Here is a 52,429-nt window from a genome sequence, read left to right as displayed (position 1 = left end):
TGGAAGGAAGTATAAGATGGATATTTGATAATCATAAGCATTACAGTGGAAAAGACTGGTTAGTTATTTTCCCAAACTATTTCCTTTTTACTCCTGGAAAAATGCATAGGCTTTATTCCTCTGCCTTCCTACAATTAGTAGTGACCATGTGCTTGTGTTCTTAACTATAGAATGTAAGTACAGGTCATATATGCTAATTCCAAGTTTGGACTATGAAACTTCCCAGGTGATGTCCTGTTCATTCTTTTTCTTTGTTACCAGTTGGATGGAGAGGATTCAGACCACAAGAATGACAAAACCACTAATGGAAAGAATCTAGGTCAATTGGATCTCTGTATAAGTTCCCCCAGAACAACTAATGGAACAATATGCAAGCACGAAAGACATCTATGGTCATGTCACTGCTGTTTGCAGTTTGCTTGCTCGGCAGCTAGTATTATTGACCCTAACAGATTCAGAGAGCTTCCCATAAGATCTGGAGGATGTTGTGGGGGTGGGGAGGATTAATGCTGGGAAAACTATCAAATTTCTCCAGCATATCCTGATGCTACAATGATTTCTTTTGAATCCTCACCAGCCTCCAAACCATAACCAAAATGGCTAGTGCCGACTTAGCATACGTTTTGGAGAGAGAACAAATCCAATGTGAATTCCATTCCAAACCAAACTTTGTGATGTAGGGCAAGTTATGTAAGTGTTCTGAGTTTCTAATGGGGAAACTACTGCCTCTCTCACAGACTTCTATTAAATGGGTACTGAACGAGCCAGACTGTAGCACAGTGCCTGGAACAGAGTAGCTGCTCAAAATATGTCAGCATCCTTTCCCTTCTGCTCCTTTTCTTATCTCTCTTTCAATCATCTAATATGCCAACCTTCTCCATAGAACTACTAAAACAGTTACGAATTATATTGCTTTGTTTTTATAGGTTTAGTTGTAGCACTGAATTGCAAGACTTTTGAGCCCACAGATGTTATCTCATTTAGATATGTATTCTCAGAGTCTAATGTTTATTCCATAGAGCCCAAAAGTAGCTAATGAAATGTGATTCTGTATAGGAACAAATGTACATAGGGAAAAAAGGTCACAAATATTTATCTCTATCATCTTCTTCATAACAGTGGTCAAAATATTGTTTATTCATTTTTTGTGTGTTTACTCATTTTATTTGTTTTCTCTATTAGAATAAAAGTTCTATGCAGCCGGGAACAATTTCTGATTTGCTCACTAACAAAGACTCTTGAGAGCTCAGAGCTGAGGCTCAGTAAAAGATTTTAAGGAATGAATAACTGCATGAGAAGAGGAACTGACACCGGACAGAAAAACTCATCATCTGTTTGTAAAAACAGAACACACACAACAAAGCATGCTAGCTCATGCTGCAGGAACACGTTAAATTGAAAACCCAGTGGTTGAACACAGCAAAGATAATAAAGATTTTATGTTAGTTTCCTATGGTTGCTGTAACAAATGACCACACTCTGGGACCTTAAAACCACACACATTTGTTTTCTCACAGTTCTGGAGGCCAGTTGTTGGAAATCAGTTTCACTGGGATGAAACAAAGATCTCAGTCTTGGGAGTCTCTAGGGGAGACTCCGTCCCTGGTGTATTTCATCTGCAGGTGACCGCCAGCATTCCTCAGTGGTATTTCCATCAGTTTCTGCCTTTGTGATCACATTATTTTCTCCTCCTATTGTCTGTTTAATTTCCCTCTGCCTGGCCTTTTTTAATGTATGTGAGATTAGCATAACAAAATCTAGTGTTTTAAGTTGTGCAACTCGGTAGTATTTAGCACATTAACAATATTCTGCAACCATCACCTCAATTTAATTCCAAAAGAATTTTTTTTATTTGCAAAGAAGATCCTGTACCCTTGAAGGATCCCTGTCCCTGGGAACCAATAACCTATGAATTTACCTATTATGGATATCTCATGTAAATAGAATCATATGGTAAGTGATCTTTTATGTCTGACTTCTTTTTTAAATTTTTCTTATGTTTTTACTTATTTTTGAGAGAGAGAGAGAGAGAGAGAGAGAGAGAGAGAGAGAGAGAGAATGAGTGGGAGAGGGGCAGAGAGAGAGGGAAACACAGAATCTGAAGCAGGCTCCAGGCTCTGAGCTGTCAAGACAAAGGCTGTCAATACAGAACCCGACGTGGAGCTTGAAACCAGGAACTGTGAGTTCATGACCTGAGCCAAAGTAAGCCGCTTAACCGACTGAGCCACCCAGGCACCCTAAAGAACATCAAACTGTTTTTCATAAATGTTCCATTTTTCATTCCCACCAGTAATGTGCAAGGGTTCCCGTTTATCCACATTCTAGCCACAATTTGTTAGTTTTCACCATCCTAATGGGTGTGAAATGGTATCTCATGGTTTTGATTTATTTTTCCCTAATGCCTAATGATTTTGAGCATACTTCCATGTGCTTATTGGTTTTGAGTAAATCGTCTTTGGAGAAATGTCTGTTCAAGTACTTTACCCATTTTTCAATGAGTCTATGGGTTTCTCTGTTGTTGAGTTGTAAGAGTCCTTTATATAGCCTGCATATTACGCCCTTATCAGAAATGTGATTTGCAAATATTTTTCTCCCATTCTTAAGCTTTTCTTTTCATTTTCTTGAAAGTGTACTTTGATATACAAAAATGTGTAATTTGGAAGAAGTTCAACTCATCTCTTTTTTCTTTTGTTGCTTGTGTTTTTGATGTAATACATAAGAAACCATTGCCCAATCCAAGGTCTGGAATTTTTCTCACATTTTCTAATGGTTTTATGTTGTTAATGCTCATATTTCAGTCATCAACCATTTTGTGTTGAGTTTCGTATATGCTGTGAGAAGAAGCTCAACTTCAGTCTTGCATGTGGATAACCAGCTGTCCCAGCCCATTTGTTGAAGATTTCTTTTCCCATTGAATGAACTTGACACCTTTGTTAAAAATCAATTAGCAATAGATATATGAGTTTATATCTTGTCTTTCAATTCTATTCAGTTGATCTATGTCTCCATCCTTGAGGCAGTATCAAATTGTTTTGATTAATTTAGATTTGTATTTGTTTTGAAATCCAGAAGGGTGAGTCCTCCCACTTTGTTCATTCTTCTCAATATTGTTTTGGCTGTTGATGGTCCTTTAAAATTCCATTTGAATTTTCGTAATAGCCTTTCTCTTTGTGTTCATTAGAATTATGACAGGGATTGCATCAAAGCTATAGATCACTTTGGAAAGCATTGCCAGTAAACAGTATCATATCACCCAATTCATGAACACAGAATGTCTTTCCATTTATTTAGGGCTCCTTGAATTTTAGCAATTCATTTCATAGTTTCAGTGTACAACACTTTCACCCTTGGTTAAATTTCTTTTTATTTTAACATAAGGATGCTATTGTAAGTGGAATTTTGTCCTTAATTTTCTTCTGGTATTATTTATTGCTAGTGTATGTAAGCACAACTTATTCTTGTTTAGTGAATAAGTTTATTGACTAATAATTTCTTGTACATTTTTTAGGATTTTCTCTATGTAAGATCATGACATCTGAAAATTACATGGTTTTACTTCTTCCTTTCCAATTCATTTATCATGTAATTCTTTTATTCTTATGTAATTGCTTTAGATAGAACTTTCAGCACAACTTTTAATACAAGTGGTGAAAGCAGGCATACTTGTCTAGTATGTGATCTTACAGGGAAAGATTTCACTGTTTCACATTTGCATATGATGTTAGCAGTGGGTTTTTCATTAACTCTCTTTATAATTTTGAGGACATTCACTTCTATTATTAGATTTCTGGTTGTTTTTATGGTGATGGCATTGGAGATTTTTGTCAAATACTTTTTCTGAATTAATAAATCAGATAATTATGTGGTTTTTTTCCCTCTGTTCTATTTAAGTGATTAACTACCTTGACTGATTTCAGTTTTTTCCAGTTTATTTAGATACAATTGACATATTATATAAGTTTATATTTTACAACATAATTATTGGGCATGATTGCCACAATAATTTTGGTTAACAACCACCACCTTAAATAGTTACAAATTTCTTTTCATGTGATGAGAACTTTTAAGTTCTAATGTCTTAGAAACCTTCAAATATTCAATACAGTATTGTTAATTGTAGTTATCATAGTGAAAATGACATCCCTAGTACTTATTTATCTTATAACTGGATATTTGTACCTTTGACAACCTTCATGGATTCATCTGACTTCCCCAACCTCCACCTCTGGAACCACCAATCTATTATGTTCTATGAGTTCCGTTTTCTTGGATTCCACATATAAATCAGATATACAGTATTTGTTTTTCTCTATGTGACATATTTCACTTAACATTATGCCTTCCAGTTTCATGCATGTTGTTGCAAATGGCAGGATTTCTTTTCTTTTTTATGGCTGAATACTATTCCACTGAGTAAATATATACTACATTTTCTTTATCCATTCATCCATCATAGGACACTTAGTTGTTTCCATGACCCTATTTTTTTGCTGTTGTAAATAATACTGAGTGAGCATGGCGATGCAGACATCTCTATGAGACAGTGAATCCATTTCCTCTCAATATATACCCAGAGTGGGAATTATTGGATCATGTGGTAGTTTTATTTTTAATTTTTTGAGAAACTTCCACAGTGTTTTCCACTGTGGCTGTACCAATACATTACCAGCAATAGTGCACAAGTGTTCCCTTTTTGTTTAGGTCCTCATCAATATTTGTCATCTCTTTTCTTTATCGTAATAGCCATCCTGACAGGTGTGAAGTGATATCTCATGAGTTTTTTATTTGCATTTTCTTTATATTAGTTGTGTCGACCACACTTTCGTGTACCTACTGACCATTCTAATATTTTCTTTAGAAAAATGTTGTCTAGCTCCTTCACCATATTTTAATTGGAAAATTATATATTTTTTCCTATTGAGTTGTTATGAGTTCTTTATATATTTTGGATACCAACTCATTATCAGGTATGTAGTTTGCAAATGGTTTGTCCCATTCTATAGGCTCCTTTTTCATTTTGTCGATTCTTTTATTATGCAGAAAAACAAGGACAAGAAAAACATTTCAGATGCCAGAGAGATAAGCATACAAAGTAATAATAATATTGATACCAATTTTCTCATCAGAAAGAAACAAAAGTTAGCAAACAGTGGACTAATAGCTTCAAAACGCCAAGGGAAAAATATGAGTCCAGATTTTTATACCTCGATGAACTATCATTTGAGTTTAATGGCAAAATCAGACATTAGTATATATACAAAAATATATGTGCAGTTGTATAGTGAAAGCATTTCAGCAGTATTTATCTTGATTAAGGAATTTGGAAAATGGAATAGAACATGTTTTGTTCTTTTTGCTTTCTCTTTTGAACTGGCTTATCCACATGACAGACACCTTCTGTCCTCTCCTGCTCTGTTGACGTGGTAAAGACAATGCAATAGCATTCGTAAGAAATACCTATAATCTTGAGATGCATATGAGATTAACTTCCCCAGAAGAAGATCCACAATCAGTGATTTAAGTTCAAATAGTTTATTTGGGAGTTAATAGCAGAAAGCACTGATAAAGTAGTAGGAAAGTGAGTCAGGGATGGATGAAAGAAGAGACCTTCATTAGTCAATAGGTGATACCTGTGGAAGAGGCTTGATCTACTAGAAACCACTGGAAGACTGTAAACAGCTTACGTCAGAGTTATACTACATGAAAGATGAGGAATCGAGTATTTATCACTCTGTTTCTGTGTCAGTTATTGATCATTGACACTAGAAAAATTAAATGTTCCCCACACAGGTTGAACATGCTTTTGCAGTAAAATAAGCCTTTAGTCTAAGAGATGCTGATTTTTTTCATAATAAGGATTGGCCTGAACATAGATGATGAGTGCCAAGGGGATGTGGATACAGCACCAAAAATAGTTGCCAGAAAAGAGTAATATAGGTTAGAAAAGAGGTCTCTCTGCCTACAGATCAGAATCAAATTTTTGAATTGAGTTGTTAGTAATAAGTCCGTTTTACTCTCCATATTTCTGACCTATGTGTCATACTGTCAGCTTGTTGTAAGAACAAGAAGGAAAAACAAGGATTTTATTTATCAATCTCTAAAAATACAGTAGCCTTAAATTAACTATCAGAAATAAAAGAACAGAAAAGAGAAAAGTGAAATGAGCATAATCATAGCAGACAGAAAAGAAAATGTTTTTAGAATATATGACAAGTGTAAATAATACGAAAACATAAATGCATTGAACCCACTACTCATGTACTGAATAACAACTTAATAAAGTTGAGGGAAGAAAAAAATCACCACAAATGCACTATTTGTTACTCAACAGAAGAAACTATATGTTGTGTTTAATTGCTTCTTCCCTAGATAGAAGTGATTGCCCTCATACAGGCCTGTCCCCTAGGAATTTCACACCTACAAATTTTCTCCTGGTTCCCATTAATTAGGGTCTGAAATCATATCATGACTCCACATGACAATATTGTAAAAGGAACCAGACCCTGATTTGGTCACTATTTAGCAAAATGAATGCTAATGTTTTTTAGTACACACACCAGTCTTTCCCCAAACTGAGTGTTGGCAGTGACCCTGCAACCACAGTCAGGGGAAGCACCCTAAGATAATAATTATGTTATTTTATGTTGAAAGGATAATGCTTACTAAGGTCTTTGTAGACCCATCTCCATTTACTATTTACAGACAAAATTCCCTGAAGTTGTGGGAGAAATAATTTTATTATTATCTATACACAAATAAGGAATCTGAGTTCAGGGTAAGGTAAATGACTCTTATAAACACACAGAAAAATCCATGGTAGATGTAGGACTTGAACTTAGGCTTCCTAGCTCCATGTTCATGATCCTTCTTCATCTCTCCATGTACCTTGGAATGTTTGACCGATACTTGAGATATGCTTCAAAATTGTTTACACATTCTTCTAGGTCTGAATTTCTGATTTCAGATTCACAGTTCAGGATCGTTGTATCTTTCCTTTCAAGAACAAGATAGGCTTCTCTATTTAATATATACTTTTACTGAAAAATGTAATTGATGCCGAAGCAGCATGGCAGCTACCTCTTCCATGAGTATCTAGTTATTTGGACAATTTTTCTGAAACATTGGCTTAAGTATAGGATTCAAATGCAAAAAGATTTTAATCAGCAGAGAGTATAGTATGTATAAAATGTCATGCTGCTTTCCCTAAAAGGACAGCAAAAATCCATTGTTTTGTGATGGTCGCAGGCTATTGATAACCAATGTTGTGGCTGGATGGACCCTTGTGGTTCTTCAAATGATTGCAAGATGTGCTCAGCAGTAACCTTCAGGAAACTATAAAAAACAAGGTTTATTACTCACAAGTCCTGGAAATCACATGGCACACCTGGGGCCACACAGCAGGGTCACAGACAATGAGAGAGAGCAGACCTGGGTTCTGCTTTTATTGTGGTTGAGGGTAGAAACCTGGGTTTCCTGGATTCACTCACTCTTCTATAATTTTTTTAAAGTTTATTTATTTATTTTGAGAGACAGACAGAGCATGTGAGCAGGGGAAGAGCAGGGAGAGAGGGCGGGAGAGAATCCCTCGCAGACTCTGCACTGCCAGCACAAAGCCCAATGTGGGGCTCAAACCCATGAACCTGAGATCATAACCTGAGCCAAAGTCAACAGCTGGACGTTTAACCGACTGAGGCACCTAGGCACCTCTCCACGTTCACTCTTTTAAACTATGAGAGAGGGAATTTAGATCATGGGAAGAGAAAAATACAATTATTTTTCCAATTCCAACTGGTAGCTTATCTAAATCAACCAAGATGTTTAAAACAAGGAGCCAGGGAGGTGGTGAAGGCTGGCTCTTTATCTAGTGGCTGGCAATGTGCTTATTGAGATAGCTGTCTTTGAAGTGGATGCCTCAAAGCCTAAATCAGGCCCTTGCGTTACAAAAAAAGAAAGACCAACTGTCAGAGCTTACAGTACCCTGATGATAGATGATACTCTCATTGAGGAGGTGGTAAATTCCTCCTGTTTACTATGTGTTTACTTGTCCTTTAAGGGATAGCTAACCAAACAGGGTGAAATGATACTTCTTTAGATTCTAGAAGGATCTTCAAGAAGCTACCAAGATTCCTAGTCCATTTTCACTATCACTTTCCCACAACCTACCCTCTCATGACTTGCTCATCTGGAAAATCTGACAAGTGCAGTGACTAAAGCTATAGATATTGGAATAAGTTAGACATGGGTTTGAATCTGAATCGATCCCATGCTAGGTGTACAATAAGAGGAAAGCATACAACCTCTTGAATTCTCTATTTTCTTAACTGTAACTGGTATTTGTGTGTGTGTGTGTGTGTGTGTGTGCTCGTGTGTATACATACTCTCTCTTCCTCTATCCTCTGATATATATCTGTCTGCCTTACTATCTATCTATCCATCTACCCATTCATTCCTCCTTCCATTCGTTATCCATCTACCTTCTATCTTTCTGTCTGTGATGTCTGTCTGCCTGCCTTTTTGTCTGTTGTCTTTTCTGATTGCTCTCAATGTATGAGATAAACTAGCACCTTAGCACTGTGTTATGGCTGTCGCTATACCCTGGAAATCTGATTTGGAAATGGATTTATTCCAGATATGTAACCTTGGACAAGGTAATGACTCTTTCTGCTCTTCTGCTGATCATTATACTTAATCAGAAAATTGGCCACGAGATATGTGAAGGTCCCTCAGATTCAACGATCTTTAACTTTCTAGACAATTTACCTATTATATATTATTTTAATCCCCATTGTGGCAGTCAAAATAATGCTCCCCAGTACGTCCACATCCTAATCCTGGAATCTGGGATTATGTTCTTTTACATAGTAAAAAGTATTGTGTATGTACTAAGTTAAGGATTTTGAGATAAAAATTTTATACTGGATTATCTACATGGGCCCAGTAAGAACATTCCAGTCATCACAAATCATAACAAATGCTAAACAAGAAACTATGGCTTATACTATTATCGAGTTGTGGGTTTGCAAGCAAAAATATTATAAACTCCAGACATGGCAATGTGTGGAGGGCCCAAGAGGAAGATGGTGGATATTCCTCCAAAGACTTCAAATATAAACAAAAAGATTTAAAACATTGAGCTTCCTCAAATACAATCTACAGACTAGGGTCAACCCCGCAAGACATGGGTTTTCAATCTTCAGTATTTACGACCCAGCTACAGCTGACAATAATGACAATAAGAATGAGTCTAAGATAAAATAGGAATCTTTTGACCCAAGCTAAAATGTGGATTGAAAGGAAGAAATTAAGCAAAAGAGATCTGTGTAAGTGTTCTCACACAGAATGGGTGAGAAAGCCACCTATATGAGAGACGTAGGACAGAGTGAGAAGTACTAGAAGAAACAAAAGATCTGAGTAGACATAGCACGTGAGAAAATACAAATCAGAGTAAATCTGCCAGCTGTCAAAACCCACTTGCACTTTGAAGCCCCACACGTTGCCACCAAACTTCCTAAACCGACAGATACCCATTGTTCCATCTTAATTATAATATTATGGATAGAACTCACCGGGATGGTGCTGATATCGTGTGAACCCATATCGTGAGAACTGTTTGTCCTGATTATTTCATCTAACACTCACAGGAGCACAGAGGTAGGTTCCAATACCACCTTCACTTTACTGGTGGCTAAAATGAGGCTCGGGAAATTTGGTTTAGGGCCAACGTCTCCCAGGTGGTAAGTGGGAGTTCTTCTGTGTGAATGCATATACACATGAGCCCAGAACCCAATATTTTACACCCAATCCTGTATCTTCTCTTGCCTTTGTTTATTGTGTGTGTCTCTATTATTGCATTAACCTCCCTGCATATATACACGTGTATTTGTGGATTGCTCTACTGTGCAGTCCCAAGCATTAAGCTTGGAAGAATGGACACCATAATTAACTGTATATTGAATGAGATTAAAATAAATTCAAATTCATTGATGACATTTAGCTGAGGAGCCATTCCGCATGTGTCTAAACATGACTCTGTCAATAACCATGTAAACTTGAATACTCAATCTCTTTGTTGCCAAAATACCTGTGATATATATGGACAAAACAACCAATCAATGAGGATTGAATACACATAAACACTATTGAAGTGGAAGTTATTAGTGGACCCAAAAGGTCTGATTTGGGAGTTCAGTCCATTCCTGGCATGTGACCTTGGACAGCTCTTTACCACTTCCTGTGACTCAATGTACTCATATACAAAAATAAGAAGTTGGGAAGATGATCTGTGGTAAACCTTCCTGTACAAAAGTTTATTCTTGTACGGATAAGTTATCACTAAATTGCATTGTCATTCCCATGCTAAGAAATGGACAATATTCAAAAATAAGTTACAGTTCTAATAAAATGATGTTTATGCATTTCAATTTCTGTGCAACTTATCTTTGTTGATCGTTCTGTTCGTCAGTCTCTTGTTGCCGCAGAGCAGCTCATGATTCTCAAATCACATCCATGAAGAATAATACAGAGGTGACTCATTTCATCCACCTGGGACGAACCAATAACCCAGTACTGCAGGTTCCTCTCTTTCTCTTAACCCTCGTTTACCTCATCACTCTGACTGGGATCTGGGGATGATCATATTGATCCTGTTGGACTCTTGTCTCCACATTCCCATGTACTTTTTCCTCAGTAATCTGCCTCTGGTGGACTTTTGTTATCCCTCCACAGTCACTCCCAAGGTCATGGCTAGGCTTCTATGGAAGACAAGGTCCTCTATGATGCGTGTGCTGCCCAGATGTTCTTTTTTGCAGTCTTTCTTACTGTGTAAAATGACCTCTTGGCCTCAATGGCCTATGACCCCTATACAGCAGTGTACAATCCCTCCATTACATCACTACCTTGATAACAGGTGTGTGTGCTTTTCTGGCCACAACTACTACATCTGTAGTTTTATGAATGCTTCTTTTGACGTTGGAGGCATGTTCTATTTTCTGTCTGTAAGTGCGCCCTCTGATCCATCACTTTTTTATGCTATTCCTGTAGCCATGACTCTCTCTTGCTCTGATAGACACGTCAATGAGTTGACTCTTATCTTTGTAGTAAGCGTCAACATCCTTTTTGCTCTCCTGGTTTTCTTGATTTCTTACCTGTTCATATTTATCACTATCCTGAAGATCCCCTCAACGGAGGGACACCTGAAGGCTGTATCCACCTGTGCTTCTCACCTCACTACAGTCTCGGTCTTCTTTTTTTAAAGTTTATTTATTTTGAGAGAGAATGAGAGGGAGTGAGAGTGCGCGCGCATGAGCGGGGGAGGGGCAGAGAGAGAGGGAGAGAGAGAATCTCAAACAGGCTCCAAGCTGTCAGCGCAGAGCCTGATACAGGGCACGATCCCACAAACCACAAGATCATGACCTGAGCCAAAATCAAGAGCTGGTCGCTTAACCAACTGAGCCACCCAGGCGCCCCTACCATCTCCATCTTCTGTGGGATGGTCGCCTTTCAGGTACTCCCAGCCCAACGTCCAATCATTCTATGGACACAGACAAAATCCCATCTGCACTCTATACTATGGTCATCCGCTCCTGTCAGACCTTCTCCCAGCATTAACTCACAGTTTGCAGCCCACACTGTAGTTACTGCTGTGATACTTTCCTCTTCAAAACTGTCACTAAAAAAGACGATAGTATGCCCAGTTGCTTCAGTTGTATAATATCTGGATGAGAATAGCCCCGAGGACATTAAATATGTAATGATCATGCATGCCGTGAACCCTATTAATTATATGTGATTTTTTCATAGGTTTGCATTTTTTCCACCATACACCAATGCAAGGGTGTCCGTAAAACGTGGCTCAAACCCGTGAAGTGCATGTAAGGGTCCCCTGTGTGTACATATACATAAGAGCAGGAAATCTGTTGAAGGAGGTACCTAGAGCATGGCTAGTTTTTAACTTAAAAGGTAAAATAATTGTGGATCAGAATATAAATTGTTGTCCAACATGTTTTTATTTCTCTAGTTTAAAAAACATTCTAAAGGTCCAAAATGAAGAAAAACATTAAAGGAAAGAAAAAGAAAAGCTTTTGAATAAAGATATTTGGTTTTTCTTGGCGTACTTTTTTCAGAGCCATATAACATCCTAAAGGTGCTAATATTTATGTCTTGAATAAGTCGTTTGGTACAAAAAACTATGATTATGTGGTAACTTAAAAAAAATTTTTTTATGTTTTTATTTATTTTTGAGACAGAGAGAGACAGAGCATGAATGGGGGAGGGTCAGAGAGAGAGGGAGACACAGAATCGGAAACAGGCTCCAGGCTCTGAGCTGTCAGCACAGAGCCCGACGCGGGGCTCGAACTCCCGGACCGCGAGATCGTGACCTGAGCTGAAGTCAGACACTTAACCGACTGAGCCACCCACAGGCCCCTATCACGTGGTAACTTTTTTTTTTTTTTTTTTAAATTGTTTTTTTCAACGTTTATTTATTTTTGGGACAGAGAGAGACAGAGCATGAACGGGCGAGGGGCAGAGAGAGAGGGAGACACAGAATCGGAAACAGGCTCCAAGCTCTGAGCCATCAGCCCAGAGCCTGACGCGGGGCTCGAACTCACGGACCGCGAGATCGTGACCTGGCTGAAGTCGGACGCTTAACCGACTGCGCCACCCAGGCGCCCCACGTGGGAACTTTTAAAGTGAGAAGACCAGATATAAGAAAAGGGGACCAATTGACAATAAAGCAATTTCTCAATGTTTCTGCGTAGGACTACCAGCTTTTCAACTGCCTAAGATAAACGCACTGAGTAATGATGATGTGAGCTATTTTTCTCTCTGGAAATACTATGAAATGACTAGTGTCCCTCGCGCCAGGATACTTTCAGATGAGCGATGTCATGTCCTGCGGCACTCTTACTTGCTCCCTCCCCTTCCCTCACACTGAGTTCCCTGATGTCTCTGGACAAACCAAGCTCATTCCTACCTCAGGGCCTTTGTACTAGCTGTTGCCAATGGTCCAAAAGCTTCCTACTTCCCTCAGGTCTTTGCTTAAATGTTACCATATCATTGTCACCCCACCCCTCACGGACATGGTTTCCGACTCACTTTATTCTTCATGGTTCTCATCAGTACTCAACGATTTCTATTTATTTATTTGTTTGTGTATTTGTTTATTCATTTACCTATCTACTAGAAGGTTATGTTGCACAAAAAGAGCAGCTTTGTCTTCTGTACTAACAACTTCATCCCCAATACATAAATTATGGCCTGGTTCGTTCTTTCTCAAAAAAACATTTGTTAAATTAATAAGCAATAAAAAACAAACAATTGTTTGAATTTGACAGTAAATATACTTGAACCATTGATAATTATAGTTTATTGCCCATTAGATAATTCTTTAGAAGGCAATTTTAGAGCATTTCATGAGATGTGGCTTTTTCCCCCTATATTCTTTCACTCAATATCTGCATTTCACACTTCAGGAAAAATTAATTTTTAAAAATTACACTATCAGGTGGATCACATCAAACCATCTTAATTCTTTTCTGTTAGGAATTTCTCATCAAATGGAAAATAACACATGAAATAAACCTAGTTAGTACATCATAAAAAGACAAAAGATGAGACTATGGAAGTGTCCTTTTTTTTTTAATCTTTATTTTTGAGAGAGAGAGAGCATATGAGCAGGGGAGAGGCAGAGGTAGAGGTAGACACAGAATCTGAAGCAGGCTCCAGCCTCCAAACTGTCAGCACAGAGCCCGACATGGGGTTCGAACCCATGAACCATGGGATCATGACCTGAGCCAAAGTCAGACACTTAACCAACTGAGCCACCCAGGCACCCTTTTAAGAAGTTTCCTGGTTCAATTTGAAAAATTCTTTAATAAATAATGATTATTCATCTAACTCCAGTGATTCGAAACATCAACTGAAAATGTAAGAAAGATGTTTTACAACAATAAATGTAAACTACCTCAATATGCTAATAATTATGTATTTTATTTGGCTTTCTGTTGAGCTCGATTTTATTATAAAGGTACCCAAAGGAATTTTTATCCTTGTAAGCCTACCCTATCATTATATAATTAGAAGTGTTTAACTTCTCAAGACTTGCAAAACCATGTCTGAGTGTTCTACGAGGATCATGCTGGTGTTAGTGGGACAGAGTAGTGTCTCACAAATATCTGGCCCTAAAGTCTATGAAAATGGTGATTTCTCTTCTGGAGACATTTCTCAATTGTTACTTGAAATGTATTTTTTTTTTCTTTTGCTGTATGTTATTTGAGCATAGTTGATACACATTGTTACATTTGTTTCAGGTGTACAACACAGTGATTCAACCACTACATATGTTATGCTGTGCTCACAAGTGTACCTACATTCTGTCACCATGCAATGCTCTTATGATACTATTGACTGTATGTCCCATGCTGTACCTTTTATTCCCATGACTTATTCATCCTGTAAGTGGAAGTCTGCATCTCCCACTCCCCTCCACCCGTTTGCCCATCCCTCCCGTCCTCCTTTCCTATGGCGACCATCGGATTGTTCTTTGTATTTGTTAAGTTTGATTCTGCTTTTTGTTTGTTTATTGATTTGTTTTGCTTTTCATATTCCACATATAAGTGAAATCTTATAACATTTATCTTTCTCTATTTAACTTATTTCACTTAACATACTACCCTCTGGGTCCATCCATGTTGTCACAAGTGGTAAGATCTCTGGGAATGCAAGCTGGTGCAGCGACTCTGGAAAACAGTATGGAGGTGCCTCAAAAAACTAAAAATAGAACTACCCTATGATCCAGCAATTGCACTACTAGGTATTTATCCACGGGATACAAGTGTGCTGTTTCGAAGGGGCACATGCACCCCCATGTTTATAGCAGCACTATCAACAATAGCCGAAGTATGGAAAGAGCCCAAATGTCCATTGGTGGATGAATAGATAAAGAAGATGTGGTATATATATACGATGGAGTATTATTCAGCAATCAAAAAAAAAAAATGAAATCTTGCCATTTGCAACTATGTGGATGGAACTGGAGGGTATTATGCTAAGCGAAATTTGTCAGTCAGAGAAAGACAAATATCAGATGACTTCACTCATATGAATACTTTAAGAGACAAAACAGATGAGCCTTTGAAGAAGAAGGGAAGGGAAGCAAAAATAATATAAAAACAGGGAGGGGGACAAAACATAAAAGACTCATAAACATGGAGAGCAAACAGAGGGTTACCAGAGGGGGTGTGAAGGGGGATGAGCTAAATGGGTAAGGGGCATTAAGCAATCTACTCCCGAAATCATTGCTATACTATATGCTAATTTGGATGTAAACTTAAAAAAAGATAAAATTAAAAAAGGTGGTAAGATCTCATTCTTTTTTATGGGGGAATAATACTCCATTGTATGGACATACAACACCTTCTTTATCCATTTCTCTATCATAGATGCTTGGGTTGCTTTCATTTCTTGGTTATTGTAAATAATGCCGCATTTAACATAGGGGTGCATAGATCTTTTCTAATTAGTGTTTCCATTTATTGGGGGTAAATCCTTAGTAGTGGGATTATTGGATCACATGGTAAAGAAGAGAACCCCCAACCCCAATTCTTTGAACTGCTGTGGGGGTTTGGAGTGATGGCACTGAGGGACCAGGAGAATATTTATTAGCCCTGGAGCTTAAAAAAAAAGCTGTGCTTTAAAAGGGCAACTAGAATATGGACGTTCTAGCTGTAGTGCCCTGCCAAATAGCAAGGGAGCTGCTGGAACTCTTGGTCAGACAGGCTGGTGAGCACGAGTTCAGACCGCAGACAAGAGCGGGGTCCTGATACCATAGCAGGACTGCCCCTCAGCGGGACCTGAGCCCACACCAGCCCGGATGCCTGGGCACAGAAAAAAAAGCAGCTTTCATTTTTTTTTTTTAATATACAATTTATTGTCAAGGTAGCTAATATACAGTGTATATAGTGTGCTCTTGGCTTCGGGAGTGGATTCTCATGATTCATCACTTACATACAACACCCAGTGCTCATCCCAACAAGTGGCCTCCTCAATGCCCATCACCCATTTTCCCCCTCCCCTCCCCCGTCAACCCTCAGTTTGTTCTCTGTATTTAAGACTCTCTTATGGTTTGCCTCCTTCTCTGCTTGAAACTATTTCTTCCCCTTCCCTTCCCCCATGGTCTTCTGTTAAGTTTCTCAAATTCCACATAAGAGTGAAATCATATGATATCTGTCTTTCTCTGACCGACTTATTTCACTTAGCATAATACCCTCCAGTTCCATCCACGTTGTTGCAAATGGCAAGATTTCATTCTTTCTCGTTGCCAAGTAATATTCCATTGCATATATAAACTACATCTTCTTTATCCATTCATTGGCTGATGGACATTAGGGCTCTTTCCATAACTTGGCTATTGTTGAGAGTGCTGCTATAAACATTGGGGTACATGTGCCCCTATGAAGCAGCACTCCTGTATCATTTGGATAAATTCCTAGTAGTGCTATTGCTGGGTCATAGGATAGCTCTATTTTTAACTTTTTGAGAAACCTCCACACTGTTTTCCAGAGTGGCTACACCAGTTTGCATTCCCACCATTAAAAAGCTTCTTTTAAAGGAGCAATTAGCATATAAAAGAGCCAAACCTAGGCTTCCCACAAAGGCCTGGGGAGCTGCCCAAATCCCTTGAGGTTGGAGGGATTGGCAAGTGCCACGTAAATATCTTCAACTTCAAAAATGATTTTAGATTTCAAAATATTTGCTGAGATATTATAGACAAGTCCCATATACCTCTCACCCAGTTTCTCCCATTGGTAACATCTTATTTTATCTTAATACGTTTGTCAAAACTAAGAAACCAGCATTTATATATTATATTATCTAAAATTCAAGGATTTATTTAGATTATTGCTTTTCAACTAGTGTCACTTTGCTCTTACAGGGTCTGATCCAGGCTATAACATTGCATATATTGTCCTGTCCCCTTAGTCTCCTCTGATCTGTGACAGTGTCTCAGTCTTTCCTGGATTTTCACAACCTTAATAGGTTTGAGTATTGCTCAGGGATTTTGTAGATCTTTCAATTTATGTTTGTCTGATTTTTGGGTCATGGTTACACAGAGGGTCAGCGTTTGAGAAAGTAAGAAGTGCCGTTCTTATCACATCCTATCAAGGGACACATATTACCAACATGACTTGTCACTGAGTTCTTAACTTTAGTCACTGAGACAAGATATGTTGGCCAGGTTTTTCAGTATAATGCTACCTTTCTCCTCCTGCATTCTGTATATTTTAGAAACAAGTCACTAAGTTCAGGCCACACTCATGACAGAAGGGACTACACTCCACCTCTTAGGGGAAGGCTGACCATATTATTCGGGATTATTTTTATGAGAAAGATTTGGTTGTTTGTATACATCAGCATGGACTTTACATATACCTGCTTTGTGCTTTGGTGTACAATTTGTACTGTATTATTTATTTCATTATTCAGATCGCTGCATCTTTGGCCATTGGGGGCACTTCCAGTTTTACTCTTGTTTCCTTGTGAGATGCTCAATCTTCTATTTTCTGAGCTCCTTCTTAGCTTCGGGAACTACAAGGCACTCCAGGATCCTCTTGTGCTAGTCCAGTCCTAACCCAGTCATCAGCTCTTTCTTCAAAGAGTCCAGCTCACTCTCCATCGAAGCTCAAGTGACCCTAAATCCTCCAGCCTTCTTTCTTTTAACTGGAAAATGAAATAACAACTAGCTGCAGGGGGCTGAGGACCTTCCTAGACATTTTTGAGGCATATTTGAGTAGGGATTATGTGCGCATAAGTTTTCTTTGTTTCTCTCAGTTCTTGTTCCAAGTCCTTGCCTTTGTCTCACTTGTTTACAACACTTCAAGCACTACACCTCCTTCTATGCCTCCTCTCCTCCTGTGTCTACACTGCTTTTCCCCAAGGTGACATACACCACTCATTCTCCTTCATTCTTCCAGAGAACCAAATACACAGTAACCTTGTACTCAGACAACATGGAGGGGAAGTGAAGCCCAGAATGATGAACTGCTGCAAAGTAAGGATTTGATATAACTGACCCTCCAGTTCATAAAGCATCATCTACTGTCAAACATCTCCCAGTCAACTCTCTCCTAAAACCTTGGCTTCCCGCCATCTTGTTAAGCTCTGTCCGTCTTCTGTCTTCTCAAATTTGAGAGGTCAAAGGCTTATCTGTCTAGCTGCTCTGGGAAAAGACAATATGCATTTACTCCATCATACAGGTTGGGACAATACTTAGAAACTATGTAAAGCAAAGAAAAATCATGGACTAGATTGTAGAGTATACCGTTATGAGATTTGTCACCCCACCATCCAACCAAAACCACTCAAAGTCATCCACCAACTTCATATCACTATGACGTATTGCCAGTTCTAAGTCTTGACATTGTTTAATCTACCAGCAGATTTGACACGTCTGTGCCCTACTGATGCATTTCTCATCACTTGGTTTCCAGGACACCACTCACCTTTGTTGGCTCCTCATCTCTTTGGCCTTTCATTGAGAAAGTTCCAGGTGTTGGTCCTTGAAACACTTTGCTTCTCTCTACCTACATTCTCTTACCTATGTTCTCATTCTTACGGCCTAAATGCCATCCACATGATAAAAACTCAAATTTATATCTCCGTTCCAGTGCTAAGCCTTTCTGGTGATATCTGAGAGGCATCTCAAGCTTTCTATGCCCCAAGTGAAATTCATGCTCTCTTCTCATCCAAACCTCCTGCTATCATGCTTTCCATACCTTACATGGTAGTCATCCTATCTTTCTAGTTGCTTAGGCAGCTAGGCTACCATTTTTCTCACCCTCCACATCCAACACATCATCATATCATGTCATCTCATTATTTCAAACATAATACAAACAATCTGGGCAACTTGGAAGAATATAATACAATGTATTATTAGGAGGAAAAAAACAGGCAATTAAACAAATAGAATATAATTTCAGAGATTTATTTAAATCTATGGAGAAGACGAGAGCAGATAATAGATAAACTATTTTAGATGGTGTGGTCAAGAAAGGGACTCTTAAGGGAGCACCTGGGTGGCTCAGTCAGTTGAGCATCCGACTTTGGCTCAGGTCATGATCTCACAGTCCGTGTGTTCGAGTCCCACGTCGGGCTCTGTGTTAACAGCTCAGAGCCTGGAGCCAGTTTCAGATTCTGTGTCTCCCTCTCTCTCTGACCCTCCCCCATTCATGCTCTGTCTCTCTGTGTCTCAAGAATAAATAAAATGTTAAAAAAAATTTTTTTAAAAGAAAAGGACTCTTAAGGAAGATAAAACTAGCCATTCAGATTCAAGTACATGTGCATGATGGAATGTTGGTTTTCCTCAAAAAACATTTTTTCTTCTTCCAGAGTATTGGGATTTCAGCTAAGCTCATTAAGTTTCAGCTATAGATTAAATTTTGAAGTTGGCTTCGCTGGTCGTTTTTGTGGCCTCATGACTGAATCTTTGCGAATGGAATGTACTCAGAAATAATGCAGGCACCTACTATATCACTTTCTTGAAAATAAATTATTTTTCCTTCAACTTATATCTTCCCCCTTTCCTGCAGATAAAATAGTTGTGATGAGGGCAGACTTTGAACACTCTAGAAGACAGTAGGGTTATGTGGACTGAACTTGGTCCCAGATGAGCCAGACGCAACATGTCCAGATGATTCATTTTCAACCTGCTACATTAGCTTCCAAATAAATTACTATTTGAGAATAAATTCCTATTGTATTTAAGCCACTAAATTTTGATGTAGCAGTTTAACCTAATTTCTAGTTGTGGTAGATTAACTCTGGGCACAAATTCTTTGCAGCTGTTTTCTTCAAGAGGTGGAGTCTTTCTTCATGCTTGCATTGGGGCCAACCTTGACATCATTGATTAGGATAATGTAGAGAAAATGAGTGAGTTAGGAGTCTGATCTTCAAGAAGTCATTCAGCTTTATTTTTACACTGAAAATATTATTTAAGAAAGCTGGTCCATCCTGCTTTCACATCCTGAAAGAGCATGAGGAGAAGAAAGTAACTAGAAGCAACAGTTAGAAACATTTGAGTAAGGTCATCTTTGAACATTTCAGCTCAGCTGACCATCCAGAAGACCTGTAACTTCACGAATGAGCCTGTGTGAAAGCAGCAAAGAACTGTCTCACCAACTACAGCATTATGAGACATAATAATAAACTGTTGTTTTAAGCCACTAGGCATTATAATATTTTTGCTACACAACAATAGATAACTGATTAACTATTCAGTTTTTATAATCTTTCTAATTAGTCTATGGGTTGAACAGAATCTTCATTTTCTTAGTGACTTTCCTGAAAGCATTATTTACCTCTTTATTCCTTAGACTGTAGACAATAGGGTTCAACATGGGGACTATTATTGTATAGAACACAGATGCCATTTGGTCATTGTCCATAGAATGACTAGAACTGGGTTGTAAGTACATGAACATGACAGCTCCATAGAAGAGGGTGACTGCAGTGAGGTGTGAGGCACAGGTGGAGAAGGCTTTCTTCCGTCCCTCGGCTGAGCACATCCTCAGGATGGCAATGAATATTAACAGATAAGAGGTCAAGATTACTATCAGGGCAAAACAGACATTGAAAGCTGCTAAGATAAAGAGCACAATCTCATTTGTGTAGGTATCAGAGCAGGAAAGCGCCAGGATTGGAGGGATATCACAGAAAAAGTGATGGACCACATTGGAATGGCAGAAGGAGAGGCTGAAGGTGAATCCAGTGTGGATGGCAGATTCAATAAAACCCCAGACATAGCAGCCTACTGCCATTTGAGCACACAAGCTGGTGGTCACAGTGGTGGTATAATGTAAGGGCTTACATACCGCTGCATGCCGATCATAAGCCATGACAGCTAGCAGGAAACAGTCTACGCTGGCAAAACCCACAAAGAAGAACATCTGAGCAGCACATCCACCATAGGAGATGATTTTATCCCCTGTTAGAAACACAGCCATCACCTTGGGAGTAACAGCTGAGGAGTAAACACAGTCTACCAGAGAGAGGTTACTGAGAAAAATATACATGGGAGTGTGGAGACAGGAGTCCAACAGAATCAACATGATCATCCCAAGATTTCCAATGAGAGTGGTGAGATAAATGAGAGTAAATGTTATGAAGAGAAAGATTTGCAGTTCTGGGTTGTCAGTCAGTCCCAAGAGTCTAAACTCATTCACCTTGGTGCTGTTCTCCATGGATACTATTTTGACATTGTGGTTCACCTATGAAAACAAGAAGGCAAGATGGATAAAATACTTATGCATGGAAAATGGCTCACAGCTCTCCCATGTCACCCAAATGACATGAGCAGACCATGATACCATTACCAGTGCAGACTTCCCAGCAACCACAAGACTGGCATATTCCGACCTCCACCTTTCAATATGTAAGGGTACACACATATTCATCAGCTCTTGACCCCCACTGAGATATTCCAAATAACCAGTCAGTTATCTTCAAAATGGCCATTGCTTATTTTCACGTGGGTTGAAGGCTTTTGTGACCCTCATTCTACCCATTGGAAAGGCAACATCAATGTTTCTGAGCTTCATTTTCTTCATCTGAAAAAGTTAAGTGGGCATGGTGTTTCCAACTTGTACTATATTACAAGATTCTTTTAAAATGGTAGTTTGAAAACAACACAAGTAGGGGCGCCTGGGTGGCGCAGTCGGTTGAGCGTCCGACTTTGGCCAGGTCACGATCTCACGGTCCGTGAGTTCGAGCCCCGCGTCAGGCTCTGGGCTGATGGCTCGGAGCCTGGAGCCTGTTTCCGATTCTGTGTCTCCCTCTCTCTCTGCCCCTCCCCCGTTCATGCTCTGTCTCTCTCTGTCCCAAAAATAAATAAACGTTGAAAAAAAAAATTAAAAAAAAAAAAAAAAAAGAAAACAACACAAGTATTTCAAGAGGCAGCATATTGGGCTGGTGAAGAACGTGGTCTCTGGGTTACCTGTCTTGTATTCAAATCCTGGCATTTCCACTTGCCAGCCGGGTAACCCGGGGCAAGTCATGGCCTTTCCGTACGTCAGTTTCAAACAAAAGTGACAATAACAGTACTTCACAAGGTTGTTTGGACAATTGAACAAGTTGACATGTTTGAATTACCCAAAATACCGCCTAATAGTGTGCAATACATCATAAGTTTTACCATTATTAAATAAATAATATTATTAGCAATATGTATATAAGACTGTTGAAAAAATAACAGAAATATTGGAATCACACTACTAAAGAAACATGTGGGTAAGTGACCTCATATCTTAAATTCAAATCTATTTAAACAAACATACCATTTTTTTAAATATTAAAAACAGGGGTACCTGGGTGGCTCAGTCTGTTAAGCGTCTGACTTCAGCTCAGGTCATGATCTCGTGGTTCGTGAGTTCGAGCCCCGCATCAGGCTCTGTGCTGACAGCTTGGAGCCTGGAGCCTGCTTCAGATTCTGTGTCTCCCTCTCTCTCTGGCCCTTCCCATCTCAAGCTCTGTCTCTCTTTCTCAAAATAAATAAACATTAAAAAATTTAAATATTAAAAACAAAAAACTGGGGACTGACCATGAGGATTGATAAGAGGTACAAATGTTGAGATGCCATCTTTCATGGCGTGACTTCTGCAAGAGGCATCTACTGAAGGTTGTACCAATTATTTCAGCCAACTGGATAATTTCATCATAAAACCGGCTCCACAATGCTCAGAATCCAAGCTATCTATCTGGTCAACCCTGATAAAGTCTTTGACAAAGAATCCCTTAATGCCAGAATTATTCAGCCCTGGCTCTCTTTCCCTCACACTCCACATGTAGACCATGAGCACAACTGGTTATCTCTACCTTCAAAATATATCCCTAATTCATGTGCTTGTCACCATCTCCCATGCACCTGCTCTAGGCCACTCCATCATTTAGGTCATGTGTGCTAAGAACTCAGGCCCACAGTGGGTCACTGGGAAAGGTAAGAAGAAGAAATCTTTTTTTTTTAATTTTTTTTTTCAACCTTTATTTATTTTTGGGACAGAGAGAGACAGAGCATGAACGGGGGAGGGTCAGAGAGAGAGGGAGACACAGAATCGGAAACAGGCTCCAGGCTCTGAGCCATCAGCCCAGAGCCCGATGCGGGGCTCGAACTCACGGACCGCGAGATCGTGACCTGGCTGAAGTTGGACACTTAACCGACTGCGCCACCCAGGCGCCCCAAGAAGAAGAAATCTGAGGTGAGATGCAGATGTAGGAGATGAAAGGAAATGAGAGCCAAGGAGTAGATACTAAAGGATGCTGAAATTTTGTCTTTTCAATTAGATAGCAAATGTGTCCTATAGGCCATGTCTTTTTAATGCTAACAACAATAATGTCAGCAATAATGAGTAGCCAGGCACTACCACTACTTGCCCACAAAAGTCTAAAACTTTTGATCAAGGGTCTCTAAATAACCTGTGCAAAGTTGCACGTGAGACTGTGTTTTAAGAGCACAGGACTAGGTACCACATACGTGCATAGTTAACTGCCTCAGTAAACAGTTCATTCTGAGATTCACTCATTTATCCTTGTATTCATTTATTAATCTTTTCACCTATCCCCTCAACAAACACGTACTGAGTGTCCACCAGTGTCTAAGTGCTCTCCTAAGAGCAGGGATGTTAAATGATGAGAAAAATACCATCTGCTACTATTTGGCAAAAATCGCCATTTTCCTAATCACTGAAGGTTGTTGTAACATCTAGCCTCCAGATGAGCAGCCTGGAAGTGTGAGAATATTAAAACCTGGGATGTTAAACTCTGAAAAATCCATGGGAAGGTGTTGTCCTTGTAACTTTATGTAGCAAGTCTTCTAATACCACAATCTAAGCAGACCAGAGAATGGAGCTAAATACTTACCTTGCCCTTCAAGGAAGGTGACACAACTTCACTTATGATCTTCACATTGCTAGTGCCACTCAAAAAGAAAGAAAGCATCTTGTTGATCTCCTTTCTTAATGTCTGGTTACAAAGATTGAATTTCTCTAGAGGCAGGGAGATATATAAAGAACAGGTAATTACAAGGTGAGGATTACAAAATATTCTCCAACCTGTCACATAGGGAGGCTGCCATGAGGAAAAATAGGAGAAAGTCTCTGAACGGACTCTACCAAGTACTGAGCAACTCCAAGAAAGAATCATCATACCCACTGTAGACAACATTTTAGCTTGGGGGTTATCCCTGCTCATTGTTGCAGGCTCAGAGTGATGTGCCCGAGAAATAAGGCCACTTAGTTTACTTGGACAAACTTTGACATTCAGATTCATAAAAAGAGCATCAAAGAGCCTTTGGCACATAGACGGTTCCCTCTAAAATGGTGTTGGGATGCCTGGGTAGCTCAGTGGGTTGAGCAGCCAACTCTTGATTTTGGCTCAGGTCATGATCTCACTGTTGTAGGATCGAGCCCCATGTTGGGCTCAGCAGCGAGTGTGGAGCCAGCTTGGGATTCTCTCTCCCCTCTCTCTCTGTCCCTCCCCTGAACGTACTCTCTCTCTCTCTCTCTCTCTCTCTCTTTCTCTCTCTCTCTCTCAAAATAAATAAAAAAGCTTTTAAAATAAAATAAAATGATGCCAATAGAGCAATGTTGGGATGTTAGAAGCCAATGATGGAGAACGAGAAGGATTTATACATACATGAAATTCTCAGGAGAGTAGGTACCCAAGGGAGAAAACACAGCCTCTGACTCAATTCATGTGGAGAAGAAGCAATTAGAGACCCAGCCTACTTTGTTAAGGCATATGTATTTACATTACTTGGGATTGTTTCTTTTTGATAGTGCAAACATCTTCAGAAGAGAATTCAGAAGTAACTTTCCTGATGGCAATCAGACAGATTCACGAGAGAGGTCATGGAAACCAGGCTGGGGCCTTACAGGGCTTTTGTTGTCCCAGAGCCACACAACTTCCTAAAATTCATGTGAGGAGGATTACAGGTTATATAATCCTCTGCACTTCAGTTCCATCATTTATAAAATGGAGACAAAGGGGGCGCCTGGGTGACTCCGTCGGTTGAGCGTCCAACTTAGGCTCAGGTAATGATCTCACAGTTGGTGAGTTGGAGCCACGAATCAGCTCACTGCTGTCAGCGCAGAACCCACTTTGGATCCTCTGTCCCCCTCTCTCTCTGCCCCTCCCCCACTCACACACACACACTCTCTCTCTCAAAAGTAAATAAATATTTAAAAAACAAAAATAAAAATATAAAAAATAATGGAGATAATAGTGCCTACTTCATACACTTGTTATGAGAAGCATATAAATTAATATTTACATGTTTTAAAAACAAAGCCTGGTACATAGTAAACCGTCACCAAACACTATAAAAAATAATTGCGAAGTCTTACTTTTTTGTGAGGGAACCTCCATTCATTTCTGAAAGTATCCGTTGTCTCTAAAAGACATAATTTATCCCTTACAGGCCTTAGGAGTCACTGTGAGTTCATTCCAAAGACACTACCACAGTGGGATTGAAGTGTGTGTAAATAATTAGCAAACTGAGAAGTCAGACATAGAGGAATTCAAATAGCTGCTTAAACTGACAAAGCAGGGTAACAAAGAATTCATCTGTAGCATATTCAGTTTGGCTACTGACTTCAGACAAAGTTGAATAACCTGGGACTCAACAAAAAAATACCAGATCTCTTTCTACATAGAAACTATAACATGGCCACTGGAAGCTGAGATATGATATTTTCCTGGATGCCCTTTACCCAAAACCTTCCTATTTTTTGGTAATTGCCCACAACGTGAAACGTGGTGGGAAACTATACAGCACTATGTTCACGAGACTTTCTAGAGAAGACTCCGAAGGTGGTATGCGTGCAAATCCTGGTTCTGCCCGAACTTTCCTGGAACTTGGGCAAGTTAAGTAATGTCCCTAAGCATCAGTGTCCTCATAAGTAATATGAGAATAACACTAGTACCTACTTATCAAGTTGTCATGAGGTTTAAATTTGTTAAGATAAGCCAAGCACTAAGAGCACTGTCAATGGGCTTGTAAGCTGTATATTTGAGAGCTGTTATTGTCATTTCACTTACCATGCTCACAGCTCAGCCAGTAGCAAAAGAACTTATTTCAGCCAAAGGGATGCAATGAATAATGTACAGAAAGAAGTTAGCATAGTTAGAATTTATTTACAGTAGGTGTTGTAGCATGTGACATTAGCAAGGGCTCAACAGTTGTGATAATGGCAGCCATCGAGAGTAGTGTCTAGGGCAGAAAGGGTGGATGCACGAGAGGAACTATGTTCACGAAACTGTTCCAGGGGTCTTTTCTTGCCTGTGTTTCCTGCCTTCTGGATTTCTATGTTTAACACTGATTTTCTTGACTTAAATTATCCAATACTCCCCCTTGGTTTTGTGAGCACACCTTTATTCTTCTAATAAATCTTTTTAATACTTAAGTGAACCAGAGTTGATTTCTATTGTGTACATCCAAGATCACCTCTCTCCCCCACATATGACCCATATTTATGTGATAGTCAGGGATGGTCACCGTGGAGGGAGTCTAACCAGGAAAAGCAGATAGCCACTACCACTTTTGTTCAAGCTCCTGAGTTGTATTGTCTTACCTTTTAACTCCCAACTGGACCATGATGAGACCCCTTGACACAACATGGCAAACATCAAGAATCTTAAATTACAGATGTTATATGTTAACTAATGGGAATAGCTGACATGCTTCTTTGTCTCTCCTTACTCTTATTATCTTGGCCTACTTACTCAACAGTGTTGTATCAACTTCGTTCTAGCAGAGGAATATTCCAACTCATTTGGCTGGGAGTGAAAATAAAAATAAATGCCATGAAGGAGGAGCATATTTGGATCAGTTCTCAGGTTTCCCAACTCAGCAAAATGTAAACACAACTTATAATAGGTTATTTTACCAGCAAATGACAAAAAATATAAGCAGAGGTAGGGAGAGTACCCTAATCCTAACACCAGATAAATTCATTACCACCAAGGAACGCTACAAACAAACATTTCTCATGAACATAGATACAAAATTCCTCAACAAAATATTGCCAAGCTGAATCCAGCAGTGTATAAAAAGAATTATACACAATGACTAACTGGTGATTACTTCAGGTATGCAAGGCTGAGCCAACATTTGAAAATCAATTGATGTAATCAACCGTATCAATATGCCAATGAATAAAATTAAACATGATCATATCAATTGCTGCAGAAAAAGCAGCTGACAAAATCCAACATCCATTCATGATGAAAATTGTCAGTGAACTAGGAATAAAGAAAAACAAATCACGCATAGCAAGTGGGAAAGACTGGAAAGAACCAAATTAGAGTCAGACATATTTATCTCCTTACAGGTATAAATGGATATAGATATGTAAATAAACCTAAATTCATATATGTGTATATATCCTGGTTTTGTCTTCTAAGATCACCTAGAAGAGCTATCTCAGTAGCAATGAGCCTACCCAGCTCCTGGATCTTATTTTCTAAATATTATTCTCTAATAAATGGAAGCAGGGCTCTTTGGAGAAATAACTGATTCTATGACTGGATCAGGGTCAATGCAAGAGGAATCTGAGCATCTTGCAATGCTCCAACACAAAGAGGTATTCAAAACTAAAAGGATGGGGGCATGTCGAAAGGAAACAAGACAAATGACCAAACAGGGAACAATTTGAGCAAAAAAAAAAAAAATAACATAACATTGAATTATAACCCAAAGTATACAAGAAAGATGTGATCCCATACTGACATACACAAATGATTGAAATAAATGATAAAAGAGAGACAGATTTTCCCTTCAAAGAGTTTGAAAGAATTTATTTATATATTCCCCTCTACTCCTGGAGGTGAACTTTAGCCCCCCACTGGCTGGGGTCTAAAGTAGTCTTCATGACTTACAAGAAATAGAATATGAAAAAGGGAGAAAGTGGCTTCACGCTGGCAACGTGACAAAACTCTCTTGGCCAGGTGATTGAAGGTAATAAATCGCAGTGTGCCAAGTCATGGTGTGAACACGTAGCCCTGACGTAACGTGATGAAAGGGAAAGTCCTATTTTGACGTAAAATCCATATTCCTTACCTAACCATGACCCAAAACACCCAAAACCAAACAACTGCACATTGAAAGCCACTCTACAAATTATCTGACTAGTACCCCTCAAAACAGTCCAAGTCATGAGAGGTGAGGGAAGACTGAGACGCTGTCACAGGCCAGAGGAAGCTAAGGAGCCATGACAACTCAATTCAATGTGGATCCTGAATAACAGCCTGGAAGAGAAAAGGACGTTACTGGAAAAAACAAAAATGGTAAAACCCAAGTAAAATCTGAAGTTTAGATAACAGTGATGCCCAGGTTGGCTGCTTAGTTTTGATAAAAAGTACCAGGCTAAAGCAAGACATTAATAGACAAAACTAGAGCAGGGGTATATGGGGTATACAGGAACTGACAGGAATATGTCTAAGTTTTTGAAAATTTAGAATATTCTAGAATTCAAAAAAAATTTCAAAATAAAAAAAAATAATAAAATGGTTTCAGCAGGAGACACATTACTGTTTTCATAGCCCTCAGACCCAGAAGGGAATGTATATTAGTATACCACTATTATCTGCATGATTACCTTAAGGCATTCAAGCACAGTTTTATAAATCTTGAGATGTTGAATGCTTCCGATTACATAGAGATGGAAAGAGAAGACACAGATGCAAATACCCTTGGGTAACTTTGTTATAGCTAACTGGAGAACCAAAATCAAATAATTACATTTCACACTGGGATATGGAATGCAGGTTATGTTTACATTCAAAATAGATGTTTACAATCATTGGAGTTAATTGTACATTCAGCATATGTGAAGTAATCTTCCAAATCAGATCAGATATTAAAATTTTAATAGTTTCTTATTTTAGGTCTTTTTACAGTTTACTAAATAGAATTTGTTTTATTGTGTTACCTGCCACTTAATAAGACAATTCCTAAGGGAAAAATATGAGATGGTTTCGGATGGCAATGGGTTCCAAAACATCCTTACATCCAAAATTGGGAGTCCAAGCACTGAGTGAGATTATAGGTAAAAATATTCCACACAGCAGGAAAGCAGCCATGTCTCTTGAAGCGTTCTAAATGATACTTAGAATGATTATTTATTTGTGATGTGATATAATTATCAGTGGCTCAAAGATCCAACATATTGACATAATGTACTCACAACAGAATTAGTTCATCCATTTCGCAAAAACATCTTGAGCCAGACACATTAATAGGTACCAGGGATAGAGCTGTGAACATAGTAGATGAAACCAGAACTCTTGGGGAGTTTACAGTTTAGTTAGCAGATATATATAGATGAACAGGCAAACAGATAAAAATTAGTGTTAATAAGAACTATGAAGAAGAGACGAGGCTGAGGTGAGGTCCATAAGGAGCCAAGTGGCCGTTTTATAAAGGGAGTCATGCCCATAGGATAGGTAACGTTTAAGGAGAGGCCTGAAGGAAGCAAGGGAACCTTCCAAGCAAAGGAAACAGCAAGCACAAAGGTCCTGAAGTAGGAGCATGCGTGGAGTTGTTAAGGAGTAACAAGAAAATCAGTGTTAATGATGTGGAGTCCATGAGTGGGAGAGTGATACCAGATGGTACAGATCAACTAAAGTCTAAATGAATGAAGGACCATAACCATTTCAAAGCATTTACAGAGAAGGTGTGATTTGTTATTCTTAGTGCATTATTTTTATTACATGTGAGGAGTTGGTAGTCATATACACATAAGTGGAACAAGACCTGTATTATCTCTTCAGTGTTCTTCTCCTCTGATCAATTTATCTTTTTGAAAATTATCATATGAACATGCTGTTTCTACATAATGACTCGGTCAAGGTGAAAATATCAATTCATTTACATGCTATACTTATGGAGCTTTCCATAAAATGTAATGCCTTAAAAAATACATACCTTCATTTGAAAAACTACTAGAGTACTTTTTTCTGCATTTGGGACTCTTAGAACAATTTTTCAAGCCAATAAATAATATGATTTGATATAAATTTATATGCTGATACCTCAATTGATTTTTTAGATTATTTTTTTCATCAAACATTAGCCACACTATATATACTTCTTTGACAAATTTCCTCCTCCCACATGCAGGTGTGTAAATGGAACTCTTGTGTTACTTTTATTCACAGGCTTGTGTACACCCCCATTCTCATGTAGGTTTATGTTGCATGTAGGTTTATATAATGCACATGGAACATATGAATGAATCAAATGTGATTAACCATAAGATGCCGAGGAATAAACCTAACCAAAGAGGTAAAAGATCTGTACACTGAAAACTACAGAAAGCTTATGAAAGAAATTGAAGAAGACACAAAGAAATGGAAAAGCATTCCATGCTTATGGATTGGAAGAAGAAATATTGTTAAAATGTCTATATTACTCAAAGAAATCTGCACATTTAATGCAATCCCCATCAAATAACACCAGCATATTTCACAGATCTAGAACAAACAATTCTAAAAATTGTATGGAACCACGAAAGACCCTGAATAGCCAAAGCAATCCAGAAAAAGAAAAGCAAAGCTGAAGGCATCACAATTCCAGACTTCAAGTTATATTGCAAAGCTGTAGTCATCAAGACATGATGGTACTAGCACATAAACAGACACATTGATCAATGGAACAGATAGAAAATCCAGAAATGGACCCACAACTACATGGTCAACTCATCTTTAACAAAGCAAGAAAGAATATCCAGTGGAAAAAAAGTCTCTTCAACAAATGGTGTTGGGAAAACTGGACAGTGACATGCAGAAGAATGAAAGTAGACCACTTTCTTACACCATTCACAAAAATAAATTCAAAATGGGTGAAAGACCTAAATGTGAGACAGGAAACCATCAAAATCCTGGAAGAGAATACAGGCAGCAACCTCTTTGACATTGGCTGTAGCATCTCCTTATTAGACACATCGCCGGAGGCAAGGACACAAAAACAAATGTGAACTCTTGGGACCTCATCAAGATAAAAAGCTTCTGCACAGTGAAGGAAACAATCAACAAAACTAAAAGGCAGCCTACAGAATGGGAAAGGATATTTGCAGATGACATATCTGATTAATACTTATTTTATTTTATTTATTTATTTATTTATTTATTTATTTATTTATTTATTACTTTCGGTTTCATTAATTTTCTTCATTTTTTTCTGTTTTGTAACTTTTATTTATTTGTGTATTTTATTTATTTATTTATTTATTTATTTATTTATTTATTTTAATATAATTTATTGTCAAATTGGCTAACATACAGTGTGTAAAACGTGCTCTTGGTTTTTGGGATAGATTCCCGTGGTTCATCACTGACATACAACATCCAGTGCCCATCCCAACAAGTGCCCTCTTCAGTGCCCGTCATTCATTTTCCCTTCTCCTCCACCACCCCCCTATCAACCCTCAGTTTCTTCTCTGTATTTAAGAGTCTCATGGTTTGCTTCCTTCCCTCTCTGTAACTATTTTTCCTTTCCTTCCCCCATGGTCTTCTGTTAAGTTTCTCAAGATCCACATATGAGTGAAAACATTTGATATCTTTCTCTGGCTGACTTACTTCACTTAGCATAATACCTTCCAGTTCCATCCACATTGCTGCAAATGGCATGATTCATCCTTTCTCATTGCCAAGTAGTATTCCATTGTATATATAAACCATAAAAGACCCTGAACAGCCAAAGTACTATTGAAAAAGAAAAAATACTGATTTGTAAATGACGTCTTCCAAATATCTAAGCTCACTGTGAGCTCTTACAGTTAAGCTATTACATTCATGTTAACAATATTTACTCTTTAATCAAAAATATACTTTTGAAGAGATGCAGACATCACTCTAGGAAATAAAGTACAGTGTGACCCATGACAGGGAACACTGTGCCAGGAGGATCTAAGAAGGTTAAACTAGCGGGGAGGGTGGGAGGATGGGGGCGCCTGGATGGGTCAGTAGGCTAAGCATCAAACTTTGGCTCAGGCCATGATCCTATGGTTCATGAATTCAAACCCTGCATCAGGCTGTCTGCTGTCAGCACAGAGCCTGCTTCAGATCCCCTGTCTCCATCTCTCTCTGCCCCTCCTCTGCTCACGCTCTTTCTCTCTCCCTCTTTCAAAAGTAAATATTTACTTTTTTTTTTTAAAAAAGGAACTTAAGCCGGGTTATTGTGGATCCTACATCATTAAAACACTAACACTGGAGGCAGTTTTGTCTTGTCTGTGTCTATGGGATGCCTGGAGGTTGACTATAAGTTATGTGAAGATGACTGTCCTGTAGAAGATGACACTGCACGGTGCACTGCAGGGTGCCTGGGTGGCTCAGTTGGCTAAGTGTGGGCCTTCAGCTCAGGTCATGATCTCACAGTTTGGGAGTTCAAGTCCTGCATTAGGCTCTCTGCTGTCGGTGGGGAGCTCGCTTCATATCCCTCTCTCTGCCCCTCCTGTCACACGTGCTCTTTCTGTCTCTCTCTCTTCCTGTCTGTCTTTCTCTCTCTTTCTAAAAAAAATAAATAAACAATTAGTATCCAAAATCTATAAAGAACTTATCAAACTCAACACCCAAAAATCAAGTAATCCAGTGAAGAAATGGGAAAAAGACAGGAACAGACATTTTCAAAAGAAGACATTCCGATGGCTAACAGACACATGAAAAGATGCTCAGCATCACTCATCACCAGGGAAATACAAATCAAAACCACAATGAGCTACCACCTCACACCTGTTAGAATGGCTAAAATTAATAACGCAGGAAACAACAGATGTCGGTGAGGATGTGGAGAAAGAGGAATACTTTTGCACTGTTGGTGGGAATGCAAACTGGTGCAGCCACTCTGGAAAACAGTATGGAGGTTCCTCAAAACTTAAAGATCGAGCTACCCTATGACCCAGCAATTGCACTACAAGGCATTAATCCACGGGATACAGGTGTGCTGTTTCAAAGCGGCACATGCACCCCCCAATGTCTATAGTAACGCCATCAACAATAGCCAAAGTATGGAAAGAGCCCAAATGTCCATCGACTGATGAATGGATAAAGAAGATGTGGCATATAGGTACAATGGAACACTACTCAGCCATGAAAAAGAATGAAATCTTGCCATTTATAACAATTTGGATGGAACTAGAGTGTATTACGCTGAGCGAAATAAGTCCGTCATAAAAAGACAAATATCATATGACTTCACTCATATGTGGGATTTAAGAAACAAAACAGATGAACACACGGGAAGAGAAGGAAAAATAAGATAAAAACAGAGAGGGAGGCAAACATAAGAGACTCTCAAATACAGAGAACAAACTGATGGTTGCTGGAGGCGTATTGGCTGGGGCAATGGGCTAAATGGGTGATGGGCTTTAAGGAGGGCACTTGTTGAGATGAGCACTAGGTGTTATATGTAAGTGATGAATCACTAAATTCTACTCCTGAAACCATTATTACACTATATGTTAACTACCTTGGATTTAAATAAAATAATAAATAAATAAATAAATAAATAAATAAATAAATAAATAATAACATTTAAAAATAAAGTAAAAAATATAAATGAAAAGAAGATGACACTGCAGAGATGAGGGAAGCTCAGGTGGAAAAGGTGTGCTGGCGCCCCCTAGAGGAGAGCATACTCAAAACGGTGCTAATTCTGAGCCAGCCGAAAAACGAGGTAACCAGAACAAAAAAAGACATCGAAGCCTTGCCTGCACAGAAGCAAGAACCAGCTCACTGGTCGGTTTATGAAAGCAACAGGGGGCCATGACTGACTGCTTGCTTTCTCAGAAGAAGTGATGAGCCATATCAGACTCACAAAAAGAAAGATTTAGGGTGAATTCTGGCCTTCAGGAAACCCACAGACCTCCGCAGTCTGTGGCCAGATGACCAAGCACGTGGGCTGTCCTGGCGGGGTACAGTGTGGAGGTTTACACACTGCTGCCCAGCCGCCACAGGACATCGATGGCCCGTCAGCTCCTCACCACCATCCTTTGTTCCAGTGACAACTGAAAACTTGTCTTTTATTTCACCGACATCAGACCGGTTCTGAGAATACAGAACTAAATGTGATAGCACCTTTGTCCTCAAAGAGTTCACAGTTAAACAGTACAGCTATGCTTATAAATGTAAACGTATATCTATATAATATATAACATATTAAATATACATAACAAGTATTAATATTTATAAAAATATATAACTGGATATATTCCAATTTATTAATAGTTAATGATGCAGCTGATAAATATGTTTATACATTAAATATATACTTAATACGTGTTTGGGTAGATAAAGGAGGATGACAATACAGAAAAGGAAGAGGAAGAAGGAGTGGGAAGAGGAAGAGAAGAAAAAGAACATATTTATTGAATAGCTATTCTCTGTCATGCGCTGTGCTAAGTGCTCTCTGCTCTCTCACCCAGCAAAATAGGCATTATTTACCTTCAGGAGAAGCTCAGAGGATTTTAGTAAGTTTTCTTAGATCAGCAAATTTGGTTGGAACAGGCTTTTCTCTTTTTCTCCAGAACTTATGCTAATGTTAATTGTCCTAGCCACGGTAGTTATGTTTAGAAGCTGAGTGGGGATTAATGTTAAATATTTGTGGAACTAAATTGTCTTGTAGACATTTGACAGTATTTCTTGTCATATGTCCCCCTTCTTCTCGCCAAACAGCCTGCAGATTGTCTTATGGGAATCTTTTTATATTGGTTTGTATAAATAACGCCGCTGCTATACAAGGAAACTGCAGAAATCACAGTGACTTAAACATAGAGATTTTTCTTGCTCGTATTCTGTTCAGTTAGTTGTTCTATGGGATCTTATACAGTGATTCAGCAATCCAGCTCTTTTCATTTAGTGGCTCCACACCCCTATGGCCTGGATCCTCTATCCAGCAGGTGATGATGGAAGAGAGAATAAGCAGACGGTCACCTGGGAGGTTTCTCGGGCCAGACTTGGAATTGACACATGTGACTTATGCTCACTTTCATTGACAAGAATACAATGACGTGACTTCAACTAATTGCATGTGGGTTGAGAAATTAGTACAGTTATGTGCTCAAGAGGAAAAAGAAAATGGTTTGGCGCAGAAAGAACAAGTTTCTCCCACTGTAATGTTTACGATCATCAAATATCCATTTCACTCCCTCCGCCCCCATGGAACATATTATCTACTGTCGCTAGGGAGACATCCTAAATTCCAACTAATCCCTATAAAGTTTCAATGTCCAAATCAAAGGGGTTAAATGTTTCCCTCCATTCAGTCCGAAGGTGGTTCCTTGTGGTCCAGGAACGTATGAACTAAATAAACAAACAGACAAAAAACAAACAGCTTATCCCACATCATACTCAATGTATGATATACAAACAGAATGAAGAGAAGTGGAAAAAAATTCTCTTCTAGGAAAGTAAAGAATGGAGATACAAGGGTCACTTTGGAAATCTTGCTGAGTTAGCATTACGAAGGCCCCTCAAACTTGACCATGGAGATATTTCTTTATGAGATTCTGTTTTTCTTTCTGGGAGAACTCCATTTTCCATTGTTTTTCCTGGCCCCTAGTCCTGTTAGATGTGTGGGGCTTTCCCCCTCATCCATTATTCCTTAAGATCATTTCTGAAGTGTATCAAAGACAAAATGAAATCAGAGACAAAATTAACAGAGGCTGGTTTTGTTTTGTTTTGTTTTGTTTTGCTTTAGCAAGGGAAGCTATCTGCTATTACTTGTGTTTTAGCAGGGGTTTAAAGATGTTGTAAAGGAGAGTACATTTTATAGATTAAAAAGAAGAAACACTGAGATGGTATAAAATTGACAAGCATTTTATTAAGATGGGATTTTTAGAAGAGACTTTCTAATTGGTTTTCAAGAACTTTTGATGGGTCTTAGTTAGTTGCAGGGTTCAACTGAAAAGCTCTGGGATATTTCAAAAGAGAAAGGACTGTTCAACGCTAGGGACATGGGATATTAGTGTCTGGCCATGTCCAGGAACAAGTGGATTTATGTTGAGTGCTGTTTTGTGTGATGTTTTTATGTGACGCTGATGGCCACATCAGGCAGTTTTAAGTGTGTGTTAAGGATTATGAGATCTTTGAGGTATATTCAGGTTTTGCAGCTTATTTCCACACACACAATTTTAAATTTCTAGAGTTGTTTTAATGCTCAGCCAAAGAATGTTAAAATCACGGCTCACGGCTTTCTTGCCAATGCGATTCCCTCAATAACTTGATAATGTGTTTTCAATTTCTTTTTTTTTTTAATTATTTTTTCAACGTTTTTATTTATTTTTGGGACAGAGAGAGACAGAGCATGAACGGGGGAGGGGCAGAGAGAGAGGGAGACACAGAATCGGAAACAGGCTCCAGGCTCCGAACCATCAGCCCAGAGCCTGACGCGGGGCTCGAACTCACGGACCGCGAGATCATGACCTGGCTGAAGTCGGACACTTAACCGACTGCGCCACCCAGGCGCCCATCAATTTCTACTACTAGATCCAATATTGGTCACCATCTCCAATGGTTTACCATAATGGTAAAACAATAACCATTTAAAAATGTTTAATGTTTCGGGCGCCTGGGTGGCGCAGTCGGTTAAGCGTCCGACTTCAACCAGGTCACGATCTCACGGTCCGTGAGTTCGAGCCCCGCGTCGGGCTCTGGGCTGATGGCTCAGAGCCTGGAGCCTGTTTCCGATTCTGTGTCTCCTTCTCTCTCTGCCCCTCGCCCGTTCATGCTCTGTCTCTCTCTGTCCCAAAAATAAATAAACATTGAAAAAAAAAATTTTTAAAAAAATGTTTAATGTTTCTTTATTTTTGAGAGAGAGAGAGAGGAAGAGCAAGCAGGGGAGGGGCAGGGAGGGAGGGAGACACAGAGTCCAAAGCAGTCTCCAGGCTCTGAGCTGTCAGAGCCCAATGTGTCACTCCAACTCACAGACCATGAGATCGCGACCTGAGCTGAAGTCACGCTTAACCGACTGAGCCATCCAGGTGCCCCAAACAATAACCCTTTTTATTTCTTTACGTGGTATCATGGATAGGATACTGTAACAGGACATCAGAAGGTAAAGCTAGTGAAATCTGAATAAGGTATGGGATTCAGTTAATAGCAATGTGTGAATGTTGGATTTGTACTGACACGTGTACCAAGGTACTGTAAGATGATAACTCTGGGGTAAACTGGGCGAAGGGTGTACGGGAACACTTACCCTGTCTTTGCACTTTTTTTGTAAGCCCAAAAGTATTCCAAAAGCGTTTATCAAAAGTACTTTTTACTTTTTCAAAATCTTTATTAAAAAATTTTTATATTCAAGTAAGTTAACATACAATGTAATATTAGTTTCAGGTGTACAATGTAGTGATTCAACACTTTCGTACAACACCCAATGTTCATCACAACAAGTGCACTCCTAAATCCCCATGACCTATTTGACCCATCCTCCCACCCACCTCCCCTCTGGTAACCATCAGTTTGTTCTCTATAATCAAGAGTCTGGCTCTTGGTTTGCCTCTCTCTCTCTCTCTCTCTCTCTCTCTCTCTCTCTCTTTTTTTCCTTTGCTCGTTTTTTCTTAAATTCCACATATGAGTTAAATCATATGGTATTTGTATTTGTCTTTCTCTGGCTGCCTTATTTTGCTTAGCACTGTACTCTCTAGCTCTATCCACGTGATTGCAAATGGCAAGACGTCATCCTTTTTGATGGCTGAGTAGTATTCCAGTGTGTGTGTGTGTGTGTGTGTGTGTGTGTGTGTGTGTGTGTGTACTACACCTTCTTTATCCATTCATCAGTGGATGGACACTTGGGCTGTTTCCACAATTTGGCTATTATAGATTGTGCTGCTATAAACATCAGGGTGCATGTATCAAAAATGGGCAAAAGATTTTAACAGACTTTTCACAAAAGAGGATAATTAGAATGGCAAATAAGCACATAAAAAGATGCTCAACAGCATTAGTTGTTAGAAAAATGCAAACTAGGGGCGCCTGGGTGGCGCAGTCGGTTAAGCCTCCGACTTCAGCCAGGTCACGATCTCACGGTTCGTGAGTTCGAGCCCCGCGTCAGGCTCTGGGCTGATGGCTCGGAGCCTGGAGCCTGTTTCCGATGCTGTGTCTCCCTCTCTCTCTGCCCCTCCCCCGTTCATGCTCTGTTTCTCTCTGTCCCAAAAATAAATAAAAAACGTTGAAAAAAAAAATTTAAAAAAAAAAAGAAAAATGCAAACTAAAACAATAAGGAGATACACTACAAACTTATTAGAATAACTAATGCCACAAAAGCCCACCTGTAAATATAGAGTACCATCAAGGATGTGAAGCAGTTGGAACTCTCATACGTTGCTGATGGGAATACAAAGTAGTACGCCATTGTCGAAAACAGGTTGGCAACTGTCACATGACCTAGAAATCTCACTTCTAACAATCTACGCAAGTGAAATAAAAGCACATGGCCACATAAAATCCTGTATGTGAATGTTTGTAGGATCTTTATTTGTATTAGCTAAAACTGGAAACAACCCAAGTTTCCTTCAACTGAAGAATGGATAAACAATCTGAATACATAGAATGCATCTTAGTAATAAGAAGGAACCAATTACAGAACAAGTACATCTCCATAAATTTCAAATGCATTATGCTAAGGGAGAGAAGCATGACTCGAGATAACCTACTGCATGATTCTTTTTTTATGACATTCTTACAAGCAAAAACTATAGGGACTGAAAACAAATTAGTGGTTGCTAGGAGGTGGAAAAAGGGGTCAATTACAAAGAGTTGTAGGAAATTTAGGGGGGGTAATAAACTGTTCTATATCCTGATGTGATGGTGGTTATAGGGCCACTTACATTGGTACAAACACTTAGAACAATACATTGAAAAGTGTGGATATAACTGTATGTAAATTATACCTCAATTAGAAGAAGGAAAAAAAAGACAAATAATCCAAATAGGTAGGTGTGCTTACTCAACAGACACTTCAGTTCCCCACAGACAGTTTAATTGCGTCTTTCCTAAATAAGTGAGGGGAACTGTGGTTATTCCCATAGGGCTCCGGCTCCCCTGAGAACTCTGCGTCCCTGTAACTTTCTCCTGGTTCCCACTCATTAGCCTTGGGAATCCCCAAATCACTCCATTTAACATCATTTTAGAGGACCCATCTGGGTGCAGAACCCTTCTGCTCCTCTGTTTATTCATCCGAATGTTAGTTGTTCCTGGTACAGACGCCATCTTCCTCCAAAAAGAATTTTCTTCGGAGCTGCCCAAAAAACCCACTCTGAGATAAGAACTATACTGATTCAGGTTAATATGAGAATCCCCTTACCAAGTTGGTTTATAGACCTTCCTTCATTTGTTCTTCACAGACAGAATTCTGTAGGGTGGGCGGGAGATGCAATTTTATTATTTCCACTTCACAAATCAGGAAACTGAATTTGACAGGGGTAAATGACTCTTCCAAGGATCATAAAGAATGCATAGGAGATGTAGGACCTGAACTGTCTTCCTAGCTCCACGTCAATGATTTTTTTCCTCCATTCCTCCATGCTTCAGAGACCTTGAAGCCTTTTCACCAGTACCGGAGAGAGCCTCTTCAGTAGGATATACTCATTCTACTGTGGTTGAGGTTCTGGTATCAGAGACACAATTCATGGCTGCCTTTCCCTTCTTGTCAAGGAGCAAGGTAAGGTTCTACACATTCTATACATTTTTAGTGAGACGTGTAATTCATGCAAAAACAGTAGGGAGGCTGTGTGTACTGTGACTTACTTTGGCAAAGTAATGGATGCCGTGAACGTTTCTTCTGAAACAGTGAGGTAGAGCTGGTCTTAAATATCCAAATGTACGTCATCATTCAACAAATAGGCAGTTTAGTAATACTTAGGAGGCAACATAGTGTTTTCCTAAAGAGGATAAAAGCAACAGCAATAAGAAACAGAGGCTAGATTATGCTCTGATTGATTAGGTAGTAATTTCATTCTGCTTCCTAACCGTAGGTCTGTTACGGAAGGAAAGGTAAGTATAATGGGGTGAAATGAAACTTCTTTAGACTCCAAGAGGACCAGCATGAATTATAAAGCTCCTTACTCTATTTCAACCTTCTTTTCCTCTTATCTTCCCCATATTACTACTAGCTCACTTAAACGCCAGAAAGTCTGGTGGCTGAAGGCACAGGTTTACAATCTGTCTGATCTGGATACGAATCTTGAGTTTATTTCTTGCTACATACGTGTAGACGTCTGTAAAGTCACATGACCTCTCCAACCCTCAATTCCTTAACCACAAATGTGGGTGATAATACTCTGTATCTTATAACATCATAGGGTAAACTTGTGGGATGCTATAACTTTTAAAATTATTGTTGTTAATTTATAAGCTATCCTTATAAAGCTGTAGCATAAAGATTACACTACCTACCGTATAAAGTTGTGAGGAGGAAGAAAGAATGCACACACACATACACACACACACACACACGGAATGCTCTTAGTGGAGGTTATAGAACACAGTATATGCTAAAAAGAATTTATGTTTGTCAAAGGTGAGCAAACACAAATGTCCTTAGGAACTCGGTTGTGAAAGGGGAAGTCATGAAGCCCTTCAGTCAGTAGAGAAGAGTAGTTACCAATGAGTGAAAGCTGTGGCATAGGCTGCATTCAATTTAAATAAGAAAAGTTACAGAATGGAGCTCACCTCAAAGGCAGATCTGGAAGCCATAATAAAACCCATGGACATGACATTTCAACCCTGGATTTTTGTCATCCAAGCTTCGAGGGCCTGAGTAATGAGAGTAAGAATGAGTTCCAAATATAAGAAAACTGTCCCAACCCAAAGTAAAATATGGATCTCAATGAAAAAACTGAGTGAATGGCTTGTGCAGCCAATGATATGGTCAGAGGAAAGGCGGGGTGAGACACACGGGGCGATCAGAACTGAGTGGGCATAGTATGTGAGGAAAGACAAATCAGAGAGTGAGGCTATCAGACTTTAAAACTAATCCGTAATCTAGAGACTAGATAGATATTGCTTCCCACCTTTACCAAGGCAAGATAGAGATCGGGATTTCATCCTACGAATAACATCAGAGCTAACTCTACTTAACCGTTTTTCATGATTATTTTATGAACTTTCACAATTGCCCCTTCGCATTACATCTTCAGTTTTAGAGATGAAAAAGAATGAGGCTCAAAGAACTTAGGTTAGGGAAGTGTCTCCCAGATAGTGTGTGTTAGGGTACAATCTGAACCATATGCACCTCGTCCCAGAGCTTGAGTCTTCCACTCAATGCATTTCCTTCTCTTCAGGATTGCCTTCCTGGTGGTACATGTCTGCAGTCGCAGTTCTACTTTCCCTGTATGCCCCTGTGACCCCATTGGGAGTCCCACATCTAAGAATAGTATCGTAGCCATTTCATTACTCCTAACAACCCATTAAGATGGGTCCGATGGATTCGAGGGCTGACTGTGAATAGAATTAACTCAATTCAATTCAAGTTTCAGTTACCCTCGTGGGATTTCAGAATTAGTCTGCCTGGGATGAAGCTTGACTCTGCCAGTCAACATTTGGGTAAACTTGGGCAAATTACACAACCTTGTTGAGCCTAAGTTACCTCATAAAAGAAATGAGCATGAAGGCTAATTGTTTTGTCTTGCGTGCGCTTCAGGTTTGAAGAACACAAGATTGCCATCATTGAAACAATCCGCAGAGCCATTTACACATTTCCACCTCACTCTACTCTCTTTTCCATTTAACACTCTGTTCCTTTACTTCTCATCACTACAGGGCATCCTGTGATTCCCCACCGACGTTCATGGGGCACAACACAGAAGTGACTGAGTTCATCCTTCTAGGATGTACAGATGCTCCAGAATGTCTTTATGACATTCCCCCTCATCTACCTCTTCACTCTAGTTGGAAATCGGGGGGTGGGGGGGGCGGGGGCGAGGGACTGTGCTGATTCTGTTGGGCTCTTGTCTCCACACTCTCATGTGCTTTTTCCTCAGTGACCTGTCTCTCAGGGATTTTTGTTACAGACCCAAGGTCATGGCAGGATTTCTTATGGGAAACAAAGTCATCTCCTGCAATGCATGTGCTACTCAGATGTCCTTTTTTTGCAGTCTTCGCCACTGTGGGAAGTTACCTCTTGGCTTCAATGGCCTATGACCGCTACGCTGCAGTGTGCAAATCCCTGCCATCACATCACCACCATGACTACTCACTGATGTGAGTGCTTGTCTGGCCACAGGCTGCTATGTCTGTGGTGTTCTAAATGCCTCTGTAAATATTGGAGATACCTCCAGTCTCTCTTTCCATATGTCCAATGTGGTTCGTCATTTTTTTCTGCAATATTTCAGCAGTCAACAGTTCTGTCTTGCGCTGATAAGTACATCAGTGAGTTGGTTTTTGTCTATATAACTGGCTTCCTTTTTTTTCTCTCATGGTTATCTTTATTTTCTATCTGTTTATATTTATCACCATCTTGAAGATGCAATCAGTTCCGGGGTATCAAAAGGCTTTGTCCACCTACGTTTCCCACCTCTCTAGTGTCCATCTTCAATGGTACAGTCACCTTCATGCATATACAGCCCAGCTCCAGGAATCCTATGGACACACACAAAAAAGCATTTATTATATGTGTCTCCAAATTAAAACATAAACTCCGTGTAAGCAGTAGCTTTGTCTGCTTTGTTCATAACTCTACCCTCCATAGCTTAATGAGTTTCTGGATCATAGGAAATGTCAGTAAATATTTGTTAAATGAATGAATGATAAATGAAGCTTTAAGTTCAATCATATCAATATATTGGATATTTGGATCATGAATATTTATAATTCATCATTCATAAAATAAACCATCTACATAGAATTATAGAACATTTAGAGTCATGACTAGTGTTCTTTTTGGCTGAAATATTTTTATTTACATTCTCACTCAGTGCTTTTAATCCTCATTTATGGTTACAATGATTTTCTGGAAACTACACTGTCATTCCATAGGAACGACGTCTCACTGATTAGTAAATAGCACATCAAATAGATTCTATTTAGTAAATCATAAAAGGACATAAAGTACAAAACTATTTTAAAGTTTAATATCTCATCCAGTTTGGAAAATCACTGTATACACACTGGCTATGCAGTCAATTCCAATGATTCTAACTATCCATAGAGAATGGAAACATAACAGTACTTATGGATAGTAAGCCCAATCTACATTAAATATCCTAGCATCACAGTGTTCTTGTGTTTTATTTTGATCCTTAGGAGAGATCAATTCGATAATAAAATTCCCGGTGGGAATGTGCATTGTTTCCTTTTCTGCCTCGACACATTTGGAGGTACTCATACTCACAGTATGCGTAAGACTGTGCTTGAATGTGCTAAGATGGTCATGCTGACACTTAGCATGGGCAGGGTGTTAGAATATAAACATTTCCTTCTGGCTCTAGATCTGTGATGATGGTGATGTATCTTCTGCTGGAACCATTTAAAAAAATTACTTTTATCTGATAAAGGGCTAGCATCCAAAATCTATAAAGAACCTATCAAACTCAACACCCAAAAAATAAATGATCCAGTCAAGACATCGAACAGAAGACATGAACAGACATTTTTCCAAAGAACACATCCAGATGGCCAACAGACACATGAAAATATGTTCAACATCACTCATCAACAGGGAAATGCAAAAAACCACAATGAGGCAGAAACCAACTGCCAGCAGAGTTGCGGTGGACCTTCTACAGATTTCACCAGTTCTACCCCACAGGTATTTGTGTTCATATAAGCCAGCTGCCTAAATCCTTCCCTCTTCCCTCTATCCCTGCCCTGCACTCAAGTCTGGGATCCACATCAGCAGCCAGCCCAGGTCTGTGCATCTGCAAGAGTGAGAGACACCAGACTAGACCACTGCGGCCAACCCCCACTGCCATGCACCTGTACCTCAGAAAGGATCTCCATGCTCTTGCTTCCCCTCCTAGCAGTAGAGAATGTTTACCTCTTACTCAATGTTGGTTAGTGTTGCTGTGGATATTACTGCCCTTCTTTACTGTGCTGACACAGCCTTTATTTTTCACAGAAACATTGTCCCTAGTTCTCAGAGACGGCACCCTTTGTGGCGATCCTGACCTACACTAGGTATAGTACACCCCTTGTGATCTCATCCCAGGACATTGTCCTGATCCACTCCCATGAGTAGAGGGTTTTATTCTCTTTTCTTATATCAGTTCCCGTGAATTTTATCAGCATCTAAGGACAGCAGTGACTTAAGCTGTTATTCTGTAGAACGGTAAGGAAGAGGAATCTGGGTGGACTTTTTTCTGTGATGGCTGCTGTTCCTTTCTCCTGGGCCAGCCCCAAGAGAGCAGTGCTCTCAGAAATCTCACCCTGCCCCCAGTCTTTCTTGTAAACACTGAGAGAGGTCTGTAGAGCAGGGCATGTACATGAGTGCAAATCTTTGGTTATTAATTTTAAATTTTTGATGGATCCTTCTATCAGTAACTATAGAACCTAAGAGCATCTGTCACAGGTAGGCTAGTACTCTCATCCCATCTCTTTGCCTATCTTTGATTATATTTGGCATTAGATAGCTGCCTTGTGAGCTCAGCTCTCTAATGAGTTTAATAAAAAGCATAAAATTGCAGAAAGCCTGGTTATTTTTTGTAAGGATGTTACTAATGCTGATTCCAGATTGATGCATTCTAGGTCAGTGCTCAAAATTCACTTCTTGATAATGTAGGACATCTTTAAGAATAATCAAAACTTGGCATTACCTTCCTTAGTAATTCTACATGGTCACCAATACAGAAAGAACAATAAATCCTTCAAGAAATCCTTCAATAAAGCCTTCAAGAAGTCTCACGCAACATTGCTTTCAACAATTATTCTCAATTATAATGATATTGAAAAGACATATTCATTCATATTCATTCATCTGTTAATGAATATATTAAGTCAACAAAGTATTTATTGAATTCCAACTCAATAAGACACAACTCAGCCTCTGTGTTAGATTCTGATTATACACAGAAGAACAAAAGAGATATGGTTTCTGCATGAGTACATTTTGGTTGGATGGGGGAGAGACATCAAACTCACAGAGAAATATATAATTACAGATTTTAATATGTATTCTGAAAATATAGACCAATGTACACAGAGAGGGCATAAGAAAGGAAGCTGATGTTAAATAGGGCTGGAGAGACACTTCCAGAATGGTAGAGGGAGGGCCTCTGAAAATCTGCCCCTTCATAAAAGCAAAGACAACACAGGCAAGAGGTTTCCCAAAACTTTCAAAGCTCTAGAAATAAACCAAAGGCTTGCAACAATCCAAAGCGTGTGTACTCAAGAAAAATGGTTGAGTCTAGATAATAATAGTGAGCTTTCTGGCATCTTCACTGCCCTACTTCCCAATTCTGTGTTAGCTTTGAAAACCAGCAGACCCACAGGAGCTGAGAAAAACATCAGCCTGACAGCAATTGGAGAAAGAAGAATGTGTCTGGAGTCCCTTAAATGGCCCCAAACCCCAAGAAATGTCACTATTAAATTACAGTGGCCCCCCAAACTCAAGAAATGTCACTATTTTCACCTGTCTGGCAGCTTTCTAGAAAAGCTCCATTCACAATTTTTTTTTATTTTTTTTTAACGTTTTATTTATTTTTGAGACAGGGAGAGACAGAGCATGGGAGGGTCAGAGAGAGGGAGACACAGAATCCGAAACAGGCTCCAGGCTCCGAGCTGTCAGCACAGAGCCTGAAGCGGGGCTCAAGCTCTCGGACCGCGAGATCACGACCCGAGCCGAAGTCGGCAGCTTAACCGTCTGAGCCACCCAGGCGCCCCTGCATTCACAATTTTAATCTTTATTTCACCTGACACAGTTCACCCTGTAAGAAAAGCCTTATTCCTAGAGCGTTTGTAAAAACATTGAGAAGCGATTGTTCACCAATATAATTTCTTAAGATGGCAGCACCGTTTGAGGCCAAGCAATCACCTGACCATACTCTTAAAACAGATTTTTGGGGAAGGGCGCCTGGGTGGCTCAATTGGTTAACAGTCTGACTTTGGCTCAGTCATGATCTTGTAGTTCATGCGTTCCAGCCCCACACCGGGCTCTCTGCTGTCAGCACTGAGCCGGCTTCAGATCCTCTGTCTCCCTCTCTCTCTGCCCCTCCCCCACTTACACCCTCTCAAAAACAAACATTAAAAAAGAATAGTGATTTTTGGGGAAATGAGAAATCCATAGTGGGCTTTGAAATACTCCAGTATATGTGTGGGGATCACAAAATATCATGTACATGTGCAAGACTGTTTGCAGGCACAGAAAGACCTGAGAAAGACATAATCTTTCACTGGAGATTCTGCACAGGAAGAAGTGCAAATTAAGGCAGATTTTTAAATCACCAGAGCATTGAAAAGATGCTCCAACACAAACATACAGAACCCCTGTTCAAGGTTTGGAAGAATTAATGGAAAAATCTGTCCAATCATTAGTTGACCACTCAGCTAAGTGAGGAGAAACTCCAGTGGCTATGCACAACAAAAAGTACAGAATTAACATAAGCAATCTAGGAAAATCACGAAACAAACAAACAGCATTACCAAAAACAATAAGTCCTAGAGGGTGGCAGTGGGGAGACCTGATTTTGAGAACATTCTACATTTTAGTACTTAAAATGCCCATATTTTAATAGCAAAAAAAAAAAAAAAAATGTATCACACGAAGAGGGAAGCATGACTAATACCAACGTTGGACTTAATAGAAAAAGATTTAAATGAGATATTATAAATGTGGCCAAAGAACTAAAGGAAACGACGTTAAAAGAATTAAGAAAAGTATGAGAACAATGTCTCACCAAATACGGAGTATCAATACAGATATAGAAACTACTTTTAATAACACAAATAGAAATTCTTGAGTTGAAAAGAAAGATAAATAAACTATAAAGTTCAATAAATGGATCAGCAGCAGATGGGAACTGGCAGAAAAAAAAAGATCAGTAAACTTTAAGACAGATCAGTTGAGCACTCCAACTTGAAAAACAGAAATTTTTTAAAACATTTTTTTCTTAAGTTTATTTATTTTTGAGAGAGAGACAGACAGAGTATGAGCGGGATGGGCATAGAAAAAAAGAGACACAGAATCTGAAGCAGGCTCCAGGCTCTGAGCCATCAGCACAGAGCCCAGTGTGGGCTTGAACCCACAAACCTCAAGATCATGACCTGAGCCAAAGCCAGATGCCCAAGCAATAGAGTCACACAAGCACCCCCAGAAATTTTTTTTAATGAAGAAAAAATAAACAGTCCCAAAGAACAGTGGGATACTGCCAGTGTACCAACATTTGCCAACTGAGACACTCAAAAGGAGAGACAGGAGCAGAAAGAATATTTTAAAAAACAATGGGCCAAAACTCCCCAAATCTGTGGAAAGGAATGGACGTACATATAGATTCAGAATTTTTGACATAGTGAGACTCAAAATTTTAGCAGATTTGTATATTAACAAATTCATAGCATTACACACAAATAAGTTATTAATACTATTGTAATTCTTGGTGCTTAAATTTTAAATATCAAATATTATATTTTTATTTAAGTGAATAAAAATATGCCTTGTCATCCTTTTCTTTTTACTGTATTGTTATGTGTTTTCTCTATTAAACCACCATAAAAATGTATTATTTTTAGATAGGACTCATTAATATGGAAATTTGGCTAGGAAAATAAATGCCCATGTGAAGGTATATATTTTCATTAGAAACAAGAACAAACAAAGAATCGATAATAATTCTACATTCAAGGAACTTTGGAAGTATTTTCATACAGTTTACTTTTTTCAAATATAAAACATACTGCTTTTTCATGTGTAGAAAGATAAAGTAAAAATAATTTTTAAAAACCAAGCATATATATACATGTACACACACACACACACCCACCCATATTTCCATTAAGTGAACTATTTATGTTAAGAATGTGTTCTGAGACACCAAAATAATTGCTTTAAATTCTACTATGCCAATAGACTTATCTCATGTATGTCTTAAATAATTTCTCCTTCTGTGGGTGTGTGGATTTCATGAGTTTCTCATGAATTATTTATGTGTATGCCTGTGCTTATACATACATGTGAGTATACATGTTCATGTGGGAGTGTGGATGAATATGCTTATTAAGAAGAATTTTTAGGAGTGCCTGGGTGGTTAAGTGTCTGACTCTTGACTTCAGGTCAGGTCATGATCTCGCAGTCTGTAAGTTCGAGCCCTGCATTGGGCTCTGCACTGACAGTGTGGAACCTGCTTGGGATTCTCTCTTTCCCTCTCTCTCTGCCCCTTCCCAGCTTGCTCTCTCTCTCTGTCTCTCAAAATAAATTTTTAAAAAAGAAAAAAAAAGAAGAATTTTTAAAATAATAACATTTATTGGTAATTCTTCTTAACCTATTGTTAGGTATTATATTTTTTAAGACTTTGGCTTTGTAAACTCAATCAATAGCTTGGAAAATTACTATAACAAATTAGAAATTTGTGTGCTGGACAAGCATTTTCTCTAAATAGATCTGAGGTGGATGAAAGTGCCTTATTGTTGATTCTTTATACTTAAAATATGAATCCTATAGAAGACTTTGCCTTCCCTATGGCCTTTTTAAAGGCACTCTTGACCTCTTTGTTCCTCAAGCTGTAGACCACAGGATTTAGCATGGGGATGACCATGGTATAGAACACGGATGCCACTTTGTCTGTGTCCATGGAATGGTTGGCGCTGGGCTGTAAGTACATGAAGGTGCCGGTCCCGTAGAAGATGGACAGTGTAGTGAGGTGGGAGGTGCAGGTGGAAAAGGCCTTCTGGCGTCCTTCAGATGAGCGCATCCTCAGAATAGTGATAAATATAAACAGGTAGGAGATCAAGATGACCAAAACAGAAAAGAGATTATTCATGCCCACCACCAAAAAAATAACCATCTCACTGATGTAGTTGTCTGAACATGAGAGAGCCAGAAGAGGAGGAGCATCACAGAAAAAGTGATCAACCACACTGGCTCTACAGAAGGAGAGCCTGAAAATATTCCCAGTGTGGATGGACGCATTCAGGAAACCACAAATGTAGCAGCCCATGACCAGACTAGCACACATAACTGTCGTCATGGTGGTGGTGTAATGCAGGGGTCTGCACACTGCTACGTAGCGGTCATAGGCCATTGAGGCCAAGAGGAAACTTTCTACAGTGATAAAGGCTACAAAGAAAAAGAACTGGGTGACACAAGCATCATAGGAGATGACCCCGTCTCCTGTAAGTGATCCAGCCATGACCTTGGGAGTGATAGCAGTAGAGTAACCAAAGTCCACCAGAGACAGGTGACTGAGGAAAAAGTACATGGGAGTATGGAGACGAGAGTCCAAGAGAATCAGCACCATCATCCCCAGGTTCCCCATCAGAGTGACAAGATAAATGAGGGCGAAGATTAAGAAGAGAGGAATCTGCAGTTTCGGGTCATTGGTTAACCCCACAAGAATGAACTCAGTCACCTCAGTGCTGTTCTCCATGGGCATCAGTTGGGAATTATATGGCTGCCCTGTAGCAAGGAGAAAAATCGAATCAGAATTATAAATGGAGAGGACTCCGATGAAATCAGTCAGCATGTTCACTCTGTGCCTTATTTCAGTATTGCAAGAACTTGCTTCCAAGACTCTCTAAAACTAAAGCATGGTTGTGACAACAAAATGCAATCTTTTTTTTCCAATTTTTTAACATTTATTTATTTTTGAGACAGAGAGAGAGAGAGACAGAGAGAGAGAGAGAGAGAGCATGAGCGGGGGAGGGGCAGAGAGAGGGAGGGAGACACAGAATCAGAGGCAGGCTCCAGGCTCTGAGCTGTCAGCACAGAGCCCTATGTGGGGCTCGAACCCACAAACCGTGACATTGTGACCTGAGCTGAAATCGGACGCTTAACAACTGAGCCACCCAGGCGCCCCCAAAATGCAATCTTAAATTATTATACAAGATGTCAGAGAAAGGATTTGGAGATAACGCATCCCAATCTCTTCATAGAGAACTGAATTAAGGTAAAAAGAAGAAAAGAAAGGGCATATACAATGCCACCGGATTTATTGCTAAATGGAACAACACAGACTCCCAAGTCAAAGCTTACAAAACAAACACAAATTTTCTTTGTATTAAACTAGAATAGCTTAGGAAAATTAATGTGAAATTGAGTTAATTTTACTTCAAATAACCTTTTTTGCCTTGTCCATTGGGTCAAGAGCACTGTGATAGGATAGTAAAAGATAGTTCAATAAAACATACCCTTAGTCGAAAATGGACTTCGTACAGTATAGTACACATTATGTATAATTCACCACGTGGTGGAAAGAGAGTCAAAATTTATGTACAAGGAATTAAAAACATCTAGGAGCACCTGGGTGGCTCAATCAGTTGAGTGTCCAATTCTTGATTTCAGCTCAGGTCATGATCTCATGGTAGTGAGATCAAGCACTGCATCAAGCTCTGTGCTGGGCATAGAGCCTACTTAAGATTCTCTCTCCCTCAGCCCCTTTGCTGCTCACACTTGCTCTCTCTCTCTGTCTCTAAAATAAATAAATAAATAAATAAATAAATAAATAGCGTTAAAAACATCTAGAAAATAAGTTTTTAACTTTCATTACATTAATAATGTTTTTAACTTTTGCGTTCGGATATCCCTGATATGGGGCCATGTTAAGACCATGCTAAAAGGTTGCAAATCCCACCTCTACCATGTGGAGAATTTCTGAACTTGGATAGTGTACAACATCGCTGGATATTGGTTATCAAAATGGGCTGATAATGCAAAATGGAACAATGTAAGTTGTTAGATGTCCTGATTTGGACAGAGTGCTTGATCTTATGTCTGTATGGAGAAGTAGATAATATAATATGGGGCTTACAGAGAAGGGTGAAATCAAAAGCTTGATATAATCACTTAGGTCATTTGCTTTCCTCCCAAACTCCTTCTATTCTCCTGTCATATACCCACCTCCAATTTTTCACGCCAAGATATCTATTTCCGAGTGGCTGTTCCAGCTGTTCCAGTAGATAAGAATCTACTTATTTCCTGAGTCACCTTGAGTATTAACTAATGTGTCCAGGTCTTAGTTTCCCCATCTATAAAATAGGGCTAATAATATTGTCTGCCACTTAATAAGCATTCAATAAATGTAGCCATTCTTGGAAAATTCAAGGTGTAGGTGAATTTTCCTTTTGTTCCCTTCTCACCACCTGAAAACGCTTGGAGGCAGCCATCACCAATAAGAACAATACAAATCTTGATACATTGTCACTGTTATGAACTGTGAAAGTGCATTCTGAAGCCCACATAAAATCTAATACTTGAATCTCCACTTATTTTTCTAAATCCAGAATCCTTCCAAAATGGAGTCTGAAAATTTCACCCATTCAAAAATTTCAGCGAAAGAGTTTAGAGATGAAAAATCCTTAAGAGATTAATTCCTATTGCAGCAATTAGATATTTGATCCAGTGATGCATTTTATTCAATAATTTTTGTTGAATGGCTTCCCTAAGCAAGAGACTGTCAAAAATACTGGAAATAAATGTGAAAATAGCAATTTCTATTTTGGAAAGTGAGGCAGATATAAAATAAAATGAATAGGGGAAAATATATAGTAGGTGTGGAATCAAAAAAAAATGGAGTGGGGATAGGTAAAGTTAGAAATAGGTGGGTACAATTTTAAATATGATGGTCTGAGAGATCCTCACCCATAAAATGATATCTTTGAGCAAATACATTGAAGGAAGCGGGGGACCAAGTCCTGAGTATATTTGGGGAAAGAGCATTAACATTTGCTGTTGCAAATACATGTATGAAGAATTGAACATGCCAAGATTGTTCCAGGGGCAGCAACAAAACCAATAAGGTTGCAGTGGGAAGGAAATTTGGGGTGAGAGAAGTACAGTGGGGAGGAGCCATAATGACCTCATACAATGCATTAAGTTATTAAGCTTTTATTTTGAGTGAGATTGGAAAACATTACAGGATTTAGAGAAAAGGGAGGCATAATCTGACTTCTTTTTTAAAAAGGTCACTCTAGTAGACCTGTTGGTAATTGAATTTAGCAGGATAAGGATGAAAGGTGCTGGAAAAATTAGGAGGCCATTGTAATATCATAGGTAAAAGATGATGATTTGTCTGAACCAAGATGGTAGTGAGAGAGATAATGAGAAATTATCCACTTTGGCATATATTTCAAAAGTACAGCTGACTGAATTTCCTGATAAATTGAGAAAGGGACATGAGAGAAAGAGAGGGGTCAACACTGATTCCCAAGTTTTGTATAGTGATACACAAAATAGGGTAAAGGAAACACGTGTTTGGGGAAAGAGGGAAATAGATGATTTCATTGAGTCTGAAATACCTTT

General features: G+C 39.1%; 2 protein-coding genes and 2 pseudogenes across 2 annotated transcripts; 2 read left to right on the top strand and 2 right to left on the bottom strand.

Annotated features, from left to right (window-relative positions):
* Positions 1-10,503: 10,503 nt before the first annotated feature.
* LOC112865080 (olfactory receptor 5B2-like) lies at positions 10,504-18,023 on the top strand (annotated as a pseudogene).
* A 2,277-nt stretch (positions 18,024-20,300) lies between these two features.
* On the bottom strand, positions 20,301-21,242 carry LOC112865079 (olfactory receptor 5B2-like). The gene has a single exon (XM_025928111.1). It carries the CDS (start codon positions 21,237-21,239, stop codon positions 20,301-20,303), a length of 939 nt encoding a protein of 312 aa, XP_025783896.1. The 5' UTR covers positions 21,240-21,242.
* A 20,591-nt stretch (positions 21,243-41,833) lies between these two features.
* On the top strand, positions 41,834-42,788 carry LOC112865078 (olfactory receptor 5B2-like; annotated as a pseudogene).
* A 5,826-nt stretch (positions 42,789-48,614) lies between these two features.
* On the bottom strand, positions 48,615-49,565 carry LOC112865001 (olfactory receptor 5B12-like). Its single transcript, XM_025928038.2, has one exon. It carries the CDS (start codon positions 49,563-49,565, stop codon positions 48,615-48,617), a length of 951 nt encoding a protein of 316 aa, XP_025783823.2.
* Between the last annotated feature and the right edge of the window lie 2,864 nt (positions 49,566-52,429).

The sequence above is a fragment of the Puma concolor genome, chromosome D1 (genome assembly GCF_028749965.1).
Source record: "Puma concolor isolate L17-30 chromosome D1, mPumCon1.1.hap2, whole genome shotgun sequence".
Taxonomy (NCBI): domain Eukaryota; kingdom Metazoa; phylum Chordata; class Mammalia; order Carnivora; family Felidae; genus Puma; species Puma concolor.
This window is presented reverse-complemented; position numbering and strand designations above follow the sequence as displayed.

What these genes read in the sequence shown, in the direction of transcription:
- LOC112865079 (XM_025928111.1), bottom strand. Translation starts at nt 21,239, where the DNA reads ATGGAGAACAGCACCAAGGTGAATGAGTTTAGACTCTTGGGACTGACT.
- LOC112865001 (XM_025928038.2), bottom strand. Translation starts at nt 49,565, where the DNA reads ATGCCCATGGAGAACAGCACTGAGGTGACTGAGTTCATTCTTGTGGGG.